This window comes from Numenius arquata, chromosome 23 (genome assembly GCF_964106895.1).
Source record: "Numenius arquata chromosome 23, bNumArq3.hap1.1, whole genome shotgun sequence".
NCBI lineage: Eukaryota > Metazoa > Chordata > Aves > Charadriiformes > Scolopacidae > Numenius > Numenius arquata.
In genome coordinates this window covers 1,124,517-1,194,588 of record NC_133598.1, presented here as the reverse complement: position 1 = coordinate 1,194,588, position 70,072 = coordinate 1,124,517, and the positions used below count along the sequence as shown (strand labels likewise).

Genomic DNA, 70,072 nt, shown 5'->3' with positions numbered 1-70,072 from the left:
GATGTTCATGCCCAGAATGTTCATGTCCCATACTGGAATCTCCATCTGAGTTCCCAGTTCATGGAGCCCCAGGGGCAGCTGTGGGTCTGCAGTCCTTCGTCATGAAGAAGATCTTGCATGATGGCTGCCTGTCTGCCCCATAGAGGGGAAGGAAACAGACAGTCCCCACCAGGTTGATCTTGAGGGAACCTTGCTGCTAAGGCGATGTGAAACAAACAAGGAAAAGAGAAAGAAAAGCAAAGCCCTTCAGCTGTGCTGAAAAGACATTCAAAAGCTCGATCCTCTGCCCAGCACCATGTTCTGAGTTCCTCAAGGTGTCTTCCTGGGGCTTTCCCAGCATCTTTATCAGAGGAGGGATCTTCTGCCATAGTAGCGGCTGGAAATGCCAGAGAGGTCACAGCACCCAGAGGTGATGGGCACTCCATCACAGCTGAGGATGCTGCCAACTGCAGCGAAGGTGGAGGATCCCACCATGGTGTTCTGTGCCCCTTTCTGGGCAAGGATAAAGGCTGAGGAATCCTGCCCACCTCCTGCTGCCCATCCCTGAGTGCTTGTTTCCAGTGCAGTGGTGGTGGTGCCTGGGGTGGGACAGAGCCCTCTCTCAGGTCCATGTCAATGCCAAATAGACTTGTGCAGCCCACTGACCTGGTGTTGTGTCAGGCAGGGGCTACGACCTTGGATCAAAGAGGTACTGAATGAAAGGAACATGAAGCCTGATGTTGCTGTGCTCTGAGTGGAAGGACAGACCCTGTGGCTTGCACAGGGAAAGCCAAAGAGCTGAGAACTACTTTGTTCTTCAGCCCACAAACACCTTCACACCCTGAGAAGAGGCTGAGGGAGCTGGGGTTGTTCAGTCTGGAGAAAAGGAGGATGAGGGGAGGCCTTATTGCTCTCTACAACTCCTTGAAAGGAGGTTGTAGGGAGGCGGAGGTCGGTCTCTTCTCCCAAGTCACAGGTGACAGGACAAGGCAAAGTGCCCTTAAGATGCACCAGGGGAGATTCAGATTGGATATTAGGAAAAATTTTTACACTGAAAGGACTATTAAACACTGGAATGGGCTGCCCAGGAAGGTGGTTGAGGCACTATCCCTGGAGGTATTTGAAAGATGGGTTGACATAGTGCTTAGAGACATGGTTTAGTGATGGTTTTTATCAGAGTTAGCTTGATGGTTGGACTAGATGATCTAAAAGGTCCCTTCCCATCTAGACAATTCTGTGATTCTATACCCAACACTGGAATCTCAGTCTGAGTGCCCAGCAACTGCCCCAAGGAGGGAAGGGACGATGGATTCAAGACCGCATCCCACAAAGCCAGCTGCCAGCTGCTGTCCCCAGAGGTGTCCTGTAGTACTGGAGGCAGTACAGCCGAGGGCTTTCCCCCTTCCCTTGAGAGACCTGAGTGAGGGCAGTGCCAGGGAGCTCTGCTGGGAGAGCTCAGCCAGGGCAGAGTCCCCTCTCTGTGGAGCTGCTCTTTCCGAGCTGAGGCTCTAGTGTAGCCAAGGGACAACCTCATTGCTTTCTCAGGAGGTACCAGGCACCCTGGAGAAGGGAAGGGCAGGAGCTGTGGCCCTGAATTTCCCAAGACCTTTGCCAGCCTCTCTTGGACTTCTTTATGACCAAATTAGTGACAAAATTGTTCAGCGATAAGGTGCGTGGAAAATGGGCTGGAGCGCCAGGCTCAGAGAGCTGTGATCTTGGTGCAAAGCCCAGCTGACTGACACTTCTTAGTAGGGTCTAGGAGTAGGGATCAGTAGTAGGACCAGGACTGGCTAGTGTTTTCATGAATGCCATGAACAGTGGGAAATTGGGAACTCCCAGCATGTCTGTCGATAAAACCCAGAAAGGGGAATGGGAAGTAACTGTCAGACACAGCTCCTGTTCAGAGGAACTAAAACCCTCTCCATGAGACCCTTGAGGACTGAGGAAGAGGAGGGAGGATCATGGAGTTGTGAGTCATGGTGCCAGCTGGGGAGAGAAGCTGCCTGAGAAAGTGCTGGAATAGAGGGCTGAGTTTGCTGTTGTGTTTGAGAGGGAGGAAGGATCCATCTGGCTCCAGAAAGGTGCTGTTTCTCTCCCAGACCACATCTCTCCCAGCAGCACTCATTTCTCCTTTCATACGTCCAGCTTCTCCCCCTTTACTTGTTCCACCTCCCCTGCTCCCACAACCTCCTCCCCTGCTCCCTGTCCTTGCCCCGAGAACTGCCCTGCAGCACTTGGTGCTTCCTGCATTTTTGCCTGACAGTCGACACCTGCACAGCATCCCCTGCAGACTTCACCTGATTGATTGACTACTTTTCCTTTTTTATTAATAACTGAGAGCATCCCGCAGAACCCCGTGCCATTTACTTCCACATCTAGTTTTAAGAGTTCAATTTTCCAGTGAGATATTTCGAGACAGTAAGAGAACCGGAAAAAGAGCAAGCGCTTAACTTCCGCACCTTCCTGCCGTGGCCTGTTGCTGTGCCGTTCCCCCTCCCCTTGGCTCCTTCCAGGGCAGCGGCGTCGCCGTGGCCGAGGTGCCCGTGCCGGGGACAGCCTGTGCCGGCCCTCCCGCACCCCCAGTGTCGCTGCGGGCAGCTCCGCTCCGGCCGGTCTCTGCCGCGGCGCCGCCTTCCCGCTCGCTCCGCGCTCCCCGCCGCTCTTCCCGGGGCCGCCGCCGGCCTTTCACGGGCCACTGGGCCGGCGACACCGGCTGCAAGGGCAGCACCGGCCCGAGGGGCCCCGGGGCGGGGTCGGGGTGCTTTCGGGGTGTCTTGTCCGCGGGCAGCAGCGACAGCAAGGCCGGCCCCGCCGTCGGCGCAGGGCTGAGCCCCGGGGCGGAGCTGGCGGCGGCGGAGAGGAGAGGAGGTGGCGGAGAGGAGGCGCGGCGGCCGGAGCAGAGAGCCGGGGCTGGCGGGGCGCAGCGAGGCGCGGGCGGCGGAGCGGCGGGATGCGGCGGTGCCGGGGCGCAGGGCTGGCGGGGCTGGCCGCGCTGCTCCGGGGTGCGTGGGGCTGGCGGGCGAGTCCCCTCTGGCTTCTTCACTGACTTCTCTCCTCGAACCATCCTCCCGTCCATCTCTCCTTCTATTCCATCACACATTCCATCGGAAAACTCATCCCTTTATTCTATGTCCAATGCTCCTTATTTCTCTCCTTTCATCTGTGTCTTTCCATATAACTCATGGAGTCATGCCTTCCCTCTTCCTATTTCCTTTTTTACTTCCCTGCCGCCGGGCAGGAACCGCCGCGGGCGGGGCCGGGCGTGTGTCGGGGGCAGGGGGACAGCCCCGGGCGGGCCCGCCAGGGGGCGCTGCCGCTCCTCCCGCCGGGGCCGCAGCGCCCCGCCCGGCCCCTCCCCGCCCCTCCCGGCCCCTCCCGGCCCCGCGCCCCGGGGCGCCTTCCCCGACCCACCGGCACCGGGACCCTCCAGGCCGCACAGCCCTCTCGCCCCGAAACCCTGGGAGGTTCCCCCGACGCGGCTCCGGAGTCGCCCACCGGGCAGAAACCTTCTCCCGCCCCTCACTCGGCAGAGACCCTCCTGCCCACAGGCAGCCCGACAGATCTCGCCCCTCCCCACGGACCGGCCACTGCTCACATGGAACATACACGGCCTCTGCGTGGTCTTTTGACTTTCCCCACGACGAGGCCAAGGGAAACCGGAGCAGGTGCTTTCCTCTGCTGTGTAGCCACAGGGACTCCATGGCATAGCTGCTGATGCCAAATGTTCCTCAAAAACGTTCATTAGAACAACCTTGAGAACAATTCCTTAAGACAGCCAGGAGGGGCTTCACAGCTCATTAGTTTGTAAACGCTCAGTCAGAAAATGTAAAACTGAGTCCTCCTGCTGCAGAAACTCACGGTTCTTTGAAAAAGTTTCTTGCTGGCATTATAAAGTCATTGCATGGAGTCTGTAGATCAAGCTCCACAGCAGCAGCAGGAGGGGATGTAGAGGCACCTTCACAGGCACCTTCAATCGCTCCCCACAGGGGCGAGTGGTGACACCATGAGCTTCTTTGACAGGATTAAGCACCTTTGGAATTGAGGCCCAGGAGACAGGGGAAACGCTTGCGCTGGACACACTGAGCGCAGCCTCAAGGGATGCCGGGTTCCTACTGGATGAGCGAGTGAGAGGGAGATTTGCTGTGTTACCCTGAGGGGCTGGAGGTCTGAGCTCTTCCCAGAGGAGGCCTCTGGGAAGATACTGTGGTTTTCCAGCCAGTCCCCAGGGAATCCTGTGTGGCTCGAGTAGCTGACAGAGGTGGTCAAAGCCCATGGGGAGAGGCACAGAGTGAAGGATCAGCCCTGCTCCCTGTCCCAGCTGGACTTGATAACTGTGTCTCCAGGGAAGTACTGGCAGGTGGACAAACAAGGCAGAGCACCAGGCATGGCCAGGCCCACTCATGGATCAGACACATGGTCAGATGGGAACGACTCCTCTCATCTCTGTCTCCATTTGTCTTCCAGTGCTTGCTCCAAGCCAAATTGCCACGATTCCTCCCTTTCATGGTCTCTGCTCTGGTCTTCTAAGCATCCCATGTTATGCACAACCCTGAAAACTTTTCAGCTTCATCCCATAAGGGGTTGGATCCCCTTGTAGGCAGAAACACCATGGAGTTTATAAGATGATCCTTTCCTCCCACCCCTCCGGAGGGTGTCCTCCCCAGGCAAAGAAGTAACTGTAATACCTGCTGAAGAAGATTGCGCTGGATGTCTCCAGCCAGAGAGAGGTGGTGTGTCTTTGACTCTCAGTGGGATGTTTACAGGAGGTGCTGTTCCCAGAGGCATTTCTTCCCTCGAAGGGCCTCATCAGCGGCCTGGGGGGAAGGCAAAGGAAATGCCTGTGGGGACAGGGAGACAGACACCTGTTTCCTGGTGCATTTTGGCTGTTGCTGGTTCTACCTCCTTTCAGACACTAGTCAGGGACAAGGAGCACATTGCAGGCTACGAAGGGGCCTCTCACCAATCCCATGAGAGGTGGGTGCAGGCCCCTGTCTCCAGCTGGGCACTGGATGGCAGGAGAAGTTCACCATGGAAACTCCTCCCATTCATGAGGCAGTTGATCTGGTTGTGATCTCCAGGAGGAGCAAAAAGAAGGAAAACAGCCTGCAGCCTCCTGTTGCCTGACAGCAGACTGCCTGATATGACAAGAAGGTAAAGGGGGTAGCACAGGTGACGTTATGCCCCTTCAGATGCTGGGAACCCCGAGTTATGGAGTTTAAGGTGGAGCATGATGGGCTTAGCACAAAGTGTCAATTCTGTCCATGCTGAGACTCGCTGGTGTTGTCATCTTTGGAGTTTCCATGGCATTTACTTAGAGATAAACCCCCCTGCCATGGGCGGGGACACCTCCCACTAGACCAGGTTGCTGAAAGTCGCATCCAACCTGGCCTTGAACACTTCCAGGGAAGGGGCATCCACAACTTCTCTGGGCAACCTGTTCCAATGTCTCACCACCCTCACAGTAAAGAATTTCTTCCTGATAATCCAATCTAAATCTCCCCTCTTTCAATTGAAGACCATTACCCTTCATCCTATGGCTCCCCTCCCTGATCAAGAGTCCCTCCCCATCTCTCCTGTTGGCCCCTATTAGGTACTGGAAAGCCGCTATATGGTCTCCCCAGAGCCTTCTCTTCTCCAGGCTGAAAACCCCTATTTATATGAAAGCACGGTGCTTGCCTCCTAGAGCAAGACAAGGACATGGTTGTGGCAGCGCTGCTGAGTTTGCCAAGTGATATCTCCAGCTCAGCACAGACAGGTCTGGGCCTGCTCAGGTCAGGTGAACTTAACGATAAGGAACAGTTTGTTCTCTCTGCCATGACTGGTGCTTGGGACCACTCTGGAGTTCATGTGGAAAGGGGGTGGGGGTAGGGGTCCCCACCAGCAGTACCCCCACCCCTTCACATGCCCTTTCAGCTCGGGGCTACAGGGCTGCCCTATTCCCACCCATCGCAGCGCAGCTCTCCAGTGGGTGCCCCACGTGCTCCCTGGGATTGCGGGTGACCAACTTATCTTGCTCCCTCCTCATCCGTCAGCCTTTTCCCAAGAGTAAAAGTAGGTTGTCCTTGTCATCTCTGGGTTTGTGGCATCTAAGAGCAGTTCTGGCACCAGGTTCCTCTCTCGCACGGTGGGTTATCCCACCAAAAGAGGACATAGCCAGAACCCATGGGCTGCTGCACAGCAGGGTTCCTCTCCTTACTGGGGGGATTTGGGGGAGAGTCGCTGCTCCCAGGCAGCTGAGGAAAGAAAGGGGAGAAGTGAGAGAAACAGAAGAGGTTTTTGTTCCCAGAAGAAACAGCTGTGTCCCCAGAGAGCTGAGGACCCCAGGGGAGATATGAAACTTCACTGGAGAAGAAACCTTCCAAATGGCCCAGCAGTGGGTGTTCCAAAGAGCAGGCAATTTTTGCTGGGGAGGTGAGGACTCCACTGTGAGCTGAGTGGGAAAAGCCCCTTTCCACCACTGGGACCTGCAGGCTGCAAATGCTGAAAACTGCACACAGAAATGAGGATGAAGGAGCTCTCAAGTCATATAAGTGTTCACACGTATTTATTCACACTTGCAGACTCACATGTGCATGTACAAATATATGCAAGCTCCTGTAAAAACAGACACACATGTGCCCGTCTGCACACACGTATGCCCACTGACACACACACGCACGCACACTGACAACACACACATGCACTTGCTCACCTGTAAAAACTTGTGTGGATGCAAACACGAGCACAGACACACACAGAAGTGCCCTTGTTCACACACACAAACAGGCAGACACTCATTCTCACATGTGCATTTGCAAACGCCTACACAAATGCAAACACGGAGGCACAAATGCGCCCTCAGGCACAGACAGAGGCAGATGCACAGGAGGAAGCCCAGCCTCTCCCCACACTCTGAGAACCAGGACTCCACCAGCAGCTCTCTGCCCCTGTGCCCTGGCAACTTCAGGCAAGTCCGTGTGTGAGAGACAAAGTCAAAGATGGAGACCATCCCGAATGCTGCAGCTCCAGGGGTTCTCACTTTACAAGTCAAAATAGTCCCAGAGTCTGACAAGAACCAGCCCATCCCTGATGATCGCTGTAGGGCAGTTGTGGAGGTCTGGGACCAATTCCAGCTTCAATGCAGGGAGAGGTGCTGTTCTGACATGCTCATGTGGCAGCAAAGGGTTGTGTGTGGGGTGAGACCCATGGCCTGCAGCTACAAGTGCTGGGGCTGGGACACCAGAGAGGAAGGTGGCCTAATGAAGCTGCCTTCAGATAAATACCCTCTCTTCAAAAGACAAACTAGTATATAGTTCGCAGGTGTCATCAGGAGCAGATTTGAGCTGCCTGAGCCAAGCCCTGACATCTGTCAGTTAACCTGGCTCATTCGAGCTCACAGAGCTGCTCTGCTGAGGTGAGCATCTCCTCATCTGCTTTTGGCACTGGCACAGTCTCCACAGCCACAGGAGTGGTGACAGAAGGCTGTGCACAGCACTGCACAGTCACTGGGAGGAAAAGCCTTGTGCCCTGAGAGGCTCCCAGCAGAGCTGGCATTTTCCAAGGGTCCTCACCTGGCCTGGAAGGCTCCCACTCAGGTCCCCCCAACTGTGACCTGCCTCCCGTGGAAGGAGTCCAGCTCCCAGCTGTGCTCTGCAAGTGCAGCACCAGGCAGCAAGGTGCCAGCCAGATGGCTTGGTTAGAAATCTTCTCCAAAAGCAGCTGCAGCATTGCTTAGGCTAAATCAGCTGCTTCTCTTGTTGGCCACCAAGGACTTGGAATGGGTGACCTGCACAGGTCCAGTCCAACCTAAATTATGCTGTGGAAAGAGTAAAGATAGTTGGGTTGATTGGTTGGTTTATTGAATGCTAAAAATAAGGAAAGGACAAATGCAGATCCTACCTGTGCTGAGGCAACTGAAAATGGAAGGGCTATAGCCCAGTGGGAGGAGTGTTTGTTTGGGTCTGAGTGTGTTTTTTCCCCAATAAGTTTTTCAGAAGCTGATTTATGAGATGGGATGGGAAGCGTGGCAGTAAACATGATTTATTGGTTCCTGTGATAGCTTCTTTAGAACAGAGGAAGACATTCCCCGGTACCTGAGGGGGTGAGAAGGAAAATTGGTGTCAGCAGGGTTTTGGGGTGTCGATCATTGTGTTTGTGGGAGCTGCAGCCTTGGCTGTGCTGACAGGAGCTTGGGACTAGACACCGTGCAGGAGCCAGGAGAGGCCGACCCAGCCAAGGGCTTGAGGACGGAGAGAGAGAAGACAGAGGCCTCAGGGAAGGAGAGACTCCCAAGGTGTTGCACAAGGGGATTTGTCAGAGACGTGGGTCACCAGGTGCAGGCCTGTCCCCCTTGAAGCCCTTACCTTGGAAAGGCAGAAGGTGTTGGCTGCAGGAACAACATGAAGAAAGAAGATGGCAGCACAGGCATTTGAGATGTGCCAAGAACAAGCAATTTCTCCTCCCCATTTCATTCTTTGCTCCCCCTGCAGAGTCATTTCCGGCAGCTGTGCTCTCTTGGGGCTCTTGGTGGGGACGTGTGGGTTTTCTGAGTCTCTCTCACAGACGCAGGAGGATCGGTCTCAGCATGCACCTCGGGTATCTCGTCCTCGCTGCCCTCCTGAGGCAACCACTGGGTAAGCATTGGCTTTGACTGGTGGCAGGATTCCTCTTCTTCCCAGGAGACCCTCACCCCCTCAACAGATCTCTGCAGGAGCTGCTCTTGAATTATGGGCAGGAGTTGGGAACATCAGATCACAAATGTGGTTTTACCTGCTTTCTCAAGATACTGCTACTGATGGAAAAGAAAAGAGGAGACTGAAAAGAAACAGCTCCTCTCCTGACCATCACAGACCCCTTGCCTTCCTTTTCTCTTGCCAACCATCCACCTCTCGCTGCCTCTCTCTTCTGATCTGTCTGGGCCCGGGGTTTCACAGCCATGTCATTGCAGAAGCTCTTTTCTATCTCGGCAGTACATATTTTCAGACACACAGGGGATTTTGCAAGTTGATGCAGGGACATGAGAGCTCTCTCATCCCACTCACACTCTTAGGGTGTCCCAGTCTCTCTTCTGGCTGGCACATGTCATGCAGCTTGCCCAGACTATCAATTCCTCCTGCAAGTCTGCAGTGCCTGGGCTTCCTTTTGCCTCCCTTCCATGACCTTGGAGCCTCCTGAGAGGACAGGGAATGGGGAGCATGATGAAACTTCTAACCGGAGTTCAATTCATCTCTCACCTGTCTGGAGGTTTTCTGGGGCCCTCACAGGAGGGCCAGATACCACAGGCTGGTTCCCTGGAGACTCCGGGCAGCAGGAGAGCAGAGACCAAAGACCTGGGTGAAAGCACAGCTCTCCTCTGGGAGTAACCTGTGGGAGATAATTGGCATTATTGTGCTGTGGGATCCAAGCTGAGCTGAGGTCTCAGGCCTCCTGCCCAAAGATGCTCACTGCCTTGCTGCCCCCATTTTTGGGGCTCTTGCTGCAGAGAAAGGCACAGGGAGTCTTCTCCTCTGACATTTTGCCTCTGCCCTTGTTTTACATCTCAGAGCCTTGCCCTGCACAGTCACTGATCCTTGATTTCTTCCAGGCACAATGGGACAGGTCACTGTCACCCAGCAAGAAGGAGAAGTCACAGTGAAGCAGAGAGACTCCTTCCAAACCACCTGCACGTACCAGAGCTCCTACTTTCAGGGCTTGCTCTGGTACCAGCAGAGAAAAGGACAAGGTCCCCAGATGGTCTCCTATCTGGCTAGAGCTGGCAAGCGCAGTGACCGTTTCACCACTGAGCTGAACACCATGGGGAAATACAGCCTCCTGCAGCTGAAGGAAGTCGAGGTCCCTGACAGTGCCTTGTACCTCTGTGCTGTGCATGACACCCCGGTGCAGGGAGCTTCCTTGGCTGTGCAAGAACCCAGGGGAGGGGGAGGATGTGTCCGTGCAAGGCTGAGGTTGGGGGAAGGAGCACTCGGGAGTCATCTGGCAGCACTGCTGTACATGCAGTGTTCTGCAGGACAAGATCCTCTTCCAGGAGAGGACACTGTCAGTGGCCTGAGAAGAAAGAGAAGGTGGTGAAAGTCTCTCAGGTTGTTGCGGTGCCCTATCAAATTGGAGCTGGGGTTGTGTGAGAGACATGAGTGGCCCTCAGGTGCGGCCTGGCCACGCTGGTTTTAACATCAACCTATGAGTCCCCTCAGCCCTGCACATCTGTGTAACTGCTGGTCTGTGCAGGGAACTCTTTTCGGGTAGAGGATGAAGAGGAGTCCTGCCCTTACTACCCTTGCCCTTGGGAGCAGGCCGTGCTCCCTCATTGTCATAGTTTTGGCTGGATTGGCCAATCAGAATGACAGATGGCCCCTCACTATCTCCTCCTCAAAGAGAAGACAGGAAGAGATAATGAGATTTATGAATTTTGAGAAAGAAGTAAACTACTTCAATGACAATATTACTAAATATTGAAATAATAGATAATAATAAGAAGAAAAATAATAAAATGAAAAAAGGGGAAAAAGGAAGAACAAAGTATACAGTATATACAAAACCTTATAAAGCTGACGACCACAACATCATCAGGCACAGGGAAATGTCACAGACTGGACTTGGCGACAGACAGGAGCTGGATTTTGGATCTGGAGTCAGGAATGCTCGGATTGGGATCAAAGGCAGATGAACAGACAGGGTCCTCCTCAGACATTGTCTGTTGAAGAAAGAGAGTTGACCCTTTGATCCCTCAGCCTTTATACTGAGCACGGTGCAGATGGGATGCAATACCCAGTTGGTCAGTTTTGGGTCACCTGTCCTGTCCGCTCCTGCCTACAGGTGTGACCCCTCTACACTTTCCTGCTTCTGTTGCTCTAAAAGGGCTAATAATGAAGTTACCTGACCTTGGTTGTTATAGCAGTAAATATAAACAAGAGCCTCTCTGCATGCCATTCCTTGGTATAATCATGTCTTCTCACGGTGAGAGTGGACAGTTTTTGAACAATATGCTGTTAATGTCAGATTTGAGTTAGTTAGAAAAGGCCCAGCTTACAAAGCAAAATTACTGAACAGAAAATGGTTTCTGTTTTACCTCAAACCAGGACACTCATTCAGGGGACATGTGGGAGGATGAGGAGGAGAAGGTCAGGGGCTGTTTTGAAGGCTTTTTCTTATGCCATCATCACTCCTGCATCCTTTGGGGCCATCTTCTGACTGAGGTTCTTTTCCCAGCACAGGGCTATCCAGAGCAGGAGGAATTCCCTTCCACACAGGCCTCAGAGCACCCAGCAGCACCAAGCTCCTCCCTAAGGGAAAGCAGTGGTCAGTCTCCCTTTTGCAGGACATGCTCTGAGGCCAAGGGATGGTATGTGAGCAGAGATGCTGGAATACAGGGCCTGATACCCACTGGCTGTGCAGGAGCTCCGTAACGTCTTCCTCAGCTCCAAGAGACAGTGACTGGAAGAGGCCCATTGCCCTGTGTCCCACCCTCCCCTTCCTCTTCTGCTTGTGCTCTCACCTTGTCCCCCACCACCCAAGGCAATGTCTTTCTTCCTTGGTAATATGAGACAGTGTCCACCAAGAAAAGGATTACGTGGAGGCAGAGGTGAGGATGCAGAAAACTTTAATGACTCTGAAGTGGGAAACAAGTTCACTTGTAGAGGAGGCGGCCAGAGCAGGGAGAGGACAAGAAGCTGCTGCTGAAAGCAGCTGAGATCACCTAGGCCTTTCCACAGTAGAAGAGGTGCCAGCAGGTGTCCGACATTGTCTTTGTGTGTCTTACAGCCCAGAAGAACAGAAGACAAGAGATGGGAGAAAGAATCAGGCAGGGAAGTTAGCTTTTGTCCATCTTTTCAGAGAGCCCCAGCAGGTCTCCTTTGGAAGGGCAGCCCTGGATGCTCAGCCTCTCTGAAATCAATGGCCAGGAGCTCTGTCTTCAGTCCAGCACCAGGTTCCTGGAGGTCCTTGTCAGGGCTGTCACCAGTTGATTTAGCAGGGGGGGCACCTTCTGCCATAGTAGCGGCTGGAAATGCCAGAGAGGTCACAGCACCCAGAGGTGATGGGCACTCCATCACAACTGAGGATGCTGCCAACAGCAGCGGAGGTGGAGGATCCCACCACGGTGTTCTGCGGGAAGGAGCTGAGGATGGGACCGGGCAGGGCCACCACCACGGGGGAGGGCTGGATGACGATGGTGGAGTTCTGGCATTGCCTGACACAGGGCTCGTTGCAGCTGTTGGCCAGTGGGGTTGGGCCACAGGGCCGGCAGGGCTGGCATTGATCATAGCAGGACATGTCTCTGGGCTGCAGGTGCACCTGGGAGAGAGGGCAGAGAGGCAATAGAACACAGGCACACACGAGGAGCTGTCTACCAGGAGTCTGTCCCTCCACCACAAGCATGTCAAAAGCACCTGCTGAGCCAGAAGTCAGAAACTGTGCAGTGGGGCAAAAGGGTTTCCAGACACAGTTCTCTAAGGATCGTCCATGCCCAACCAGGCTGCTGCCAGTATTTTCAGTGAAGGACAACCTCAGCCAAGATCCAGATTCCCTTTGCAAAGTAAAGTAGCGTCGCCAGACCCAAGGAGGCTGCTGCCTGTCTCTTAACAGAAGAGCTCCCTCAACAAAGTCCCAGACACTGAATCAGGCATTCACCCCTCTTCACCCTCTCATAGGAAGCAGCACCACAGCCCACCTCTGGATGGAGGAGTACAGATCTGCATGAGCAGAAAACGACATGGGGAAAGGGCTTCAGACTCACCTGGCTCTCAAGGAGAAGGAGGAGAGAGAAGTGGATGAGAGAGCGAGGGGTTGGGCTGGCTTTTATGGTGGCCCTGACCTGCCCCAGGCCCAGAGGAAGCTTCTACAGAAGTGGCAATTTTCTAAGCTGCTCATGAGGAGCAGAAAACATCCCAGCTAATGACATGGGATGGGTGCTTGTTTTCCCCGATGCCGCCTTCTCATTTCCTGGCTTACGCTGTCCACCTTCCCTCACGGAGGTTTCTTCTGAGTGCTGGGACTGAGAGACCCCATAATTTCTGGGGCAGGAATGTGTCAGTGCCTGCTGAAGCCTCACTCAGGTGCCAGATGGGTGCAGAACAGGCAAGTGATATTGGCCTGTGCCCAGGCTGTCTTTGATCTTCACATCTGTAACAAGCCCTCCCTTCTTGGTATGTTTGAGATCGAGCAGAACATCTGTCACAGAATCACGGAATCATGGAATTGTCAGAGTTGGAAGGAACCTCTAGAGATCATCTAGTCCAACCCTCCTGCTAAAGCAGGGTTGCCTAGAGCACATCACTCAGGACTGCATCCAGGTGGGTCTTGAAAATCTGCAGAGAAGAGGACTCCACACCCTCCCTGGGCAGCCTGTTCCAGGGCTCTGTCACCCTCACCGGAAAGAAGTTTTTTCTCATATTTGAATGGACCTTCCTATGTTGCAGCTTGTGCCAGTTGCCCCTCGTCCTGTCACTGGGAACCACTGAGAAGAGTCCGGCTCCATTCTCCTCCAAACCACCCTTTAGACACTTGTAAGCGTTAATAAGGTCTCCCTTCAGCCTTCTCTTCTCCAGGCTAAAGAATCCCAGTTGTCTCAGCCTTACTTCATCAGGGGGATGCTCCAATCCCTTAATTGTCTTTGTTGCCCTATGCTGGACTCTCTCCAGTAGTTCCCTGTCTCTCTTGAACTGGGGAGGCCAGAACTGGATGCAGTATTCCAGTTGTGGCCTCACCAGTGCAGAGTAGAGGGGGAGAATGACCTCCCTTGGCCTACTGGCCACACTCTTCCCAAGGCAGCCCAGGATCCCATTGGCCCTTGTGGTGACAAGGGCACATTGCTGGCTCATGGGTAGTTTACTATCTACCAGTACCCCCAGATCCTTCTCCTTAGAAATGTTTTCCATCAGGTCCACTCCTAATCTATATTGGTGCCTGGCCTTCTTCCTCCACAGGTGCAGGACCCTACACTTGTCCTTGTTGAACCTCATTAAGTTCTTCTCTGCCCATCTCTCCAGCCTGTCCAGGTGATGCTGGGTGGCTGCACAGCCCTCTGGAGTGTCAGCCAGTCCTCATTAGATCCTCTATCACCTGGGTTATGAAGTTGTCATCCACGCACTCCAGGAGCCTCCTGGCTTGCTCATGTTCTGCTGTGCTGTCCCCCTCCAGATGATATTCACGTGGTTGAAGTTTCCAATGAGAACCAGGGACTGTGAATGTGAGACTGCTCCCGTTTGCCTGTGAAGGGTCTCATCTGCTGGTTCTTTGTTGTCAGGCAGGCTACAGGCGACACCCACTGCAATGTGCTCTTTATCTCTCTGCTCTTTAAGGCTTACCCACAAGCTCTCAGTTGGCACATCACCCACCCCCAGGATTGTCCCCTGCGAATCTGCTTTCAGGAGTCTACAAGTGGTATGCGGTTTTTAAGAACCACCTTTCAAAAGCACAGGAGCAGGCAATTCCATTGTATCTCAAGTTAAGCAAGCGGGGCAGAAGACCCCATGGAAAAATGAACTTGTACAATCTGTGGAAGGGAGGTCAGGCTTCGCAGGGAAGGTGCAGAGCTGTGGTTCACATATGGAGAGAGAAGGCAGGAAAGGCCAAAGCTCAGTTAGAGTTGAAAGTGGCCCGTCGTGTGTCAGACAACAAGAAAGGCTTTTTTAGGTGCATTGATAGCAAGAGGAGGTGTCAAGAAAACATTGGGCCAATACTTGTTGAAGGTGGTCACCCAAGTAATAGAGATGAAGGAAAACTCGAGGCATCCAATACATTTTTTGCCTCCATTTTTAATAATACTGATAGACCTTGGGCTGCCCAGCGCACTGAGTTGGAGAGCCCCGAGTGCAGGAACAGTGACTTCCCATTTGTAAGGGACCAGTTGTATCATCTGGTTGTTCATACATCCACAAGGACAGATGGGAATCATGCCAGAGAACTGAAGGAACTGGCAGATGTTACAGCAGGAACCCCTAAATGATCTACCAAAGGTCTTGGGAGTGTGGGGAGGTCCCTGATGACTGGAAGCCAGACAATGTTAGGCCAACTTACAAGAAGGGCATGAAGCAGGACCCAGGAAACTACAGACCTGTCAGTCTGACCTCAGTCCATGGAAAAAAATTATGGAGAAGGTCATAGTGGGTGCTATTGAATGGTTTTTGACAAACAATGCAATCATCAGGCACAGTCAACATGGGATCACAAAGGGAAAGTCCTGTCGAACTAATTTGCTTTCCTTCTATGGTAAGACAACCCACCCAGTGCATGAAGGGAAGGTGCTTCATGGAATTTTTCTGGATTTTAGTAAGGCTTTTGATAGTGTCCCTCACAGCATCCTTCTGGAGAAGTTGTGCAGCTGTGGGATGAGCAGGTACATGGTGTGCTGGGTGAAGAACTGGCTGAAGGGCAGGGCTCAAAGGGTTGTAGTGAATGAGGCTACATCAAAGTAAAGACTAATAAGCCCAGTGTTCCTCAGTGTTCAATTCTAGGCCCAGTTCTGTTCAATGATTTTGTCAGTGATGTGGATGTTGATGGAGTTGAAAGTACCAGGAGACATTTTGCTGCTGATAGAAAACTAGGAGGTACCATTGACTCTCTGGAGGGACAGGAGGCCTTGCAGAGGGATCTAGATAAATTGTAGCATTGGGCAATCATTAATGGCATGAAATTAAACAAATCCAAATGACAGATTCTGCATGTGGGATGGAGTAACACCAGACCCAAGTCTAAATTGGGAGAGGAGTGGCTGGAGCAGCCCTGCAGAAAGGGATCTGGGGGTGCTTGTTGACAGCAGGCTCAACAGGAGTCAGGCGTGTGTGCTGGCAGCCAGAGGGCAAAGCACATTCTGGAGGGCGTTAACACAGTCCAACCAGCCGGTGAGGAGAGGAGATCATCCCACTGTATTTAGTGTTGGGACGACCTCCCCTTGAGTTCTGTGTGTAGTTCTGAGCTCCACAAATTCAGAAGGAAGTGAAGGTCCTTGACTGCGTCCAGAGGAGGGCAACAAAGCCTGAGAAAGGGCTGGAAGGAGTGTCCTATGAGGAGTGGCCAAAGACTTTGGGCTTGCCTGGTTTGGAGAAAAGGAGTCTGAAGGGTGACCTCATGGTTCTCTAGAGCTTCCGGAAGAGGGGAAGTGGAGAGAGAGGTGCTGATCTCTTCTCTCTGGGATCCAGGGATAGGACATGTAGGAATGGTTCAAATCTGCATCAGGGGAGGTTCTAACATGACATTATTAAACATTTCTTTACAGAGAGAGTAATCAAACACTGGAACAGGCTTCCTAGAGCAATGGAGCATCAGTAAATGCCCAAAGCCTGTTAGTGTTTAAGAGGCATTTGGACAACACCCTTAATTACATGGTTTAACTTTTGGTCAGCCCTGAAGTGGTCAGGCAGTTGGACTAGATTGTTGTTGTAGGTCCTTCCCAACTGTAATATTCCATTCTAGTCTAGTCTAGTCTAGTCTAGTCTTGTTCTGTTTTATTCTTATTGTGTTCTTCTCTCCGTCTCTCCTATCCTACTCTATCCGATCCTATTTCTTGTTCTGTTATTATATTATGTAATATTATATTATGTTACATTCTAATATAATTACATTACATTATATTATATTATTTTATACTCTATTGTATTATGTTATATTGTCTTATATTGTATATTTTATGTTATGTTATGTTATGTTATGTTATGTTATGTTATGTTATGTTATGTTATATTGTATTATATTCCATTCCATTCCATTCCATCCTTCACTTCCCCAGAGGATGCACTTACCTTAATACTAGGGGTACACACTCCCTGCTTCTCCGCTGCAAATGGGGTCTGGGGCTCATCAAGCTGCTGCACCCCAGAGAAAATCCTGACTGTCAAACTTTCACATTCCCTGATGCTGTGCAGGAGACTTGCAAGTGCTTGCCCACTGCCGAATGCCCACCGCTTGCTGCCTGTTGTGCCTGAGAATATTCTGTGGTCTTACAGGTGCTGGCAAATGCTGTACCGGGAAGTGCTCTGGAAAGATGTTTTTATTGAATTTGTGGAAGGCTTAAGTTTTGTTCTTTTGCTCCTTTACAGGGTTTTTGGTGAAGCAGGGATGGAGTATGTGGAAAAAATGTACCTGGTACCTGTAAAGTAACTGGAGAAGCTATAGGTTGTGCCATTACCTGGGGAAGACATGAGGGCTGATGCTGTCCTCTCTTTGGATGCTGAAATGAGGGACATTCTTCAGACACCAGGTCTGGTGTGCTTCGAGAAAGCTTAGGTGTATACAGATACTTGTCAAACATAGTTATCCCACAAGGAGCAGTGCAATCAGAAAAGGGGTAAAATAACTCCTGCTTTTCCAGAAGAAAACAAGACAGAGGTGGGAAAACCCCCTAGAGACTCCTGAGGACTCCAGCCCTCTTGTTCAGGAAGTGCCTGATATTACACATCCATGGTATTGGAGGAATTTGCAATTTCTCCTCGGTGAACTAGGGCAGCACAAGCATATTTCTTCTTGGGAAAACCAGGGAAGTTTTGTGTACAAAAGGGATGGCAATAAGGGGTCCCACCTGCTTGGTTGAGACTAGTGTGTCCTTCAGACTTGTGGTCCATCTGAGAAGACCAGAAGACTGGAATGTTTTTATGAAAGCCATGGCTGCCATTGTTGCAGTGGTTCTGGGTGAGCTTGGTCCTGATTCTCATTGGCCCTGTGTTGCCACCTGACTCAGCACTGCCTCCCACAGAACCTGCCAGAAGTTGTGCTCCCATCCTCAACCCATGCAGGAATGACCTTGTCCTCTGTCCCTGTCCCATGGTTCTGGCGCTGGGGTCGGGGGAGGGTTGTGTGAGGGCAGACTCCCACACCACAGGGTCCCATGCTCTGGAGATGTTGGATGGCCTTGGCAGTTGTCAGGATTCCTCTTCACACAACGAGGTGTTCCGAAGCCAAGGGGTTATTGCTGAGCAGAGTCTCAGCAAGGCAAGGACTGATGGCCGTTGGCAGTGGAGTAACTAGGGATGTCTTCCTCAGCGTCAAGAGGCAGTGTCTGAAAGAGGACTCTCTGCAGTGTGTCCTACCCTCCAATGCCTCGAGGAGTGATGAAGGGTTCCTCCGGGCCCCCACCTAATTCCTCCCACAAAGTAATGGCTTTCTCCTTCCACAGTCAGCATGCAGATGCAAAGACCACGTAAAGGACACAGGCAGGGTTGCAGCAATTGTTTAATGAGTCTAAAGAGGGAAATGAGGTCACACCAAGTGGAGGCCCCCAATGTGGGGAGCAGAAGGAGAATGCGTTCCACTTTTGCTGTGGCAGAGTTCCCACAGGGCATCTGTTGATGTGCCCAGCAAAGGGAGACAGGCTGCAGGTCCCTCCAGGCTGGTTGCTGGGGTCTCACAACAGACTTTGAGGGGAACACCAGAAAACAAAGAAAAGAGATAAAAAAAGTGAGAGGAAAAAAAGAACAGGAAGGGTAGACATTGGCCGTGTTTAGAGAGCCCAGGTTGACATCTTCCCATCTGCCCTTGCAGGGCAAGCCAGAGATGGTGAGCTGCTCTTAAAACAATGGCATGTAGTTTAATCCTCTGTCCAGCACCATGTTCTGAGTTCCGAGGGGTCCTTATATGAGGCCACTGCTTGCATCTTTAGCAGGGAGGGCATCTGCTGCCACAGTAGCGGCTGGTGATGCAGGAGAGGTCACAGCAGGCAGAGTTGATGGGGACTCCGTCACAGCTGAGGATGCTGCCAACAGCAGCGGAGGTTGAGGATCCCACCACGGTGTTCTGAGGGAAGGAGCTGAGGATGGGGCCGGGCAGGGTCACCACCACCGCAGGAGGCTCAATGACGACGGTGGAGTTCTGGCACTGCCTGACACAGGGCTCATTGCAGCTGTTGGCCAGTGGGGTCGGGCCGCAGGGCCGGCAGCAGGGCTGGCACTGGTCGTAGCAGGACATGTCTTGGGTTCAGAGGTGCACCTGAGAGAAAGGGCAGGGAAAAATAATCACACAGGCATTCATTCCTGTCACCGTACCATGACGAAGCCAAAGAAAATGCAGAGCTGAAAACTGGAGGCTGTGCAGCGATATATGAGGGCTTTTTGGCCTCATCCTTACAGAGCCTAAAAAGAATCACCAGCTCCTATACAGCTACTGCCTGGCCTCTGAGTCCAGAAGCCATCTCAGCACAGTCCCAGACTCCCTCCATGTCTAACCTTCTCCCTGCTTCCCTCTTCCATGACAAGCAGCCCCATGATCTATCATGGAACAAAACCAGTGTCAGCTGAGAGGTCTGCTGAAGTGAGACCTCCTTTTTGAGACAGTGGAGAAGGAGAAGGGGGATCACACTCACCTGACTCTCAAGGAGCAGGAGGCAAGAGAAGTGGATGTGAGAGCGAGGAGCTGGGCTGGCTTTTATCATGGACCTTAACTGCCCCCAGGCTGACAGAGGCTTCCCTTGCAGAGGTGATTGTTTGCTGACAAGTTCATCTTGAATGCAAAACATCCCAGCTAATGCTATGGGCTCTGTTTTGGCTTCCTGAATTGGTGTCTTTCCATTTCCTGCTTTATGCCAGGCCCATTCCCCAGTGGAGGCATCCTTTGTATGACAGGATGAAAGGCCCAAGCATTTCCGGTGCAAAACACCTGATTGTGGGCAGAGGACTCATCTCACGTGCTGGAAGAGTCCAGTAAAGGTCACTCAAGACACACTAAAAGCTGGCTTAGACAACACACACACACACACAGACTCTAATCTAGACCTCTAGGCATCTAGAGTTCATTGAGTAGACTCAAGACACTCAACAAGAGGCTGTCTACACTGTTCAAGGCACAGGACTTGGACTTGACAGAGTCACCTTCTGCAAATCCTGTTTTAAAGAGTTCACTGTGTCTGAGAGAAGACTGATCTGCACTCAGTGAGAGGCAGAGATGCAGCTGATGAGAATAACACGCCCAGTGTGATCCTGCTCACCCCCACAAAATCTCTTTCCCCGCTCTCCATCTGTCCCTGACTACCAGGGACACAGATATGGGCTTTACCCATGGGATGGAGGTGTTTGTAGCTCTGGTGGAACAGTCTGTGGGTTCACTTCTGAGCGTATGATCAAGCAAGCCATGTACATGTTACCAGGTAAAGGCAGGCCCTGCTGTGACTTTAGTTCAGAGGCCACCACTGGACAATTGCAGGCTCAGTGTCTCCAGAAAGATGGTTCATTCCATTTACTGTAGGATGGGATAAGACCTGTGTGTGAGCTGATGTCTCTGCATTGCCTGTGGGAAGAGTCTGTAGAGTCTGTTAGAGTGGGCCCAAATGAAGGCTACAAAACTGGTTGGGACACCTCCACTGTGAAGAGAGGCTGAGAGAGGTGGGGTAGTTATGCCTGGAGAGGAGAAGGCTTTGGGCAGGCCTTCTTGTGGCTTTGCAATACTTATAGGGGGCTTATAAGAAAGAAGGCAAAAGACGTTTTGCCAGGGTCCACAGTGACAGGACAAGGGACAATGGCTTTAAACTGAAAGAGGGTAGATGTAGATTGGACATAAGGAAGAAAAGTTTTGCAGTGAGGGTAGTGAGACACTGGAAGATGTATCCCAGAGATGTTGTGGAAGCCCCATCACTGGAAATGTTCAAGGTAAGGTTAGATGGGGCTCTGAGCAACCTGATCTGGTGAGAGATGTCCCTGTCCATGGCAGGAGGGTTGGACAGGATGGGCTTTCAAGGTCCCTTCCCATGTGTGCAAATGCACTCATGAGCACAGCAGAGGAACATATATGTGACTGTGAACATGCACACACATCACTGACAACTCATGCACCCAATGCCAGCTCTCAGCCTCTCAGGATGACTGTAGGCACGTTCTTCAGACCCCACAGTTAAGGAAATGAGTCAGGCACCATCAGCTTTATTGACCTCAAGAGCTTGACACTGCTTCGGTCAGCTGTTTTCTCTCTAGAAAAGACTCCACCACAGTGGAGTCAAAGCCGCCATGACCTTTCCAGACATTGAGCCTCTTCTTGTCCCAAGTCTGTGGGTCAGGAATAATATAAAATCTAAAGAACATCTACATGGATGCAGCCACAAAGAATCCCCACATGACAATTGAAAATCCTCCTCGATCCTTAGATGCCTGCAAGTGTCCTAAGTGATGTCCTTAGGAGAGATGTGGGGGTGTGAGACCAGCCCCAACTCTCTAGAGGGAGCAGTACCTCAGTGGTGGGCCTGAGACAAGCCAGACTGCCCACAGAATGACAGAATCACAGAATCTTCATTGGTGGACCTTTGAGATCATCGAGTCCAACCATACACACACACAAAAAAAACCAAAACCACAACAATCTCGGGCACTAGAACATGCCCTGAAGTGCCATGTCTCCACGTTTCTTAAATACCTCCAGGGATGGTGACTCCACCACCTCCCTTGGCAGGCCATTCCAGTGCCTGACCACTCTCTCAGTAAAGTAATTCTTCCTAATACCTAATCTAAACCTCCCTTGCTGCAATGTCATACCATTTCCTCTGGGCGTGTCATTATTCACTTGGGAGAAGAGGCCAACACCATCCTCTCAACACCCTTTTTTCAGGTAGTTGTAGAGGGTGATGAGGTCTCCCCTCAGCCTCCTCTTCTCCAAACTAAACATGCCCAGTTCCCTCAGCCTTTCCTCATATGACTTGTTCTCTAGACCCCACAGGGTGCAAACCCTGAGGCTGGGGCACCAGAAATGACACTGACTGATCCCACTAAGAAAGGCACTCAGCCTCTTCAAAACATTCCTGAAAATGCCCTTTATTAGCACTAAGACTAGAAAGAAAGAGAGGACAGTACAGATAACCTTCCATCCCGTCAGAGGGTGGCAACCCAGAGCTGCTCCACATCAGCTACTCTCACAGAATGAATCACAGAATGGCTGAGGTTGGAAGGGACCCCTGGAAGTCATCTGGTCCACTCCCCCCACCCAGCTCAAGCAGGGCCATCCACAGCCAGTTGCCCAGGACCATGTCCAGGTGGTTTTTGAAAATCTCTAAAGAGGGAAACTGGGCAAACTCCCTGGGATACCTGTGCCAGTGCTCCATCACTCCCACAGCACAGTACAATGTGCTGCCCCCTCTCCAGGGCACAGGTCACTGGACGGATCTAGTCCACAGAAGGATTGCCCCATTTTGGTCAGTCGAGTTGGTGGATGAGAACTGGGGGATGACCCAAGAAGTGGAGGATGTGGTTGGGCCTCCAGGAAGTACTATGAGAGGTGAGCACTGCAGGCAGAGAATGAGACAGGGAACTGGCCAGTCTTGTCCTTGCCACCTGCCAGACACACACAGCCTGGTGCATGATGGCCTCAGAGTGCAGTGGGTTGGACATAGTCAAGCAGTGGCCATAGGTCATGGGAATGTAGAGAAAGCATTGTTGACTTCCCAGGATCTGGAAGAAGTATAGCTGGCCATGCAGATTGAGACGGATAAGTCCCCTGGCCCGAGGAAGCCCTCCAGCACCTTTGGACGGAAGACATCAGGGAAGAGAGACTGAAACTTTTGGTCTTCAGTCAATCTGAGCTAGATTTCATCTGCTATAATTCCATTCTCAGTGGCAGACACGGGTTGGGTCCATCATGTCCATCCTTGCACCTGAACACTTTTGTCAAGACATCTGTATTTTCATGCAGGAAATGGCATATGGGACTGTAGTGGCTGCCAAGAGACATTTCCACTGATAAGAAGGGATGAGATCTGCATGGAAAAAAATCCTCTCCCTCAAAGAATGGCAGCCAATTCCTAAGCACAGATTTGTTGTGGGGACCAAAGAAGCAGTCAAGGGCTCTGCACCTGCCTTCAGCACTCATGGGAAGTGCACCCAGTACCCTCGTCCTGGATGACCTTCATGGTCTCCTGCATGTTCTCTATCACAGCAATTTGATCTCCTTCAGAAATACATGATTTCACTGTCCCATTTCTGTGCTGAGCACTCTCAGCTCCCACATGCTCAGCTCCACTTTTGAGCCTTGATGCGTCCAGCAGCATGGACAACTCCACCCTGCTGATGCCTCCAGGCCATAGCCCCTAGATTGGGTGGTGGAGGGGAGAGGTCATCCCAAAGGCTGTTCCCTTCATTACCACTCCTGCCATTCTGCAAGCAACTCATCTTCCAGAGCCCCACAGCCTTCACCCCAACACCCCAGAGCAGCTCTGGCCATAGCAAGAGGAACGGCCTTGCTCAAGAGCTCATGGGGCTGCTGAGACCTCAGGGCCTCCTGCCTTCCTGGACAATTTTTGCCTGATATAAAGCAAGGCATGACCTGATGGTCACTGGCAGCAGAGCAGCCAGGGATGTCTTCCTCAGCTCCAAGGGATGGTTCCAAAAGAGGAGTCACTGCAGGATGTCCCAACCAACCTCTCCTCTGTGAACGGGAATAGATCTCCTTGTGGTCTTACCCCCTTCCACCCCTTCTCTTTTGGCAACTTGGAGAGTGTCCACAGAGCAAAGGACAACCTGGAGGCCACACTTGAATGCAGCAGAACTTTAATGAGTGAAAAGTGGGAAACAAAGTCACTCCAGGTCGGGGCCACCAGTTCATGGAGCCCCAGGGGCAGCTGTGAGTTTGCGGTCCTTGGTCATGAAGAAGTTCTTGCATGATGTCTGTCTTCCTGTCCCATAGAGGGAGAGGGGACAGATGGTGTCCAACAGGTTGACCTTGAGGGAACCTTGCTGCTAAGGGCATATGAAGCAAACAAGGAAAAGAGAAAGAAAAGCAAAGCCATTCATCTGTGCTGAAAACAACATTCTAAAGCTTGATGCTCCGCCCAGCACCATGTTCTGAGCTCCTCAAGGTGTCTCCCTGGGACTTCCCCAGAATCTTTAACAGGGGAGGGACCTTCTGCCATAGTAACGGCTGGAAATGCCAGAGAGGTCACAGCACCCAGAGGTGATGGGCACTCCATCACAGCTGAGGATGCTGCCAACAGCAGCAGAGGTGGAGGATCCCACCACGGTGTTCTGTGGGAAGGAGCTGAGGATGGGGCCGGGCAGGGTTACCACCACAGCAGGAGGCTCAATGACGACGGTGGAGTTCTGGCACTGCCTGACACAGGGCTCATTGCAGCTGTTGGCCAGTGGGGTTGGGCCACAGGGCCGGCATGGCAGGCACTGGTTGTAGCAGGACATGTCTTGAGTGTGGAGGTGCACCTGGGAGAGGAACAGGGAGGAAGCAGAGCACAAGGGTAGGTGAGGTGCAGCCTGGTTACCCTGTCACAAAGGAGTCAAAGCCACTACTGAGTGGGGAGATTGAAGCTTGGACAGGAGCCATATGTTCTTCATCACCCTACAAAGAGCAGCCTGGCCCAGGGAGGCCCTTTTTTAGTGCATAAAACAAACAAAAAAAAAGCCTCTGCTGCGTCCCAGCCTCTCTCTAAGCAGATGTTCTCACATCACGAGAACATCCAAAGCCCAAGACAGGACATAGCCATAATTAGCTGAGATGTGCATCAAGGAGAGATCTCACTTTGGAAGAGAAGGAAAAGGAGCTTCAGACTCACCTGGTTCCCAAAGAGAAGGAGGCCAGAGAAGTGGATGAGAGAGGAGGGACCTGCACTGGCTTTTATACCTGCCCTTCATTGCCGCAGGACCAGAGGCGCCCTTTGCAGAGGTAACGATTTTCTGACAAGCTCATCTTGAATGCAAACCATTGCAGCTAATGATATGGGCTGTGCTTCGGTTTCCAACACTGCTGCCTTTTCATTTCCAGGTTTGTGCCATGACCGTTCCCCAATTAAAGTTTCCTGTGAGCATGCGACTGAAAGGCCCCAGGATTTCCAGGGCAGGATTGCAGCAGTGCAGGCAGAAGACTCAGCTCAAGTGCTGGGTGGGTCCAAAGCAGTCAAGTGACATCAGCCTGGGTCACTCTGTTGGAGGTGATTGAAGTGTCATTCTCAGGAGGAAGCTCCAGCCATCCTCAGCTGGATGCTGAATGACTCCCTCGCATGAGGAACAATGCCCATCCCTTTCCCTCCCCTCTCAGCTCACTCCAATGGTCGTTGTTCCCTCCCCAGGTGTGTGCGTTGTGCTTGCTCTTCGGTTATGACCCCATCCTGCCTACCACGGACCTCAGGAAAAAAGTCTGGCTGGTTTGGACTTGTCCCCACTCTGTGCAGTGTGCGAGTACACAAACAATGGCACGGGCACGCCGGGGGCCTTGTCCTTCCCCAGAAGTTCCTCTGTGTGTCCTCATCACAAGGGAAGGTGCTGCTCATGGTGGGGACATTCACATGAGCACCAAAGTGCAGCAGGTTCCCAGGGAACCCCAGTGCAGCTGAGTGGTGACGGCACCAGCCCCCAGGAGATCTGTCCAGGGAAGAGGCCCTGAAATGCAGCCCCTGCCTCCTGAGCTCCCCTTCTCCTGCCCCTGCAGAGCTCACACTCTGCTGCTGCCCATTTCAGGCCACAGCAAGGATGGATTCACTCCAACTTGGATCCTTAGTTGAATTCAGATGACCAGAATATTGGGAGCTCCTCAGCATGGCTGGCAGTCCCTGCTCCCTGCCTCTCCAGGCCAGGACACAGCTGCTCTCCCCAGCGCTAGAGAGTTCAAAGGATGGGCAAGGAGAAATGCTGAAGAAGCTTGACCATCTCGTGTCTTTGTCATCTTTGTCATTTCTTTCTCCTTCCTCGGCAGTGGCTGCGGGCAGAGCCCAGGTGCAGCAGGAGCCGTCGGCAGAGACCACCGAGGGCACCGCCATCAGCATCAACTGCTCTCACCCCAACATACAGACCGGGGACATGATCTACTGGTACCGTCAGCTCCCGGGCCGAAGCCCCGCATTACTCCAAAGAGTTCTTAAAGACTCCAAGGAGCTACCGGATCCGCCGGGGTGGCTGCGGGTGGCGGCAGACGGCCGGTCCAGCGCCCTGTGGCTCGCCCGGCCCCGGCGCGGGGACGCCGCGGTGTATTACTGCGCCCTGGGAGACACGGGGAGAGGAGCCGGGGCTGCGGCCGGGCAGGAACCGCCGCGGGCGGGGCCGGGCGTGTGTGTCGGGGGCGGGGGGACATCCCCGGGCGGGCCCGCCAGGGGGCGCTGCCGCTCCGCCCGCCGGGGCCGCCTCGCCCCGGGGCGCTTCCCCCGACCCACCGCCACCGCCACCGGCTCTGGCACCGGGACCCTCCAGGCCCCACAGCCCCCGCGTCCCGCAGCCCCGGTAGGTTCCCTCGACGCGGCTCCGGCACCGTCCACCGGGCAGAAGCCTCCTCCCGCCCCTCACCCCCCGCTCACCCCCCACACTCCCACCGGGACGCACACAGAACCCCCCCGCCACACTGCCGGCGGCGGCGGGGCAGGAAGCGCGCCCGGAGCGGTGGCGGTGTCCGGCGGGGCCCGGCAAGGAGCGATTGCAGCCGCCGGCCCCGCTGGCTCCCGGCCAGGAGCAGCACCTTTCTGCCCTGCACAGGGCGGCGAGCGGCAGAGACCCTCCTGCCCACCGTCAGCCGGACACACCTCGCTCCTGCCCCACGGACCGGCCGCTGCTGCTGCTCCACGGGCTGGGGCAGGCGATCTCTTCCACCCCTCTTTCGTCCCCATGCTCACATAGAACCGAAACTGATACAGGGTCAATGCAAGTCACAAAGTTACCCTGTCACAAAGGAGCCAAGGCCACTACTGAGTGGGGAGATTGAAGCCTGGACAGGAGCCATGTGTTCTTCATCACCCTACAAAGAGTAACCTGGCCCAGGGAGGCCCTTTTTTAGTGCATAAAACAAACAAAAAAAAGACCTCTGCTGTGTCCCAGCCTCTCTCTAAGCAGATGTTCTCACCAACCCGCTGCCTCTCTACACCCTCCTTTCAGGGAGTTATAGAGAGCATAAGGTCTCCTCTCAGCCTCCTTTTCTCCAGGCTGAACACCCCCAGCTCCCTCAGCCTCTCCTCATAAGATTTATTCTCCAGACCCCTCACCGGCTTTGTTGCCCTTCTCTGGACCCGCTCCAGCACCCCAATGTCTTTTTTGTGGTAAGAGGCCTTAATAGCCAAATTTGTGATAAATTAGTTAGAGAATGATAAACTGAGAGGAAAATTAACTGGAAAGTCAGGCAGAAAGAGTTGTGATCAGTGGGGCAAACATTTACTAGTGGGGTCTCTCAGGGATCAGCAGTAGAACCCATACTGTTTCTTGATCTCATGAGGAACATGAGAGGTGTGAAGGAAGACACTCCCACCAAGGCTTTAGCAAACACTGCCTGTGGGGAACAGGCGGAACACTGAGCTGTGTTAGTTCAAGTGTTCTGAGCAGGTCCAGGAACCACTTGTTCAGAGGAGGCAGCGAAGATACTCTGGAAGTGCCCTATGACAGGAGTAGAGGCAATGGACAGCAGCTGGAACACCAGGAATTGTCATGAAACAGAAGACTAAAAGAAACAGTGAGTCAACGAATGTATTTCCCAGGGAGGCTGTGCAGTCTTCATCCTGGGAGGTGTTCAACACGGGACTGAATGTGACCTTGAGCAATGTGGTTTGTTCCAATCAGGTGTTGATGTAGATGACCTCTCACCCACATCCTGACTCTGTGACACCCACCAACCCTTTCCCGGTTCTCCCTGACCCCTGGCCACCAATGGGCACATTTGTCCTCACATTCCCTCTGCCACAACACAGCTTTGGGGCATGGTGCTGGGACTGCACAGCGGCAACTGAAGGGAGGCTCTCAGCCTCCTCACTCCCACCCAGAGGAAATCCGTGGCTGCCGGTTCCAGCCCCGGAGCTGGGAGACAGCTCGGGGAAGCTGGTGCATGGCCTGGGCCAGGGCCCTGCTGCTGTGCCAGGCTGCAGCTGGCGCTGTGCCGGCTTCTCCTTGCTGGAGGAGGACGGGGAGAGTCCCTTTGGCAGTTGCCGCAAGTGGTGCCCGTGCGGAGCCCCTGAGCCCTCTCAGGCCGGGCGAGCCCCCGAGCGGCGCCGGCGCAGGGCTGAGCCCCGGGGCGGAGCTGGCGGCGGAGGAGAGGAGAGGAGGCGGCGGAGAGGAGGCGCGGCGGCCGGAGCAGAGAGCCGGGGCTGGCGGGGCGCAGCGAGGCGCGGGCGGCGGAGCGGCGGGATGCGGCGGTGCCGGGACGCAGGGCTGGCGGGGCTGGCCGCGCTGCTCCTGGGTGCGTGGGGCTGGCGGCGGCGGATGGGGGCCGGGGCTGTGCCCGAGCTGTTCCCCGGGGAGCCCAGCGCCGACTCTTCGCTCTCCTTCCTCAAGGGATCTTTCCCCCTCCTGCTTCTCTGCCATCTCTCGTCCCCCTTCCCAAACCCTGTTCCTATTCTCCCTCTTCCTGAACCAGCTCTTTCGGTACAAGCTTGCTTGCGTGTACACCTGATTCTTTGTGCTACCTCTTCTTCCCTTGTGCAATCATCAAGTCTGATTGCCTTGAATATAGCCCTCTCTCCTTCAGTGTGACAATCCCTCTGCCTGTCTACTCTTCCTCTCTTTATCCACCCACCAGCCTAGCCACCCATCTCTTGACCAATCTCTCCATGCATCTACCATTCTTCAACCGTCTTCCTACTCTCTGAGACCCCTGTCCCATCACCTCCTCTGCTTCTTTAATATCTGTAGGCAAAAGACTGTTTTCTTGCACCATGCCGGTATTCCACACATCCACTCCTCACCCACGCCATCTCCACTCATTGAGCATTTTCTTGCTCTGGATTCAGACCTTCATCCTTCGGTGTAACACCCCTAATTCTTCTGTCCCCTCTCCCTCTCACCCTCCATCCGTCCATGCAACTGGCTTTCATTCTATCTCTCCGTGCATCAATTTCAAATTCCTTTCCAGACTTTTTCCCTCACTTGACACACCCACACCAGGATCATCGCATGTGTCCCCATCCATTGCACCTGTTACTGCCTCTTGGCTCCTCTTCTGAAATATTTCTTGGGAAAAAGAACCATCTTCCCTGAGTGATGGTTCATGATCTTTGTCCTTTCTTTCTCGTTTCTCTCCAGTGGCTGCGGGGAGAGCCCAGGTGCAGCAGGAGCCGTTCGCAGAGACCACCGAGGGCACCACCATCAGCATCAACTGCTCACACCCCAACAAAAAGTTATACGACTACATCCAGTGGTACCGTCAGCTCCCGGGCCGAGGCCCCGCATTCCTCGTGAGCAGTGTTACAGAGTCCAAGGATCTACCGGACCCACCGGGCCGCCTGTGGGTGGCGGCAGACGGCCGGTCCAGCGCCCTGTGGCTCGCCCGGCCCCGGCGCGGGGACGCCGCGGTGTATTACTGCGCCCTGGGAGACACGGCGAGAGGAGCCGGGGCTGCGGCCGGGCAGGAACCGCCGCGGGCGGGGCCGGGCGTGTGTGTCGGGGGCGGGGGGACATCCCCGGGCGGGCCCGCCAGGGGGCGCTGCCGCTCCGCCCGCCGGGGCAGCCTCGCCCCGAGGCGCTTCCCCCGACCCACCGCCACCGGCTCTGGCACCGGCACCCTCCAGGCCCCACAGCCTCCGCGCCCCGCAGCCCCGGGAGGTTCCCTCGACGCGGCTCCGGCACCATCCACCACGCAGAAGCCTCCTCCCGCCCCTTAACCCCCGCTCACCCCCCACACTCCCACCGGGACGCACACAGAACCCCCCCGCCACACTGCCGACGGCGGCGGGGCAGGAAGCGCGCCCGGAGCGGGCGCAAGGAGCGATTGCAGCCGCCGGCCCCGCTGGCTCCCGGCCAGGAGCAGCGCCTTTCTGCCCTGCACAGGGCGGCGAGTGGCAGAGACCCTCCTGCCCACGGGCAGCCGGACACACCTCGCTCCTGCCCCACGGACCGGCCGCTGCTGCCGATGCGCGGGCTGGGGATCTCTTCCACCCCTCTTTCGTCCCCATGCTCACATAGAACCGAAACTGATACAGGGTAAATGCAAGTCCTAAGTGGTTTCTTGCTGGTAACTTTGTAAATCGGCTCAGATAGACAATTGCAAACGGAATCCTCCAGCTCCACTCTGTTTCTGGAGTGCTCCTGCTGGTCTTGCAAAGGCATTCTGTAGAGCTGGCAGTTCTGCGTCGGCAGGAAGGCAGAACATGAGAAGGAGAAACTGATTGTCACAGACACCTTCAAGTGTATCCCACAGTGCCTGGTGATCAGGACATAGAGCTTGGGGCACACAATTCCCCTCATCCTCAGACTGAGAGCCTTTGGTGCTGAAGGGAAGTCCAGGAGATGGGAGAGAAGCTTGAGCTGGGCACTGGTTGAAAGACACATCTGAGCCTCAAGGTCAGACCTGAGGAGGGAGCCACAAAGAGATCTGCTAAGTTGCCGTAGGGGGCTGAAGGTCCGTGGTGGGAGCTGGAAAGACACCTCCGGGCATGTAATCCTGGGCCCAGCCAGTCCCCAGAGAGGCACGTGTGGTTGTAGGAGCTGAGACAGCAGTGACAGTCCATGTTCACAGGCTTCCGGGGCAGAGACGAAAGGCTCAGCCTCTTCCCTGCCTCAGCTGGGGCCTGTTGTGGCAGCCATAGTTGTATTCCAAGGGAATTCCTTGAAGGTCTGCAGTCACTGGAGAGCAGAGGGCAGCCCACCGTCCTTCTGACATGTCCTCAACTGGACAACAGGACCCTGAAGGCCTTGTGGGAGCGAGGTTGTGAATGGGGGCTGCTGTGCCAATAACCTGCCTCCTGCAGTCTCTGCCAACTGTGTGAGAAAGGCTGTGGGTGAGAAGGGGAAGAGGAGCCCTGTTCCAGGCAGCAGACACCAGAAGACAAGAAAGCCAAGTAGCCCTTTTGCTTGTGGGATACTGAGTTCTGGAGCCCAGAGTGGAACAAGCAGCTGGAGGCTGTGGGTTCTGTGGGGAGGGGAAGGGACAAAGAGTGACTGCCTGTAAAACAGAGAGCTGTGTTGCTGTGTCCTCCCCTACTAAAGTGAGGGAGTGTGTCTGTCCCTGTGTGGCTGGTTTCTGCAGCAGATGCTCTTCACAGAGATGTTTCTCTTCAGGTTCCTCCTCTATGGCCAGAGGAGAAGGGAGAGAGTGTGTGACACCTGGGTGCAGGCACTTCAGTGTGTGCCTGGTCCTCTCTCCATCCTGACCGTCCCAGGGACAGGGTGGACATGGGTGCATGCAGGGGTTCCTTCTCCATCTCCTGCAGAGCTGTGTGCTGGCCCGTGCAGCTGGCTAGGTGGTGGGTGTCAGGAGAAGTTCTTGAGGCCTGCCTGTCTCTTTCACGGACAGTACTTAAACCATGAGTCTGTTCTCTCTCTCTCGAGCCTTCCTGTGGTAGAGGTTGGGGGACAGACCCAAAGAGGCCTGCCTGGAGAAGCAGGGAAGGACTTTTGCTCCTCCCTCTGGGCTGTGCTTTCGAGGCCTCTTTGATCTGGCAGAGGCAGAAGAAGAGGTGAAGGTGCAAGCATCAGGTCCTTCATGCTGGCAGGTTCCTGGGCACTGCATGAAGGGAGAGCGTGACATGGTCCTGATTTTCCTGGCAGTGCTGGTGGAACTGGCAGACTTTGGTGAGATGTGACTTTCAGGCTGGGGAGCATGAGGCAAGAGTTTCTGTGGCTGGTGGTGGAATGAAAGAGACATGAGTTCTGATTCCCTGGGGAATCTGGGAGAGTTTCTGTAGGGAGATCCGGTGCTGCAGACGGGCATGGTAAATAATGTGGGATCTGTCAGGATCAATGGGCATAAGAGGAGGAAGAAGGCATTCCCCTAAATATGCAGGTACTGACAATTCTTGAGGGATCTGTTAATACACATTAAGCCTGAAAAAAAAGGGAGCGATGCAGCACACAGCAGCTTCTCTGCCGGATGTTTTGGATCCAGTGCTACCAGTCTCCATAGGGATGGTCATAAAGAAGGAGCAGCAGAAAGAAGTGTGCAGGGACAGACAGCTCGGCATTTCAGAGACTGGGAAAAGTGAGACGGAAAGTGGGGACAGTGAGCAAGCTGATGAAGTGACAGACAGGTCCACAGATAAGCAAAGCTGAAAGCCCTCTCTGGTTTGACAGGTCATGCCCAAAAGGACTCTGTGCTCCAGTTCCCACCACAGATGACCATCCAGGCAGGACACAACGCGACTCTGCATTGCAATTTCTCCAGCAGGTATTCCAATCCCTCCATCTTCTGGTACCAGCAGCACCAGAGCCAGTCCCCTCAGATGCTGCTCTGGGTGTACAAAGGGAAACCTCAGGTGGATTCAGGGAGGTTCTTCTCTGTAATGTCTGTGGAGACCTCCCAGGTACTTCTGCACGTGCAGGACGCCGAGCTCCAGGACAGTGGAGCCTATTTCTGTGCACTGAGCCCACACTGGTGCCCACAGCTGGCAGCAGTGCACAAAAAGGTGGGGGTGCTCTGAGGAGCGGTTCCCTCCCTGCCTCTGCTTGCATGGAGCTCTGAGCTCAGCCTGCCCAGCAAGGGCACCTGGAGCTGTGGTGAGGTTGGACCCCTTCCTCCCCAGCCTGTGCTGCTGTGAAGCACATGCCAGCGTGACTTGCACAGCTGCATCTAGACCCAGGGTCTTTGACAATGAAAAGAGTCCAAGAAACCTGACTTGGGGCACGCCCTTTGGAGGCTACACCATAAAGACGCCAAACCAGGCTTGTAAATGCCCTCAGCTTAAAATAGCAGGTACCCCAGAGTGAGACCTCCACTGATGACCACAGCTGTCTACACTGTCCAGAACCTAAAACTGTGTTGGATTTGTCAGAGGCATCTTCTGCAAATCCCGTGTCCAAGGCTTCAATGTGGTTGAGGGGAGACTGATCTGCGCTTGGTGTGAGGGGGAGATGCAGCTGAGGAGAGTAATGTGCCCAGCTTCAGCCCCTTCACCCACACATAAGCTTTCTCCCTGACATCCATCTGTCCTCAAGTTCCTTGGCCATGGAGATGGTGTTTAACCATGGGATGGGGGTGCTTGGAAGGCTAAATATAAGTGGGCTTATTGCTTGGTGAGGATGGAGTCCCAGTGACAAATGACACAGAAAAGGTTGACGTACTGAAAGCCTATTTATCCTCAGATTTTACTGGTACGGCTTCTCCTCAGTCTACCACATCCCTGAGCCTCCCCACAGACATGAGCACAGCCAGAGGAAAATGTACATGAGCACGATCATGCACACACCCCACTGAGAACATGGACTCCTGACACCAGCTCTCAGCCCCTCTAGAGAGCTCTTGGCAAGTCCTTCAGACCCTACAGGTAAGGAAGGAATCAGTCACTGGCCAGTCCCATCAGTTTTAGCTGAGCTCAAGGGTTTGGCAGTGGTTCAGTCAGCTGCTGTCTCACTGTAGGACAGAGAGAAACCACAGCGGAGCCGAAGCTGTCATGGCCTTCCCAGAGACAGAGCGTCTCCGCATCTCAGGTCTGTATGTGAAGGATAATATAAAAACTAGAGAACATCCCCATTGCTGCAACCCCCCAAAGAATTCCCACATTAGAAGGAAAAGAAAATCCTGCAGCATTGGAAACTCCCACCTGACCTTGTTGATGTCCTCAAGGGTCTGGAACCGGCCCCTGCCCTTGCAAAGGGAGCGGTGCGACAGTGACACACTCATGTGGCAGCAGAAGGGTGTGTGCCTGGGACAAGCCAGCCTCCCCTCAGGCTACAGACACTGAGGCTGGGACATCAGAAGGGATGGAGGAGTGAACCTGTCTCTAGACCCAGTTGAAGGTAAACACTCTCTTCAAAAGTCAGAGAAATGTAGGAGCAACATTAATTTACAGAGCAGCTGAACACATGGTTTGGCTGCCCTGGGAATGCTCATGCATCCTTTTGATATTTTCCCCATTTTTAAGGGACGTGCTGGCCTTTTTTTCCTCTTGTGTTTTCCAGGCAGGTGCAGGTGGTGTCACTGCCTGGAGCAAGAGGGAGCTGCCTGCAGCCTCCTCCGTTACCATGAGCTGGCTGAGTTTCTCTTGCAGCCAAGGTTCCTAATGGAAAACCCATGTTGCACATAATAATGCAAGAGTAAGGAGAGTGTACTTGGTTGACCTGGCAAGGCTTTGCTAGTGCAGGGGCTGCAGGGCTGGCTTCTGTGAGGAGACACCAGAAGCTGCCCCCCCGGGTCTGGCAGAGCCACTTTCTTCCCAGGCCAAACAGGGTTCTTGAACGGCAAATGTGTCTGCTGGACAACCCCAGCTTCTAACCATGTTCTACTGGTTGGGGAGGTGTCAGCATGTCCTGGAGCAGCCAGTCCTGCTCTGAATCTACAGCCCTGGAGGGAGGGACCCGCACAATGTGGAGGATACAATCCTCCCCACTGCGAGCTGAGCAGATACGGAAGGAATATTTTCCCCCACTGGCTATTGAGCCAAGGAAACAGGCTAGTAGGTCAGCAATAGCAGTTATATATTAACAGGATGTTAGGTCAATAGGTTAATGCTTATGGCAATATATCAGAAGGGAAACAAAGAGGATGTTGGCCAAGAGAAGAAACAAGAGGTAAGCGCTGCAAGTCAAGAACAGCCAAACCGACTAAAACTAGTTTGCGGTTTGGCTGAATCCCAATGAAGATCTAAGCCTGCGCGAACAAGAAAGGTTACTAGCGGTGACCAAGAGGAGTCTCCTTACTTCATCATGGGGACCCCCGGCGACCACCACCAGGAGGCACTGCGCAGATGCAAAGGGGCGGAGAGTATGGAAATGGCCTTGAGAGGCTGATTTTGGTACGAAGTGGGACAGGACATACATATGTATAGGCGTCTTGCAACATATATTGAATATATATAAGTTAGTAGCATAAAGATAGGGCTTTTGGGTTTTGAGGGCGTGCACAGTTTGGTGGGATCACCCCCCTGTGCTGCCCGGCGCTGAATAAACATACCTACTTTACAACTTTATAACTTTAGAAGTTGTGGAGTCTATTTTCCGAATGTCAATTTGGCGAGCCAGCCAGGAGGAACTTTAATCAGCTGCGGGATCAACTGCAGAGAGGACGCCCCTAGGCGCGCCCCGAGTACTTTCCTCGGAGGAGCCTCCACTCCCAGCTGCTCACCGTGGGAGTAGACAACGACCTTCTGAAGCTGCAGACAAACAATATGTTTAAGGGGGGCCATGGCCAGGGCTGCTGGTAAATCGCACAGAGACATCTGGCGTACGGCATAGTCCCCGTTTGGGAGGGTACCCAATTTGATATTTGGTAAGGGGATTTGCTTTGCTGACTGATAGAGCAGTCATTAACGGTTTGAGGGTCAATTTGAGCGAATCCGAGGTTGCCGCTGCATCTCGTTTAAGGGAGCCAGGACGGACCTGCTAATGATTGTATAAGAAGCAGGAGAAGGGTAAGCGGGCCTCATATTATAATCCAAGTAACAAATAGACTTAAGTTTTGCCGGCCATGTATGTTTGAGAAGTATGTATATATGAAGTGTGTGCATGTGTGAGATGCAGCAGAGCTGTGAAGCAAGTGTGGAGTTCTGATCTGCGGTTCCGTGTTCTCCGTGAGGAGGCCGGCCGGAGACGAACGAAGCATTTGAAGCGCCTGATTTACACTGGCGGAATAGAGAAAATTCTTCCTCAAATGGTTTGGGCTTGAACCTTGGGAATATCTTAACGAAGGAGGGGGTTGGGTAAGGGGGGGGGAAGATAAAATCTTATTGAAAGGAGTATATTTAACCCCAACCAATCAAATAATGACTTTAGACTGGGAGCAGCCTGTTGTAGATAACCTGCCTGACATTTCAGACTTGAACCCCTGGGTCGATGGCTATGTCAGGGTGATCCCTTGCCTTGCGTGTGGAATAACTCTCGCACATAAGTCAATCGGGAACTGGCATTTGAGTTGGGTATTACTGGAGTGTAAAAGTTGTAGAAGGAGGTGGTATTGTCGGTCAAGGAGACGGAGGGTGGAATGCCCTAAGTGCCAGTCCCCTGAACTTAATTATTGGAAGAAAGACCAGGAAGCTCCCAAAATAATAGGGCTAGCGTGCGGTAAAGGGAGCCTAGTCCCAGACACCTGGGATGTGTGGGAGGGGGACTGGGAGAAGACGAAGGAACTCTGCAGACATAAGTTTGGGTGGAAACTGAGAAAAGGGAGAGAGATTGGTGATGGGCAATAGTCAAGGGGGTATCCTGAGAAAGAGCCCTCTGGGGTGTATACTTGCGCACTGGAAAGACATTGCTGGGACCCGAGGGACGGAGAATAAAAGGACCCTCATAAATATTGTAATCAGTGGTGGCCCCCGTATAAGTTAGAGGACAGGGCTAAGTGGCCGTTTAATGGGACCCTGGATTATAACACCATACTACAACTTATGCTCTTCCTAAGAAGGGAAGGAAAGTGGGATGAGGTGAGCTATGCAGACATGTTCTTTACGCTCCAAAATCATCCGGAGTGGCAAAGAGACTGTGGGTTGGTACCGCCGCAAGAACCCACGGTACTTGCGCTTGAACGGGAGAATAACAAGGAATTGGGAGGTAAACTGTGGTGGTGCTGTTCTGCCTGTAGCATAGGGCAGCGGTGTATAAAGATGGGGAAAATACACCAGGGGTCCGAACAAGATCTTAGTGACCTACTTAACCCCCCCCCCCTCGTAACCGAGAAAGAGATGGAGAAAGAGATGGGGAATCAGATAGAGCCTCTCCCCGCAACAGCCCTATAGTCTCCCGAACTTGGGGAAATCAACAGTCCTACAGGCACCCCTTCGGGAAGCGGTGGGACCTGAGGGAGGAACGAGATTGATTAAAGTTCTGTTTTCCACCACCGATTTAGAAGCATGGAAGAGAATAGCTAGGGAGTATAGGAATGATCCCATAGTTGTGGCTAGACATTTCCAGTTCATTATAAAGCAACACAACCCGGATTGGAACGACATACAATTATTGCTGGAATATATGACTGAAACCGGAAAACAACTGATCCTGAAAGTAGCTGGAAATTTAGTGGAAGACCATTATAAAACAGCGGGAGAAGATGTGAAAGAATATTTCCCACTACAGGATCCGAAGTGGGACCTGAACCGATCTGTGCATATGGATCAGCTGCAGGCCTATCAGGGATGGATTCTGAAGGGCATGGAAAGAGCTATCCCGAAAACTATCAGTTGGTCAGCTCTGTACGCTATCAAACAAGGGCCCTCAGAATCACCATCTGAATTTTTAGACCGGCTAAGGGATGTAATGCGCCACAGTACACCCTTGGATCCCGGGTCAGAGGTGGGGATCCAGCAGCTGGTGTCGTTGTTTTTGGGGCAGTCGACGGGAGATATTAGGCATAAACTCCAGAAACTGCGGCCGAATGAGAGCAGGAATTTAGAGGTACTGCTTGATGAAGCTTGGAGAGTGTTTAGCAACTGGGAGGAAAAGTAAAAAAGGCCAGAGAAGGATAGTGGCTATTACTAGAGAAGAGGGAGATCGAAAGGCCAGACGGGGGCCACCCCGGCTAGGCAGGGACCAATGCGCTTTGTGCAAGGGGTATGGTCATTGGAAAGGAGAATGTCCCAAAAGTAAGAACAAGGGACGAGTTAGTGGGCAGGGGAGAGTGGTAGTCCACATGAAAGAAGATTGACGGGAACCTGGGAAGTCTACCCTAGCGGATCCCTTGGTTGCAATAAAGTTAGGGAACGAGCAAAAAGAGGTGGAATTTTTGGTGGATACGGGAGCAACATATTCAGTTCTGAATCAAGCTTTAACCCCCTTGGGGAATGAGTACATTATGGTCAAGGGAGCAACTGGCCAAAGTGAAAAGGCATATTTTTGCAAACCTCTTAAGTATAAAATGGGGACACAGTGGGGTATTCATAGCTTCCTATACATGCCAAATTCTCCCAAAGCACTTTTGGGAAGGGATCTGTTGGAACAGTTGGGAGCGGTTATAAAATTCGAGAAGGGGGAGGTTACACTGGAGGTAAAGGATCAACAGTATATTCAGATAATGAGCTTATCATTGACCAACCTCTCCGCAGAGGGAAAGATCAATGAAGAAGTTATTAACCAAGTTTATCCTGGGGTATGGGCCACAGATGTGCCTGGGAAGGCTAAGAATGCACTCCCTGTTAAAGTACAGCTCAAGGAAGGATATCAGCCAGTAAAAATCAAACAATACCCTCTAAAAAGAGAGGATAGGGAAGGAATCCGACTGACCATATAAAAATTCCTCCAGCTAGGGATATTGAGAGAATGTGAGTCCAACTTCAATACTCCTATATTGCCAGTTCAGAAACCCAATGGTTCATATCGGATAGTACAGGACCTGCAAGCAGTGAACAAGATGAGGTACAGAGGACCTGTACCCAGTGGTGGCCAATCCATATACTTTGCTTACCACACTAACCCCCGAGCTAACTTGGTTTACCGTTTTAGATTTGAAGGATGCCTTCTTTTGCCTCCCTCTTCACCAAACCAGCCAAAAGTTATTTGCGTTTGAGTGGGAAAACCCCACGAGCGGGCGTAAGACTCAGCTTACCTGGACAGTGTTGCCGCAAGGATATAAAAACAGCCCAACCATATTCGGCAATCAACTTGCAAAAGATCTAGAATCTTGGGAGCAGCCACCAGAAGAAGGGAAGCTGCTACAATATGTGGATGACATCCTAATTGCTACAAAGACAAAAGATGCATGCATGGCCTGGACAGTAAGCCTCCTCAACTTTTTGGGGCTCCAGGGGTATCAAGTATCCCAGAAAAGGGCACAAGTTATACAACAAAAGGTAATTTATTTGGGGTATGAAATCAGTGCTGGAGATAGAACCTTGGGGAGGGCCTGTAAAGAGGCCATATGCCAAACTCCAAAACCCAGAACGGTGAAGGAATTGCAGACCTTTCTGGGAATGACTGGGTGGTGCTGGTTGTGGATTTGTAATTATGGACTGCTTGTTAGACCTTTATATGCGTTAACCACCACGGACCAGAAGTTCCTTGAGTGGGATGATGACTCCGAGAAGGCCTTCGAGTCACTGAAGAAAGCCCTAATGTCAGCCCCAGCCCTAGGATTGCCAGATGTGAGTAAACCATTTTTCCTTTTCTTCTCACAAAAAAAAAGGGATTGCTCTAGGAATCTTGGCGCAGGACCTAGGCCCATATCTTTGAGCAGTGGAATATTTCTCCAAACAATTGGATACAACTGTGAAGGGATGGTCTGGGTGCTTGCAAGCCGTTGCAGCAGTAGTGTTAAATATACAGGAGGCCCAAAAATTCACTCTAGGCCAGAAAATAACTGTATCGGTATCCCATACGGTATCTGCAGTATTGGAAGCTAAAGGTGGATATTGGCTTTCTCCACAAAGATTCTTGAAATATCAAGCTATAATGGTAGAACAAGATGATGTAGAAATTTTAGTCACTAATCTTGTCAATCCAGCCTCTTTCCTTGAAGGAAACATGGGAGAACCAGTCCACCATGACTGCCTAGAGACTATTGAGGCAACATATTCGAGACGCCTGGATTTGAAAGATAGCCCTATAGACGATGCAGAAAACTGGTTCACAGATGGAAGCAGCTATGTCCTAAGTGGCGAGAGACACGCCGGATATGTCATTACTACCAGTCAGGGAATAATAGAATCAGGACCTTTACCCATAAACACTTCTGCGCAGAAAGTGGAAATAATTGCTCTGACCCGTGCTCTGGAGTTGGCCCAAGGCAAAGCTGTCAACCTTTATACAGATTCAAAATATGCCTTCGGAGTTGTGCACGCGCATGGAGTTATCTGGAAGGAGAGAGGATTATTGAGCTCGCAAAGGAAAAACATTAAGCACGCAGAGGAGATCCTGAGACTGTTGGAAGCAGTACAGCTCCCGGAGAAAGTGGCGATTATGCATATCAAGGCGCACCAGAAGGTGAACTCGGAGGTGGAAAAAGGAAATGAGCTGGTGGACAGGGAGGCAAAACAGGCAGCCAGAAAAAAGGTAAAAACGGAAGGGGCCTTGATCCCTGATGGGCGAATCTCCTTAGAAGGTAAGCCAGAGTACACCAAAGAAGACCAGAAACTTATTACGGATCTAGGAGGGTCATTTAATCAGGATGGGTGGGCCCACACCCCACAAGGGAAATTAATTGTTCCTTCCTACCTAATATGGTCCCTGGTAAAGGAGGAACACAGAAAGAGACATTGGGGAGCAGAGGCCCTATATAAACACCTAGTCAGAGAAATCACAGCTAGAAATTTATATATAACAGTGAGACAAGTGACTTGGCAATGTGACCTCTGCCTCCAGACTAATCCCAAGAATATCCTCAAACCAGAAATGGGCCAAATTGGGAAGGGTAATGGGCCCGGGCAACAGTGGCAGATTGACTTTTCGGAACTCCCCAGAAAAGGGGGGTATCGATATTTATTGGTGCTAATGGATACCTTTTCAGGTTGGCCAGAGGCCAACCAGAAACCACCAGAACCGCCAAAGCTCGAGAGGTGACCAGGGTGTTAATACAAGAAATAATTCCACGTTTTGGGGTTCCGGCAACTATATCCTCGGATAGTGGGCCACATTTTGTTTCAAAAGTAGTACAACAAATTAGCAGGCATCTGGGTATAGATTGGCAACTTCATACCCCATATCGCCCCCAGTCGAGCGGCCAAGTAGAAAAAATGAACCACCTAATTAAACAGCAAATTGTGAAATTAGGGCAAGAAGCTAATTTGACCTGGCCCCAGTCCCTTCCCTTGGCTCTTTTGCAGATACGAACTAGGCCAAGAGCAAGAGAAGGACTAAGTCCCTTTGAAATTCTGTATGGAAGACCTTATGGGGTACAGAGAGGAATGTCCACACAGGTTGGAGAGGAAGTCATGACCTCCTATATGGTGGCATTAAGCAAACAACTCAGTAAAATTGGAAAGTATGTAACTGGAACCCGCGGTAGAGGCCTAGATGGGCCTGTTCATAACATACAACCTGGAGACTATGTTTATGTAAAATCCCTCACAGAAAAGACCCTGGAGCCACAGTGGGAAGGACCATACCAAGTCCTCCTGACCACATTCACCGCCGTCCGTATCAAAGAACAGAGTGCCTGGATACATCACACGTGAGTGAAGAAAGCCCCCCGCGGGGTTTGGATGTCTGAAGTTAGTGGACTGTTAAAGCTCAGATTACAGCGGTAATATGTCGGGTGGATTGCGCCTGGTGCTATGTCTGTTCCAGATGGATCAGGTAGTGGGGTGGCAGGGAAATTCTTACATACAGTTGACCCAGAGTGTTATATGAATTGCAAACAAAACAAGTTGTTGGGTCTGCACACAATTGCCAAGAGATTCCAAGCAGGGAACTCCCTTGATAGGGGTACCACTACCCCTTAATGTCTCATGGACAAGCCCTGAGTATTGGCGAAACACCACACTAAGGAAAGACTCTCCCACTAGGTGGGGATGGAAGCTAGATGTTAGCCCTATAGCAAGATCCGATGTAAAAGATAGGTGTTTAGTAAGTGCGGGAGACGGCTCACCTGTTGGAAATTACATGAACTGCGATCTAAAGGCCTTGCTGAATATGACACAGGTAGACCGTCAATTCTGAAGGCATCATTTTACTGGTTTACCGGTACCCTTGGGTTCAGGGTGGTATTGGATATGTGGGAACGCGGCCTGGAAAGTCCTACCCTTGGGGTGGCAGGGAGTGTGTACACTGGGAGCTCTAGTCCCTAACTTTACTTTTATTGAAGGAGACCAGCGAAAGAAAGGGAGGGTGCAAAAAAGACGAAGCGCTTCCCCACCTGCTAATCCCCTTGTGGAACGCTCAACTGGTTATCAAAGCTTTATGCGTTGGTTTTTCCTTGGCTTGGAGTCAGGAAGCTTGAAAAAGCAATAGTAAACATATCAACAGTGATTGAGGGAATTGAGAATAAAACCTTGGATACTATCATAACCCTTCAGAAAGAAACCTCTAGCCTGTCGTAGGTAGCTTTACAGAACCGTATGGCTTTAGATCTATTACTGGCTTCACAGGGAGGGGTTTGCACTGTAATTAACACCAGCTGTTGTACGTATATAGATCAGAGCGGAAGGGTTGCCACTGATATAAAAGGCATCCGAGGCCATATGCAAATTTTACATGGTGTGACCCAGGACGACACTTCATGGGGATTTTCCAAGATATGGGAAAAATTGACTTCATGGCTACTGAATCTAGCATGGCTTAAGCAGCTGTTTGTAATGGTTATAATGCTCGTGATTCTGTTTTTGATTCTTTGCTTAATGATTAAGTGTGCATTTAAATGTTGTTTAAATACAGGAGATTCTTAAAGTGAATGGAAGAGAAATCGGTTGAGGCAGAAGTTGGAATCTAATAAGTATTTTAGGGATTTAGATAGTAAAGGAATTTACTAGTTTGTAGAAAAGGGGGGATTGAGCCAAGGAAACAGGCTAGTAGGTCAGCAATAGCAGTTATATATTAACAGGATGTTAGGTCAATAGGTTAATGCTTATGGCAATATATCAGAAGGGAAACAAAGAGGATGTTGGCCAAGAGAAGAAACAAGAGGTAAGCGCTGCAAGTCAAGAACAGCCAAACCGACTAAAACTAGTTTGCGGTTTGGCTGAATCCCAATGAAGATCTAAGCCTGCGCGAACAAGAAAGGTTACTAGCGGTGACCAAGAGGAGTCTCCTTACTTCATCATGGGGACCCCCGGCGACCACCACCAGGAGGCACTGCGCAGATGCAAAGGGGCGGAGAGTATGGAAATGGCCTTGAGAGACTGATTTTGATACGAAGCGGGACAGGACATACATATGTATAGGCGTCTTGCAACATATATTGAATATATATAAGTTAGTAGCATAAAGATAGGGCTTTTGGGTTTTGAGGGCGTGCACAGTTTGGTGGGATCACCCCCCTGTGCTGCCCGGCGCTGAATAAACATACCTACTTTACAACTTTCTAACTTTAGAAGTTGTGGAGTCTATTTTCCGCACGTCACTATTAAACTTCTTTCCTGCTCATGGATCATGGTTTGGGATATATATCGGGGCACTCTCAGAGCCCACCTCAACCTGTAGGTGGTGCATACCCTCCTAACTCCAACCAAACTGCAAGGTTAGAAAGACCTTTCTAGACAGTTCTTCAGCAACCCCCTCACCCTGATTTTGTTCACATTCATCACTTTATTCCTGGGGTGATAGGGCAGATTTCCATGAAATTACTTCTGCCCCATTATCCAGCAGAGCTATAACCCATTGCTAATTACGCTGGCCCCACAGTGTTACAAGTAGAACATAAGGGTTCATTCCCACCTATGCCTGTCCCTGTTCCCACCCCTGTCCCCACACTGAAGAGTGGATGCCCTTTCCCTGGGCTTGTTTGCAGGGAAGGAGGAATGCCACCATGTGCACCCCCTCCCCCTTCTCCCTCTTACTATTTGCTGCCCAGACACCTTTGAGCTGCTGTGCCTGCATCTCACGCGGGGCCGCTGCTTCAGCTCCAAACATCCCCACGTCTATTTCCATCACGGCAGTAACAACCAAACGCAGCACGAGTTTTCCTTCCCTTTGCTCTACCCCGCATTCTGTGAAACAAGTTAATACTTCAGGCGGGCTGGGACATCCAGCAAATTCCTCCTCACTTTCCCAATTCACCGGAAAATCACCTGGGCCAAGTGTCTTGTCACTGCCCCCCATGACTGTGTGTGGGGCCAGCCAGGCATTCAGTCCCTCTCTTCTTCACTGTCCTTTCTCTGCAAAGGCATTTCCCATGGGGACCTGATGACTCCAACAAGTGTTTTGCACCAGGAGCTGCGACTTCATTTTTATTTGTGGATTAAAGTCTCTCAGACTCTGTCAAGTATGGCTTAAAATGCTATTTCTTAGACTAAGGCTCTGAAGCAAGAGAAGGCAGAAGAGATGATCCTACATCCTACAGAAGCCTGGCACCCTAAGCTATGTGCTGTCTATCTCCAATCAGGGCACAGCTCACCACGCAGGTGCTGTACAGGAAAGGGTTACCCCATTTTGCTCCGTCACACTTTTAGAGGATTTTCATAAAATAAAACACCTCTATTCATCCTTTCTGCTGTCAAACAGAAGCGATGTTCCCATCTGAACCTCGTGCTGTATATTTAGACACAGGCAAGGACACCCATGTAGTGTAATCGCTGGCATCGAGCAGGAGCCATCTAAAGCTCATCAGACACAGTCAGGTGGATGAATTTGTCCTCTTGTCAAGGGGTTTGGGCAGCAACACACAGCTCTGAAGGCCAAGCTCTGCATGGAGCACAGCAGAGCAGAGGCCAGGGCCTCTTCAGGGTACACGGATCACTGAGTCGTTGATGTACAGTGGTCTTTGGGTTAGGGTGACCATACCCTGCCAGTTGTTTACTTCATGTGAAGATATACCAGCTCTTGAACCTGCTCAGAGCAGATTTCCCATCCTTCTTCCTTGGGGTGTAAATCAAGGGGTTGAGCAGGGGCATAAGAACAGTGTGAAAAAGAGCCACTGCTCTGCCCAGTGACCTTTGGAGGGGTCTCCCATGTAGGGGAAGACACATGGGCCATAGAAAGAGGCCGCAGCAGTGAAATGGGATACATGGCTGAGACAGCTCAGTGCCTGCCTTCTGCACAGCAGAGCCCCAGCGTGATTTAAATCACCACAAAAAGAGAACTTCCAATTGGCAACAGTGTCCTTAGTTTGAAGCATAAAACCTGCCTGGATCCTGTGCCCTTTTCCTACCTTTCCAAGATCTCCTCACTTGTGCAGCCAAACAAGAGGTCATGTCAAGAGCCAGTAGCAGGGCTCTGGCAGTGCTTTGGCCAAAGGGCTTATTCATCTCTCAGAAGAAACACCATCCCTCTCTCTTCTACAAAGCCAATTGCAGATGTTGTCCTCATTGCAAGGACCTGAGGCACCTTCTGCTTATTACAAGGTTCCGTGCAGTAGGGTTAGGAAGTTCAACTGTGCTGCTGATGTTGATGGTTATTAATAGTATGACCAGGGAAAAAGGATTTCAGGGATGCAAGTGAAATGCCCTTACAAAGCTTTAGGCCTTCAGCCATTCTGAGATATGCTTCATGAGCCATAACTCCCTCTTGATGGAGGACATTGGTGGGGGATTTGCATCCTTCCACTTGTACACTTATGTTAAGACATCTGGATTTTCACGCAGGAAAAAGGATATAAGATTAGTACTTCCCAAGAGATATTTCATCCGATAAAAAGTGCTGAGATTAACATGTAACATAATCCCCAAGAATGGCAGTCAGTTCCTGAGCACAAACCTCTGGAGGGACCAACGAAACCGTCAAGACCACTGAGACCAATGCAGCTCTGTTGGGAAGTGCACCGAGTACCCTCGTTCTTGCTGATCTTCACGTTCTCCTGCATGCTCTATATCAGAGCAATATGATCTCCCTCAGAAATACACCGTTTCACTGTCCCCATATCTCTGCTCACTGCCCTCAGCTCCCACATCCTGAGCTCCTATTTCCACCCTTGGCACGTGCAGCAACATGGGTGACTTTTCCCAGCTACTCCTGCCCACATGTGCTGGCCATGGCCCCTGGATTGGGTGGTGGAGGGGAGAATAAGGTGAAGTAGCAGGTCTGGGCCACCCCAAGGGCTGTTCCCTGCTTTACCACTCCTGCCATTCTGCAGAGCAAATCATCTTCTGGAGCCCAACACTCACCCCTGCCACCCTAGAGCAGCTTCAGCCACAGAAGAGGAATGCCTTTCCTCAAGAGCTCATGGGGCTCCTGCCCCAAAAGGGCCTCTAGCCTTTCTGGGCATCTGTGAGCACAGAGACAGCAGGGCAAGGCCTGATGGTCACTGGCAGCAGAGCAGACGGGGATGTCTTCCTCAGCTCCAAGAGATGGTGCTCCAAACAGGAACCACTGGAGTGTGTCCCAACTTCCCACTCCTTTGTGAATGGAGAAGAGTCTCCTTGAGTCCTCACCCACTTCCACCCCAGAGCAACACTCAATCGGCAGCTTGGAGAGTGTCCACAAAGGGAAGGACCACATGGAGGGCAGGTTTGAATGCAGCAGAACTTTAATGAGTCAAAAGAAGAAAGCAAAGTTACTCCAGGTGGGGAACGCCAGTCCATAGAGCCCTGGTGGCCACCTAGACTCTGTGGTCCTTGACTATGCAGAAGTGGAGAAGTTCTTGCATGATGTCTGTCTGCCTGCCCCATAGAGGGAGAGGAGAGAGAATTTCTGCACCAGGTGTGCCTTGGTGGGACCTTGCTGTCCAGAGGAATGGAAGCAAACACAGAAAAGGCAGAGAAAGGTAAAGCCATTCAGCTGTACTGCAAACACATCCCAAATCTCAATCCTTTTCCCAGCACCATGTTCTGGGTTCTTCAAGGTGTCTCCCTGGGGCTTTCCCAGCATCTTTATCAGAGGAGGGGCCTTCTGCCATAGTAGCGGCTGGAAATGCCAGAGAGGTCACAGCACCCAGAGGTGATGGGCACTCCATCACAGCTGAGGATGCTGCCAACAGCAGCGGAGGTGGAGGATCCCACCACGGTGTTCTGAGGGAAGGAGCTGAGGATGGGGCCGGGCAGGGTCACCACCACAGCAGGAGGCTCAATGACGACGGTGGAGTTCTGGCACTGCCTGACACAGGGCTCATTGCAGCTGTTGGCCAGTGGGGTCGGGCCACAGGGCTGGCAGGGCAGGCACTGGTTGTAGCAGGACATGTCTTGGAGCTGGAGGTGCACCTGGGAGAGAAGAAGGGAGGAAGCAGAGAACAAGGTTGGGTGAGGAGCAGCCTGGTTACCCTGTCACAAAGGAGCCAAGACCACTACTGAGTGGGGAACTGGAAGCTCAGGCAGGAGACTCATAGTCTTCATCACCCTAGAAGGAGCAGCCTGGCCCAAGGACGGTGTCCCCTAACATCTAAACCAAAAGCCCCATCATCCAAATCTCAGATTCTCTTTAAGCAGACCTTCTCCCTGCTTCCCTCTATCATGACAAGAAGATGCAAACCAAAGGACAGGAGAGAGCCGATATCAGATGAGAGGTCCATCAAGAAGAGATCTCACTTTGGAAGAGAGAAAAAAAGAACTTTGGACTCACCTGGTTCCCAAGGAGAAGGAGGCCAGAGAAGTGAATGAGAGAGCAGGGACCTGCGCTGGCTTTTATACCTGCCCTTCATTGCCGCAGGACCAGAGGCGCCCTTTGCAGAGCTAACAGTTTTCTGACAAGCTCATCTTGAATGCAAACCACTGCAGCTAATGATATGGGCTGTGCTTTGGTTTCCAACACTGCTGCCTTTTCATTTCCAGGTTGGTGCCATGCCCATTCCACAATCAAAGCTTCTTCTGAGAATGGAGATGAAAGACCCCATCATTTCTAGGGCTGGAATGCAGCAGTGCAGACAGAAGAGTCAGCTCAAGTGCTGTGTGTCTTCAAATGACAATAGCCTGAGTCACGCTGTTGGGGCTGTTTGAAGTGTCATTATGGAGAAGATGCTCCATCCATGCTCAGCTGGATGCCCATGGGCTCCTGTGCATAAGGAACTGCCATGTCCTTCTCTTTCCTTCCCTCTTCACCTCACCCTAATGGTCACTTGTTGTTGCTTCCCCACATATATGCCTTGTCCTGCCATTTTTTGACCCCATCCTGCCTAACAGTGCCCAGTTCCCAGGGCAGTGGGAGAGTCAGAGAGTCCATGAATCATGGTATTCCTATGGGTCTTCTTGTCTTGTGTGTATGGTAAGCAGCCAGGTTCTTGTGAGTGCACATGGGATCATGAAGTTGTGCCTGATTCCATGCCGGTGTGCCTGAGCCTTTGTGTGTGTGTCCCTGTGTGTCCAACCTTAGGAGGGAATGTGCTGGTTATGGCAGGGATACTGTCCACTGCTCTGTTCATGGGCAACACTGAGCAGCAGGTTCGCAGGATCAGCAGGAGCCCAAGTGCAATTGAGTGGTGATGGCACCAACCCCCTGGAGCTCTGTCCAGGGAAGAGGCCCTGAAATGCAGCTCCTGCCTCCTGAGCACTCCTCCTACCCCGCAGAGATCACACTCCGATGCTGCCCATTTCAGGCCCCAAAGAGGATGGATTCACTCCAGTTTGAATCAGTTTTTAATCCCTATGATGGCACGATGGATTCAAAATTGCACCCTCCAAAGCCAGCTGCTGTCCCACAGTGGTGTCCAATATTGACACTCTTTCTGACAAGGGCTGTGCACAGTGGGGACATTTTCTAAGCCCATCTCCCCTCCTGACTATCGGTCAGCCTGAGCTCACGTCCAGCTTGGAGGCAGTACAGCCAAGGGCTTTCCCCCTTCCCTTGACAGACCTGAGTGAGGGCAGTGCCAGGGAGCTCTGCTGGGAGAGCTCAGCCAGGGCAGAGTCCCCTCTTCGTGGAGATGCTCTTTCTGACCTGAGGCTCTAGTGTAGCCAAGGGACAACCTCATTGCTTTCTCAGGAGGTACCAGGCACCTTGGAGAAGGGAAGGGCAGACGCTGTGGCCCTGAATTTCCCAAGACCTTTGCCAGCCTCTCTTGGACTTCCTTTATGACCAAATTTCTGAACAAATGGGTTCAATGATAAGGAGGGTGGAAAATGGGCTGGACCGCCACACTCAGAGAGCTGTGATCTTGGTGCAAAGCCCAGCTGACTGACACTTCTTAGTAGGGTCTAGGAGTAGGGATCAGTAGTAGGACCAGGACTGGCTAGTGTTTTCATGAATGCCATGAACAGTGCGAAACTGGGAACTCCCAGCATGTCTGTCAATAAAACCCAGAAAGGGGAATGGGAAGTAACTGTCAGACACAGCTCCTGTTCAGAGGAACTAAAACCCTCTCCATGAGACACTTGAGGACTGAGGAAGAGGAGGGAGGATCATGGAGTTGTGAGTCATGGTGCCAGCTGGGGAGAGAAGCTGCCTGAGAAAGTGCTGGAATGGAGGGCTGAGTTTGCTGTTGTGTTTGAGAGGGAGGAAGGATCCATCCGGCTCCAGAAAGGTGCTGTTTTTCTCTCCCAGACCACATCTCTCCCAGCAGCACTCATTTCTCCTTTCATACGTCCAGCTTCTCCCCCTTTACTTGTTCCACCTCCCCTGCTCCCACAACCTCCTCCCCTGCTCCCTGTCCTTGCCCCGAGAACTGCCCTGCAGCACTTGGTGCTTCCTGCATTGTTGCCTGACAGTCGACACCTGCACAGCATCTCCTGCAGACTTCACCTGATAGACTACTTTTCCTTTTATTTTGATGGCTGAGAGCATCCGGCAGAACCCCGTGCCCTTCCCTTCCAAGTCTAGTTTTCAATGTCCAATTTTCCAGTGAGATACTTCGAGACAATAAGAGAACTGGAAAAAGAGCAAGCGCTTAACTTCCGCACCTTCCTGCCGTGGCCTGTTGCTGTGCCGTTCCCCCTCCCCTTGGCTCCTTCCAGGGCAGCGGCGTCGCCGTGGCCGAGGTGCCTGTGCCGGGGACAGCCTGTGCCCGCCCTCCCGCACCCCCAGTGTCGCTGCGGGCGGCTCCGCTCCGGCCGGTCTCTGCCGCGGCGCCGCCTTCCCGCTCGCTCCGCGCTCCCCGCCGCTCTTCCCGGGGCCGCCGCCGGCCTTTCACGGGCCACTGGGCCGGCGACACCGGTTGCAAGGGCAGCACCGGCCCGAGGGGCCCCGGGGCGGGGTCGGGGTGCTTTCGGGGTGTCTTGTCCGCGGGCAGCAGCGACAGCAAGGCCGGCCCCGCCGTCGGCGCAGGGCTGAGCCCCGGGGCGGAGCTGGCGGCGGCGGAGAGGAGAGGAGGCGGCGGAGAGGAGGCGCGGCGGCCGGAGCAGAGAGCCGGGGCTGGCGGGGGGCAGCGAGGCGCGGGCGGCGGAGCGGCGGGATGCGGCGGTGCCGGGGCGCAGGGCTGGCGGGGCTGGCCGCGCTGCTCCTGGGTGCGTGGGGCTGGCAGGCTCATCCCCTCTGGCTTCTTCACTGACTTCTCTCCTCCAACCATCCTCCCGTCCATCTCTCCCTCTCCTCCATCATACATTCTATAGGAAAACTCATCACTCTATTCTATTTCCAAGCCTCCTTATTTTCCTCCATTCATCTGTGTCTTTCCATATGACTCATGGAGTCATTCCTTCCCTCCTTCCCCCTTGCTACTTGCTTTCTTTGTCGCCCTCTTTTTCTTTACTGACTCCACTCCTCCACCTATCATTCACGCATTCAGCTCTCCACCAACTATTAATGGACACTTCCACTACTGCACATGTTGACATCCTCTGGAAACACCTCTGATTACCTCTATTTTTTCCTTAATGCTTCTGGGTGATTTGTTCCTGGAAACCGTAGGCAGGGTTGGGCAGAAACTTAATTGTGAGCCGGTTTTCTTTTTTATATCGTTTGCAGTGGCTGCGGGCAGAGCCCAGGTGCAGCAGGAGCCGTCGGCAGAGACCACCGAGGGCACCGCCATCAGCATCAACTGCTCCCACCCCAACATACAGACCGGGGACATGATCTACTGGTACCGTCAGCTCCCGGGCCGAGGCCCCGCGTTGCTCGACAGCGCTTACAAAGATTCCAAAGAGCTGCGGACCCCGCCGGGGTGGCTGCGGGTGGCGGCAGACCGCCGGTCCAGCGCCCTGTGGCTCGCCCGGCCCCGGCGCGGGGACGCCGCGGTGTATTACTGCGCCCTGAGAGACACGGGGAGAGGAGCCGGGGCTGCGGCCGGGCAGGAACCGCCGCGGGCGGGGCCGGCCGTGTGTGTCGGGGGCGGGGGGACATCCCCGGGCGGGCCCGCCAGGGGGCGCTGCCGCTCCGCCCGCCGGGGCCGCCTCGCCCCGCCCGGCCCCGCCCGGCCCCGCGCCCCGGGGCGCTTCCCCCGACCCACCGGCACCGGGACTCTCCAAGCCCCACAGCCCGCTCGCCCCTGGAGTCCAGCTCCGGATTCCCATGGAGTCAGGATGTCAACCTCCACAGCGGCAGGAGAAGGGGGTGTCGAGATCACAGGCACCTACAACGCTCCCCACCGGGGATCAGTGGTGATGCCACGAGCTCCTTTGACAGGAATCAGCACCTTTGGAATTGATGCCCAGGAGACAGGGGAAACGCTTGCACTGGACAGACTGAGCGCAGCCTCAAGGGATGCCAGGTTCCTACTGGACGAGTGAGTCAGAGATTTGCTATGGGGCTCAGGTGTCCTCCTCAGGCAAAGGGGTGATAATGATACCCAAAGAGATGGGGAGTAGATGTCAGTGAGGAAATAGATTGTGCTGGGTGTCCTCCAGCCTGAGAGAGGTGGTGTGTCTGACTCAGGGTGAGATGTTTACAGCTGGTGCTGCTGTTCCCTGAGAAGTTTCCTTTAAAGGGCTTCATCTGTGACCTGGGGAGAAGAGAGAAAAAAACCCTGTAGAGACAAGGAGATAGACATCCGTTTCCTGTTGAATTTTGGCAGTTGCTGGTTCTATCTCCTTCCAGAGACTACCGAGGGACAAGTACCACATGAATGACTCCAACGTGGCATCTCTTCAACCCCATGAGGGGTGGGTAGAGGCCCCTGCCTCTGGCTGGGCACTGAAAGGCAGGAGAGAGTCACCATGAACAGCCTGCAGCCTCCTATGCCCTGACAGCAGCCTCCTTGGTCTCTTCCTCCAGGCTCCTACAGGAATTTTCTGGTGCCCCAGGCCCCTTTGGCAGTGTGAGCTGGAGCTGAGAGGCAGCGCTTCTACACCAGGATCTGTCTGCCTGAGAGGATGCTCCAGCACCTACTGCCTTGGGGGGCCTGTGAGAAGCCCGCCTGTGACCTGACTGCCCAAAGAACCACCCAGGGCTGGAAAACATCCCATTAGCCCTTGTAAATCTGGAACAGTGGAAGGGTCCCAGTTTGGTGCCTTTCCTTTAACTTCTCACCCTAATGAGCATCCTCATTGCAAAGGTGTTGAGTCCCAAGGAGGCCTGACTGAGAAGAATCTCTTCTTCATTCCCTCCCATCAGCCATTTACACACATTGCCAAGGTCCCCTACGAGCCTTCTCTCCCCCAGGCTGAACACTGCCAGCCCTCTCAGCCCATCCTCAGAGGAAACGTGCTCCGGTCCATGCACCATTTTGCTCTGCTCACTCCAATATGTGTCTTGTACTGGGGAGCCCAGAACTGGAGCCAGCACTCCAGAGGTGGCCTCACCAGCACTGAGTAGAAGGAAGGATCAGGTCCCTTGTCCTGTTGGTGAGACTCCTGCTACTGCAGCCCAAGCTGCTGTTGGCCTTCATTGCCAGGAGGGTGCATTGCCTCAGCAACTCAGACCCCTGAGCCACTGAAACTGGGCGGGACACAGCAGTGAGTGTTCAGGAGAAGTTTCCCAGCTGGTTGTCCAGCTCTTACTCTTTGCTCAATGTCCACCAATGAGTACTGTAGGCGAAGGGGGCTCTTGGTAGGAGACATGACTGCTCTTGTGATTTTCTGTCCTAGACAAAGAAGCCCAAGGAAGGAAAATATCTTTCTGGCCCCACATGTGAGGATCCGTGGAAGCCTCAACATGGGAGCAAGACCCATCAGCCAGGCACTAGACAAGATTCCCTGGCCAAGTGCTCAGGCAGTCCCCCTCCTTTTCATTGTTCTCCTGAAGCTCTGCGGACCCACCAGTGCTTTGCCTGGGGTCATCCCTGTATCCCTGAGTCCCTCTGGGTTTTCTGTCCAACGGAAACCTGCTGGTGGCTGCATTTCCACCATGTTCATTTCTGGCCTCTAGTTTGCCCCTCTACAAACAAATCTCTTGTTATGCTATGTCTATTTTGGAAAGCAAAGAGGAACTCTCACACCTGAGCAAGGTCACCAGGGGCCACTGTAAAGGTGTGTGGAAGGTGAGGGCACCTGGTTCACTGAGCCTGTCAGATCAAGTCCCTTTTCCTGTCAAAAAGAAGAGGAATTAAAAGGCAAAGTGGTAAACAAAGAACACAATGACACCAATCTCTCAGTAAGGGACAAGGGAGACAAGGGTGGAGACCAGAGCTCTTCAGCCTCTAATTGATTGGCCATTGGGAAACTGCAGGTGTGGCTTTGAAGTGGGTCAGAATGAGCTTTGTAAGTGACAAGAGGAACATGAGGATTATGGATATTTGGAGGGGTTCCTGCGGGACTGGGCAACACTCCTTAAGGAATGCTTAGGGGAAGGGTGAAAGGTGGGTTGGGGGCGAAGGGGGACTGGAGAGGAAGAAGAGGAGGCAATAGAGATGAAGAAGGGAAAAAGGAGCCAGATGCACATAAGCAGGGCCCAATCAGTGCACTTGTTAGGATGAGCCCTGCCCATGATCACCACACTTCCCCTTGCCTTCTTCAAATTCCTTTCTTAACCATAGTGTGTAAATTCCTATGTGTCGGTGCCAGTACCTGGAGAGCCTGCTGTGAAAGAGAGATCTATGCGCCAGGAACTGGGCAAACAACCAATGGCCATGGGGATTGTAGGCCTGGGTGCCAGCAGCTGGAGAGACCAGGGTGTGTGCTGCAAGGTCTCAGTGGCAGCAACTGGAGAAGAGGCCTCTGATCACAGGCCCTGTTGGTCCTGTGCCAGCAGCTGGAGGGACTGAGGTGTAAGGAAGGTCTGGGTGCCAGCAACTGGAAAAGGAAGAATGTGTCCCAGGGCTCCTACCTCTTGATGTCAGCAAGACAGACACCTGCCCATCCCCCACCCCTTCACATGCCCTTTCATCTCTGGGGTGCAGGTCTGCCCTATCCCCACACCTCGCAGTGCAGCACTCCAGTGGGTGCCCCGTGTGGGCTGACCCACTCATCCCTCATCCTGTTCCCTCCTCATCCCTCACCCTTTTCCCTAAAGGAGGAGTAGGTTCTGCTTGTCATCTCCGGGTTTGTGACATCTAAGAGCAGTTCTGGCACCAGGTTCCTCACTTGCGCTCTGAGTTATCCCACCAAAAGAGGACATAGCCAGAAACCCTGGGCTGCTGCACAGCAGGGTTCCTCTCCTTACTGGGGGGATTTGGGGGAGAGTTGTTGTTCCCAGGCAGCTGAGAAAAGAAAGGGGAGAAGTGGGAGAAACAGAAGAGGCTTCTCTTCCCAGAAGAAACAGCTGTGTCCCCAGAGAGCCAGAGACCCCAGGGCAAGATATGAAGCCTCATTAAGGAAGAAACCCCTGACCTCCCAACTGGCCCAGCAGTGGGTGTGCAGAAGAGCTGGAGAGGTGAGGTGTCCGCTGCGAGCTGACTGGAACAGCCCTTTCCTACCACTGGGGCCCACAGAGCTTAATGAGGAAATGTTGAGAATGGCACTGGCTGAGGGAGCCACAGGTGTTACTGCTGGGGGAGGGACAAACCCAGAAGGAGCATTTCAGGCACAGTAAGAACAGATCACTGCTCTCTCTCCGCTTCTTCCTTTGCTCCCCCAAGAGAGTCATTTCCAGCAGCTCTGTCATCTCGTGGCTGGGAGGCGCTTTTCTGACGCTCTCTCACTCAACAAACAGGCAGGTTGGTCTCGACATGCACCTCGGATATCTCGTCCTCGTGGTCTTCCTGGAGCAATGACTGGGTAAGTCCTGGTTTTTGTCAACACATCCTTCCCCTTCTCTCAAGGAAAGCCTTGCCAGCCTTGTCAGGATCATGCAGAGAACTACTCTGGACTTCCAGGAATACGCTGGGAAATACTGGCTCATATCTGTTCTTTTTCACCAGTTCTCTCAAGACACTCTTACTGTTTGAAAGGAGAGAGAGGAAGATACCTCAGACCTCTTCTGCTGCTTTTCTCTCACCTTCAATCCATTTCTCTCTGCCTCTCTCTTCTGATCCACCTGCTCTCATCATAGGAGATCTCAGCTCTCTCTCACCCTCACATTTCTCCCTTTCCAATGCAAATCAGCAGAACTTCCAGTTCTCTCCTGGTTGTAGACACAAGCAGGGATCCCTCTTTCTACCACTCAGCACTGCATTAAGCAGCTACAAGCCCTTGAGGATGACAAGGATGGGGAAATAGGATGAATCTTTTAATCTTTTTCCCATAACTCCAAGGCTGCATAAACTTGATAGAGTGGTCCAGCGCACAAAGGTCAGGCATGACAGGCTGTTCCCTGGGTCTCTGTGTAGTAAGAGCAGGAGCAGGGAGGAGGAACAGGAGCAGGGACATAGCATAGCTCTTCTTAAGGTCCACACTGGGCTCCAAGCTCCGATTTCCTGCCCAAAACTCCTCCACATCTGCTTAATAGGCCTCAGGGAGCCTTCTCTGCCTGGGTTTTGAACCCACCCTTGGTTTGTTTTCACCCCTGCTGAGCTGCTGACCTTCACTTTCTTCCAGGCACTATGGGACAGGTCACTGTCACCCAGCAAGAAGGACAAGTCACAGTGAAGCAGAGAGACACCTTCCAAACAACCTGCAAATACCTGACCTCGTACTCTCTGGTCTTGCTCTGGTACCAGCAGAAGAAAGGCCAAGCTCCCCAGCTGGTCTCCTCACAGGCATGAGGTGGCCGCAAGCGCAGTGGCCGTTTCACCACTGAGCTGAACACCACGGGGAAATACAGCCTCCTGCAGCTGGAGGAAGTCGAGGTCTCTGACAGTGCCTTGTACCTCTGTGCTGTGCGTGACACCCCGGTGCAGGGAGCTTCCTTGGCTGTGCAAGAACCCAAGGGAGGGAGGGGATGTGTCTGTGCAAGGTTGAGGGTGGGGGAAGGGGCCCTCAGGTGTCCCCTGGCAGTGCTGCTTCCCCTCTACACCCAGGGATCTGCAGGACAAGATCCTGTGATGGAATGTTTTCTGTCCATTTCAGACATCAATTTATGCAGCCGTGCGCTTAAATATTCCCAGATCACACTAAATGAAGGCACAGTCTTCTTGTTGCCAGTGCATTGTAAGCTCCACTGTCTGGTAAAACACAAGCAGCACACACATGAGCCATTGCATTTACATATTAGAGATTTGTTCATCTTGACCACTATTAATAACCTCGGGCACATCCATCCTCTGTGACAACAACTGGGTTTTTCTTGTCTCAAGATGGAGACACCTTAAAACCATTTCCATTGTCTTATTTCGCTCTTGAACTTCAGCCAGGGTAGTTGATATGGAGATGCTGTACCTTTTCTTCTCCTAGGCAGCTCCCATCAAGGGCATCCATAGGCCCTCATTCCCCTGTTCTCGCTGGAGACATTCAACATTCTAGCGGGAGCTGGCCGGTTCCTCCTGCTCATCTGCTCTGATGAACTGGCACTTTCTGTAGCAAGCATCCTGGGTCTACTCAGTCACAAATGATCAACCTGTGTCTGGGCACTTTCCCTGGAGGGACTTGCTGTCCTTTAATTCCTGGGCACAGAGGTGGCTCTTCAAGGGAAACATCTCCATGAACAGCAGCTGCTGCAGAAGCTCCCTGACCTGAGCCCACAGCAGGAACCTGTGAGGTTTTAAATTTCAAGTGCAAGTGGGTAGGGTAGGGCAGGAAAGCAAGAGCAGGGAGGTAGGAATGAAGATGACTCCAGCCCAGGTCAGGCAGTGCCCACACCATGGGTACAGGTGCTCATGGATGACTTTTACCACCTCAGTGTCTGCTGCAGGAGGAAAATGACTGAGCACAAGAAAACCAGGACTTGTCTGGGCTGAATGGAAGCCAAATTTTTTGATGCAGGCAATCCATGAACAGACATGGGGAGAGGCTCTGTTGGACCTGCTACTCAGAAATGAGGAAGAAGCATTGAATGATGTGAAGTTGAAGGTCAGCCTTGCCTGCAGTTACCAGGAGACTGTGGAGTTTCAGATCCTCAGAGAACAGGACGACTACTGCCACGGACTTCCAAAGGGCATATCTTAAAGTGATCAGGGATTTATCTGCTTGGCAAGGTGCCATGGAAAACTTTCCCGGAGCACAAGATCCCAGGAGAACTGGATAACCTTCAAGGACAGCCTCCTCAGAGCACAAGGATGGTCCTCTGCCATGTGGACAAAAAACTGCAGCTGGAGTGGAAAATTGCAGGAGACATGAAGGGAATCAAGAAAGGTATCTCTGAGCCTGTTGGCAGCAAAAGAATGGCTAAGGAGATGTGGCCTTATGGCTTGGTGAGGAAGGGGATCTGGTGACAAGTGACATGAATTTGATGCCCATTTCTCCTCAGTTTTAAATGGCATGGCTTCTCCTCAGTCCTGAACCTCCCTGCAGACTCTATGGGAATGAAGCAGCACCCCCAGTAAAAGAATAAGGAGTTAAGGAGCTCTTACTACCCTTTGAACATACACAAGTTCATGGGATCCCTTGGGATGCATCCAAGGGTGTTCAAGGAGCTGACTGGGCAGTCTCAGTCCCTGGAGGGAAGATGGAGCAAATCCTCTCAGGAGCCTTCTCTAAACCAGTGAAAGACAAGAAGGGGATTGGGAGCAGCTGCCATGGGTTAACACTGAGGGCAAATGGTGCCTCACCAACCTCCTTGCTTTCTATGAGGAGGTGACAGGCTCTGTGGGAAGGGGAGGGGCACTGGCTGGGGTGTACCTTGACTTTGGCAAGACCTTTGACATACCCTCAAGGGTGCACACACAGGCACACCCATACACACTCACAGGCATGCACATACACCAACAGGTGTGCATGCACGATCTCACACACTAGGGCACAACAACACACCTGAGCTTGCACGTACCCAAAAAGGAACTCATACGTGTCCACTAAAAAAGGGGTGTGTGCACACGTGTTTCCAAAGGAGCCCATGTGCAGACACGGGCAGGTCTATCCCCCCCATACCAACATGTACACACAGATATTCAAGCACACATGCTTACACACATGCATGCTCCTAGCACACATGTATTTGCAAAGTTACATGCACACTCATGTACAGCGATGTAAACACATGAATGAACACACACACACACCTACACCCACACACTTTCATAATTGCAGACCAAGGTCACACCCATCCGTGATCACCTGCATGAAGGCACGTGCATGCGCTAAAACACAAACACACTCATGAACAGACATGACCAAACACACACTCCATTTGTGCACACTCACACTTGCATGTGCATTGCCTCAGGCGTGAGTGCACACACACACAGACACAGGTATGTATGAATGCACACACAACCATAACCAGAGGAACATGAATGTGATAACGAACATGCACACACGGGATCACAAATCTGTGCATGATTCCATGCCGGTGTGCCTGAGCCTGTGTGTGTCTCAGCTGCTGTCCCACAGGGATGGAGTGTAAAGTTCTTGAGTCCATCTCCCCTCCTGAATTGCCTGTCTGCCTGGACTCAGGTCCAACTTGGAGACAGTGCAGCCAAGGTTTCCCTCCCTCCCTATCATGACTTTGGGGACATCATCGTCAGGGAGCTCTGCTGGGAGAGCTCAGCCAGGGTTGATTCCCCTCTCTGTGGAGCTGCTCCTGAGCTGAGGCTCTAGTGTATCTGAGGGTAAAGCGCGTTGCTTTCTCATGAGGTAAAGGGCACCGTGGACGAGAAAAGGGCAAGAGATGTGTGTAGCTAGAGTTTAGCAAGACCTTTGTCAGCCTCTCTCATTCTTCCTTTATGACCAAACTGGAGATGAATGGGCTCAGTAAGAGACTGATCAGGTGGGTGAAAATTGTCTGGACCAGCAGGCACAAAGAGTAGTGACCCGTGGTGCAGAGCCCACCTGGCAGGCACATACTAGTGGGGTCTTTCAGGGATTGGCAGTAGGACCAACACTCCAATGTTTTCATGAACACCATGAGCAGTGAGAAGGTTGGTGCTTCCTGTAGGTTTGGGGATGACACCCAAGCACAGGGAAAAGGCGGGACACTGATCTGTGTTAGCCAAATTGTTCCCAGCAGGTCCAGGAAATTCCTGTTCAAAAGAAACAGAGACGGTGGCCGAGACTCTGGAAGTGCTCTGGGACAGGAGCAGAGGCAAGGAAGAGCTGCTGGAACATGGGGAGTACTAATTCAGGCACAGGCTAAAAGAAAGAAATAGAAGAAGGTGGTGTTTCCCAGCGAGGTTGTGCAGTATCCATTGAGGTGTTCAAGGCTGAAGCAAGCATGGCTTTGGGCAATCTCATCTAATGGGAGCTGTTGCAAGCAGCAGGAAGATCTGGACAACCTCTGGAGGTCCCTTCTCACCCACATCCTGACTCTGTGACACCCACCAACGCTTTCCCGGTTCTCCCTGACTCCTGCCCGCCCATGGGCACATTAGTCCTCACACTCCCTTTGCCACAACACAACTTTGAGGCACTGTGCTGGGACTGCACAGCGGCAGCTGAAGGGAGGCTCTCAGCCTCCTCACTCCCACCCAGAGGAAATCCGTGGCTGCTGGTTCCAGCCCCGGAGCTGGGAGACAGCTCGGGGAAGCTGGTGCATGGCCTGGGCCAAGGCCCTGCTGCTGTGCCAGGCTGCAGCTGGCGCTGTGCCGGCTTCTTCTTGCTGGAGGAGGACGGGGAGAGTCCCTTTGGCAGTTGCCGCAAGTGGTGCCCGTGCGGAGCCCCTGAGCCCTCTCAGGCCGGGCGAGCCCCCGAGCGGCGTCGGCGCAGGGCTGAGCCCCGGGGCGGAGCTGGCGGCGGCGGAGAGGAGAGGAGGGGGCGGAGAGGAGGCGCGGCGGCCGGAGCAGAGAGCCGGGGCTGGCGGGGCGCAGCGAGGCGCGGGCGGCGGAGCGGCGGGATGCGGCGGTGCCGGGACGCAGGGCTGGCGGGGCTGGCCGCGCTGCTCCTGGGTGCGTGGGGCTGGCGGCGGCGGATGGGGGCCGGGGCTGTGCCCGACCCGAGCTGTTCCCCGGGGAGCCCAGCGCCGACTCTTCCCTCTCCTTCCTCAATGTCTCTCTTCCCCTCCTGCCTCTCTGCCATCTCTCGTTCCCCTTTCCAAATCCTCTGAGTCCCCTCTTCCTATTCTTCCTCTTCCTGCACCAGCTATTTCAGTATGAGCCCGCTTGTATGTTCACCTGATTTTCCAATGCACTTCTCCTTCCCCTGTGCGTTCTGCAGTTCTTATTGCTCTGAATATAATCTGTTCTCCTTTATTGTAATAATGCCTTTCCCTGTCTACTTTTCCTTTCTTCAACCCCCAATCTTCTGACCTGTCTCTCCATGCATCTACCATCCCTAACCCCTCTCCCAACTCTGAGACCCCTCTCTCATCTCTCCTCTCCTTCCTTCATATCTGCAAACACAAGTTTTCTTTTCTGTATGGCACCATAAATCCACTCATCCCCCTGTGCAGTCAGCAATTATTCTTCTTCTGAATTCAGCCATCCATCGTTGCCTGTCATGCACTCTTTTCTCCTCTCCATCTCACTACCCCTCCATCCATCCGTGCAGCTGGCTTTCATTCTGTCTCTCCATGCATGATTTTAAAAATTTCCTCCCGGACTGCTCCCCTCACTCCACACACCGGCACCACGATCACTCTCCATCCCTGGTGATGGGCACGTCCCATAAATACCAGTCTGGCTCTGTCTCACTGCCACCGTTCCTGGACATTTTTCTTCGAAAAAAAAAAGCCATCAGACCTGGGTGATGTTTCGTGATCTTTGTTCTTTCTCCTTCCTCGGCAGTGGCTGCGGGCAGAGCCCAGGTGCAGCAGGAGCCGTCGGCAGAGACCACCGAGGGCACCGCCATCAGCATCAACTGCTCTCACCCCAACATACAGACCGGGGACTTCATCCTCTGGTACCGTCAGCTCCCGGGCCGAGGCCCCGCATTCCTCGAGAGAGTTCTTAAAGACTCCAAGGAGCTACCGGACCCGCCGGGGTGGCTGCGGGTGGCGGCAGACCGCCGGTCCAGCGCCCTGTGGCTCGCCCGGCCCCGGCGCGGGGACGCGGCGGTGTATTACTGCGCCCTGGGAGACACGGCGAGAGGAGCCGGGGCTGCGGCCGGGCAGGAACCGCCGCGGGCGGGGCCGGGCGTGTGCGTCGGGGGCGGGGGACATCCCCGGGCGGGCCCGCCAGGGGGCGCTGCCGCTCCGCCCGCCGGGGCCGCCTCGCCCCGCCCGGCCCCGCCCGGCCCCGCGCCCCGGGGCGCTTCCCCCGACCCACCGGCACCGGCTCTGGCACCGGGCCCCTCGAGGGATTTGGAGCTCAGGGGCACCTTCAGGTGCTCCCCACGGGGGCACCGTGGTGACATCAGCACCTTTTTTAACAAGATTCAGCGCCTTTGGAATTGATGCCCAGGAGACAGGGGAAACGCTTGCACTGGACACACTGAGCGCAGCCTCAAGGGATGCCGGGTTCCTACTGGATGAGTGAGTCAGAGGGAGATTTGCTGGGTTACCCTGAGGGGCTGGAGGTCTGACGTCTTCCCAGAGGAGGCCTCTGGGAAGACAATGTGGTTTTCCAGCCAGTCCCCGGGGAATTCTGTTTGGCTCGAGTAGCTGACAGAGGTGGTCAAAGCCCATGGGGAGAGGCACAGAGTGAAGGATCAGCCCTGCTCCCTGTCCCAGCTGGACTTGATAACTGTGTCTCTAGGGAAGTACTGGCAGGTGGACAAACAAGGCAGAGCACCAGGCATGGCCAGGCCCACTCATGGATCAGACACATGGTCAGATGGGAACGACTCCTCTCATCTCTGTCTCCATTTGTCTTCCAGTGCTTGCTCCAAGCCAAATTGCCACGATCCCTCCCTTTCATGGTCTCTGCTCTGGTCTTCTAAGCATCCCATGTTATGCACAACCCTGAAAACTTTTCAGCTTCATCCCATAAGGGGTTGGATCCCCTTGTAGGCAGAAACACCATGGAGTTTATAAGATGATCCTTTCCTCCCACCCTTCCGGAGGGTGTCCTCCCCAGGCAAAGAAGTAACTGTAATACCTGCTGAAGAAGATTGCGCTGGATGTCTCCAGCCAGAGAGAGGTGGTGTGTCTTTGACTCTCAGTGGGATGTTTACAGGAGGTGCTGTTCCCAGAGACATTTTTTTCCCTCAAAGGGCCTCATCAGCGGCCTGGGCAGAAGGCAAAGGAAATGCCTGTGGGGACAGGGAGACAGACACCTGTTTCCTGGTGCGTTTTGGCTGTTGCTGGTTCTACCTCCTTTCAGACACTAGTCAGGGACAAGGAGTACATTGCAGGCTACGAAGTGGCCTCTCACCAACCCCATGAGAGGGGGGTGCAGGCCCCTGTCTCCCTGTCTCCAGTTGGGCACTGAATGGCAGGAGAAGTTCACCATGGAAACTCCTCCTATTCATGAGGCAGTTGATCTGGTTGTGATCTCCAGGAGGAGCAAAAAGCAGGAAAACAGCCTGCAGCCTCCTGTTGCCTGACAGCAGACTGCCTGATATGACAAGAAGGTAAAGGGGGTAGCACGGGTGACGTTATGCCCCTTCAGATGCTGGGAACCCCAAGTTATGGAGTTTAAGGTAGAGCATGATGGGCTTAGCACAAAGTGTCAATTCTGTCCATGCTGAGACTCGCTGGTGTTGTCATCTTTGGAGTTTCCATGGCATTTCCTTAGAGATAAACCACTCCCAATTTCCACTGTTGAGCAAAAGGACATTTCATAGGATCATAGAATGGTTTGGGTTGGAAGGGATCTTAAAAACCATCGAGTTCCAACCCCCCTGCCATGGGCGGGGACACCTCCCACCAGATCAGGTTGCTGAAAGTCGCATCCAACCTGGCCTTGAACACTTCCAGGGAAGGGGCATCCACAACTTCTCTGGGCAACCTGTTCCAATGTCTCACCACCCTCACAGTAAAGAATTTCTTCCTGATATCCAATCTAAATCTCCCCTCTTTCAATTGAAAACCATTACCCCTCGTCCTATGGCTCCCCTCCCTGATCAAGAGTCCCTCCCCATCTCTCCTGGTGGCCCCTATTAGGTACTGGAAAGCCGCTATAGGGTCTCCCCAGAGCCTTCTCTTCTCCAGGCTGAAAACCCCTATTTATATGAAAGCACGGTGCTTGCCTTCTAGAGCAAGACAAGGACATGGTTGTGGCAGCGCTGCTGAGTTTGCCAAGTGATAGCTCCAGCTCAGCACAGACAGGTCTGGGCCTGCTCAGGTCAGGTGAACTTAACGATAAGGAACAGTTTGTTCTCTCTGCCATGACTGGTGCATGGGACCACTCTGGAGTTCATGTGGAAAGGGGGTGGGGGTAGGGGTCCCCACCTGCAGTACCCCCACCCCTTCACATGCCCTTTCAGCTCGGGGGTACAGGGCTGCCCTATTCCCACCCATCGCAGCACAGCTCTCCAGTGGGTGCCCCATGTGCTCCCTGGGAATGCGGGTGACTGACTTATCCCTCATCCTGCTCCATCCTCATCTGTCAGCCTTTTCCCGAGAGTAAGAGTAGGTTGTCCTTGTCATCTCTGGGTTTGTGGCATCTAAGAGCAGTTCTGGCACCAGGTTCCTCTCTCGCACGGTGGGTTATCCCACCAAAAGAGGACATAGCCAGAACCCATGGGCTGCTGCACAGCAGGGTTCCTCTCCTTACTGGGGGGATTTGGGGGAGAGTCGCTGCTCCCAGGCAGCTGAGGAAAGAAAGGGGAGAAGTGAGAGAATCAGAAGGGGTTTTTGTTCCCAGAAGAAACAGCTCTGTCCCCAGAGAGCTGAGGACCCCATCGGAGATGTGAAACCTCACTGGAGAAGAAACCTTCCAAATGGCCCAGCAGTGGGTGTTCCGAAGAGCAGGCAATTTTTGCTGGGGAGGTGAGGACTCCACTGTGAGCTGAGTGGGAACAGCCCCTTTCCACCACTGGGACCTGCAGGCTGCAAATGCTGAAAACTGCACACAGAAATGAGGATGAAGGAGCTCTCAAGTCATATAAGTGTTCACACGTATTTATTCACACTTGCAGACTCACATGTGCATGTACAAATATATGCAAGATCCTGTAAAAACACAGACACACATGTGCCTGTCTGCACACACGTATGCCCACTGACACACACATGCACGCACACTGACAACACACACACGCACTTGCTCACCTGCAAAAACGTGCGTGGATTCAAACACGAGCACAGACACACACAGAAGTGCCCTTCTTCACACACAGAAGTGCAGACACTCATTCTCACATGTGCCTACACAAATACAAACACCGAGGCACAAATGCGCCCTCAGGCACAGACAGAGGCAGATGCACAGGAGGAAGCCCAGCCTCTCCCCACACTCTGAGAACCAGGACTCCACCGGCAGCTCTCTGCCCCTGTGCCCTGGCAACTTCAGGCAAGTCCATGTGTGAGAGACAAAGTCAAAGCTGGAGACCATCCCGATTGCTGCAGCTCCAGGGGTTCTCACTTTACAAGTCAAAAGAATCCCACAGTCTGACAAGAACCAGCCCATCCCTGGTGATCGCTGTAGGGCAGTTGTGGAGGTCTGGGACCAATTCCAGCTTCAATGCAGGGAGAGGTGCTGTTCTGACATGCTCATGTGGCAGCAAAGGGTTGTGTGTGTGGGGTGAGACCCATGGCCTGCAGCTACAAGTGCTGGGGCTGGGACACCAGAGAGGAAGGTGGCTGAATGAAGCTGCCTTCAGATAAATACCCTCTCTTCAAAAGACAAACTACTATTAATTAGCAGGTGTCATCAGGAGCAGATTTGAGCTGCCTGAGCCAAGCCCTGACATCTGTCAGTTAACCTGGCTCATTCGAGCTCACAGAGCTGCTCTGCTGAGATGACCATCTCCTCATCTGCTCTTGGCACTGGCACAGTCTCCACAGCCACAGGAGTGGTGACAGAAGGCTGTGCCCAGCACTGCACAGTCACCAGGAGGAAAAGCCTTGTGCCCTGAGAGGCTCCCAGCAGAGCTGGCATTTTCCAAGGGTCCTCACCTGGCCTGGAAGGCTCCCACTCAGGTCCCCCCAACTGTGACCTGCCTCCCGTGGAAGGAGTCCAGCTCCCAGCTGTGCTCTGCAAGTGCAGCACCAGGCAGCAAGGTGCCAGCCAGATGGCTTGGTTAGAAATCTTCTCCAAAAGCAGCTGCAGCATTGCTTAGGCTAAATCAGCTGCTTCTCTTGTTGGCCACCAAGGACTTGGAATGGGTGACCTGCACAGGTCCAGTCCAACCTAAATTATGCTGTGGAAATAGTAAAGATAGTTGGGTTGATTGGTTGGTTTATTGAATGCTAAAAATAAGGAAAGGACAAATGCAGATCCTACCTGTGCTGAGGCAACTGAAAATGGAAGGGCTATAGCCCAGTGGGAGGAGTGTTTGTTTGGGTCTGAGTGTGTTTTTTCCCCAATAAGTTTTTCAGAAGCTGATTTATGAGATGGGATGGGAAGCGTGGCAGTAAACATGATTTATTGGTTCCTGTGATAGCTTCTTTAGAACAGAGGAAGACATTCCCCGGTACCTGAGGGGGTGAGAAGGAAAATTGGTGTCAGCAGGGTTTTGGGGTGTCGATCATTGTGTTTGTGGGAGCTGCAGCCTTGGCTGTGCTGACAGGAGCTTGGGACTAGACACCGTGCAGGAGCCAGGAGAGGCCAACCCAGCCAAGGGCTTGAGGACGGAGAGAGAGAAGACAGAGGCCTCAGGGAAGGAGAGACTCCCAAGGTGTTGCACAGGGGGATTTGTCAGAGACGTGGGTCACCAGGTGCAGGCCTGTCCCCCTTGAAGCCCTTACCTTGGAAAGGCAGAAGGTGTTGGCTGCAGGAACAACATGAAGAAAGAAGACGGCAGCACAGGCATTTGAGATGTGCCAAGAACAAGCAATTTCTCCTCCCCATTTCATTCTTTGCTCCCCCTGCAGAGTCATTTCCGGCAGCTGTGCTCTCTTGGGGCTCTTGGTGGGGACGTGTGGGTTTTCTGAGTCTCTCTCACAGACGCAGGAGGATCGGTCTCAGCATGCACCTCGGGTATCTCGTCCTCGCTGCCTTCCTGAGGCAACCACTGGGTAAGCATTGGCTTTGACTGGTGGCAGGATTCCTCTTCTTCCCAGGAGACCCTCACCCCCTCAACAGATCTTTGCAGGAGCTGCTCTTGAATTATGGGCAGGAGTTGGGAACATCAGATCACAAATGTGGTTTTACCTGCTTTCTCAAGATACTGCTACTGATGGAAAAGAAAAGAGGAGACTGAAAAGAAATACCTCCTCTCCTGACCATCACAGACCCCTTGCCTTCCTTTTCTCTTGCCAACCATCCACCTCTCGCTGCCTCTCTCTTCTGATCTGTCTGGGCCCAGGGTTTCACAGCCATGTCATTGCAGAAGCTCTTTTCTATCTCGGCAGTACATATTTTCAGACACACAGGGGATTTTGCAAGTTGATGCAGGGACATGAGAGCTCTCTCATCCCACTCACACTCTTAGGGTGTCCCAGTCTCTCTTCTGGCTGGCATGTGTCATGCAGCTTGCCTGGACCATCCATTCCTCCTGCAAGTCTGCAGTGCCTGGGCTTCCGTTTGCCTCCCTTCCATGACCTTGGAGCCTCCTGAGAGGACAGGGAATGGGGAGCACGATGAAACTTCTAACCGGAGTTCAATTCATCTCTCACCTGTCTGGAGGTTTTCTGGGGCCCTCACAGGAGGGCCAGATACCACAGGCTGGTTCCCTGGAGACTCCGGGCAGCAGGAGAGCAGAGACCAAAGACCTGGGTGAAAGCACAGCTCTCCTCTGGGAGTAACCTGTGGGAGATAATTGGCATTATTGTGCTGTGGGATCCAAGCTGAGCTGAGGTCTCAGGCCTCCTGCCCAAAGATGCTCACTGCCTTGCTGTCCCCATTTTTGGGGCTATTGCTGCAGAGAAAGGCACAGGGAGTCTTCTCCTCTGACATTTTCCCTCTGCCCTTGTTTTGCATCTCAGAGCCTTGCCCTGCACAGTCACTGATCCTTGATTTCTTCCAGGCACCATGGGACAGGTCACTGTCACCCAGCAAGAAGGACACGTCACAGTGAAGCAGAGAGACTCCTTCCAAACCACCTGCACGTACCAGAGCTCCTACTTTCAGGGCTTGCTCTGGTACCAGCAGAGAAAAGGCCAAGGTCCCCAGCTGGTCTCCTCACAGGCATGAGGTGGCCGCAAGCGCAGCGGCTGTTTCACCACTGAGCTGAACACCACGGGGAAATACAGCCTCCTGCAGCTGGAGGAAGTCGAGGTCCCTGACAGTGCCTTGTACCTCTGTGCTGTGCGTGACACCCTGGTGCAGGGAGCTTCCTTGGCTGTGCAAGAACCCAGGGGAGGGGGAGGATGTGTCCGTGCAAGGCTGAGGTTGGGGGAAGGAGCACTCGGGAGTCATCTGGCAGCACTGCTGTACATGCAGGGTTCTGCAGGACAAGATCCTCTTCCAGGAGAGGACACTGTCAGTGGCCTGAGAAGAAAGAGAAGGTGGTGAAAGTCTCTCAGGTTGTTGCGGTGCCCTATCAAATTGGAGCTGGGGTTGTGTGAGAGACATGAGTGGCCCTCAGGTGCGGCCTGGCCACGCTGGTTTTAACATCAACCTATGAGTCCCCTCAGCCCTGCACATCTGTGTAACTGCTGGTCTGTGCAGGGAACTCTTTTCGGGTAGAGGATGAAGAGGAGTCCTGCCCTTACTACCCTTGCCCTTGGGAGCAGGCCGTGCTCCCTCATTGTTGTGCTTTTGGGTGGATTGGCCTATCAGAATGACAGATGGCCCCTCACTATCTCCTCCTCAAAGAGAAGATAGGAAGAGATAATGAGATTTATGAATTTTGAGAAAGAAGTAAACTACTTCAATGACAATATTAATAAATATTGAAATAATAGATAATAATAAGAAGAAAAATAATAAAATGAAAAAAGGGGGAAAAGGAAGAACAAAGTATACAGTATATACAAAACCTTATAAAGTTGACGACCACAACATCATCAGGCACAGGGAAATGTCACAGACTGGACTTGGCAATGGAGAGGAGCTGGATTTTGGATCTGGAGTCAGGGATGCTCGGATCGGGATCAAAGGCAGATGAACAGACAGGGTCCTCCTCAGACATTGTCTGTTGAAGAAAGAGAGTTGACCCTTTGATCCCTCAGCCTTTATACTGAGCACAGTGCAGATGGAATGGAATACCCTGTTGGTCAGTTTTGGGTCACCTGTCCTGTCCGCTCCTGCCTACAGGTGTGACCCCTCTACACTTTCCTGCTTCTGTTGCTCTAAAAGGGCTAATAATGAAGTTACCTGACCTTGGTTGTTATAGCAGTAAATATAAACAAGAGCCTCTCTGCATGCCATTCCTTGGTATAATCATGTCTTCTCACGGTGAGAGTGGACAGTTTTTGAACAATATGCTGTTAATGTCAGATTTGAGTTAGTTAGAAGAGGCCCAGCTTACAAAGCAAAATTACTGAACAGAAAATGGTTTCTGTTTTACCTCAAACCAGGACACTCATTCAGGGAGGATGAGGAGGAGAAGGTCAGGGGCTGTTTTGAAGGCTTTTTCTTATGCCATCGTCACTCCTGCATCCTTTGGGGCCATCTTCTGACTGAGGTTCTTTTCCCAGCACAGGGCTATCCAGAGCAGGAGGAATTCCCTTCCACACAGGCCTCAGAGCACCCAGCAGCACCAAGCTCCTCCCTAAGGGAAAGCAGTGGTCAGTCTCCCTACTGCAGGACATGCTCTGAGGCCAAGGGATGGTATGTGAGCAGAGATGCTGGAATACAGGGCCTGATACCCACTGGCTGTGCAGGAGCTCACTAACATCTTCCTCAGCTCCAAGAGACACTGACTGGAAGAGACCCATTGCCCTGTGTCCCACCCTCCCCTTCCTCTTCTGCTTGTGCCCTCACCTTATCCCCCACCACCCAAGGCAATGTCTTTCTTCCTTGGTAATATGAGACAGTGTCCACCAAGAAAAGGATTACATGGAGGCAGAGGTGAGGATGCAGAAAACTTTAATGACTCTGAAGTGGGAAACAAGTTCACTTGTAGAGGGGGCGGCCAGAGCAGGGAGAGGACAAACTGCTGAAAGCAGCTGAGATCACGTAGGCCTTTCCACAGTAGAAGAGGTGCCAGCAGATGTCCGACATTGTCTTTGTGTGTCTTACAGCCCAGAAGAACAGAAGACAAGAGATGGGAGAAAGAATCAGGCAGGGAAGTTAGATTTTGTCCATCTTTTCAGAGAATCCCAGCAGGTCTCCTTTGGAAGGGCAGCCCTGGATGCTCAGCCTCTCTGAAATCGATGGCCAGGAGCTCTGTCTTCAGTCCAGCACCAGGTTCCTGGAGGTCCTTGTCAGGGCTGTCACCAGTTGATTTAGCAGGGGGGGCACCTTCTGCCATAGTAGCGGCTGGAAATGCCAGAGAGATCACAGCACCCAGAGGTGATGGGCACTCCATCACAGCTGAGGATGCTGCCAACAGCAGCGGAGGTGGAGGATCCCACCACGGTGTTCTGCGGGAAGGAGCTGAGGATGGGTCCGGGCAGGGCCACCACCACGGGGGAGGGCTGGATGACGATGGTGGAGTTCTGGCACTGCCTGACACAGGGCTCGTTGCAGCTGTTGGCCAGTGGGGTTGGGCCACAGGGCCGGCAGGGCTGGCATTGATCATAGCAGGACATGTCTCTGGGCTGCAGGTGCACCTGGGAGAGAGGGCAGAGAAGCAATAGAGCACAGGCACACACGAGGAGCTGTCTACCAGGAGTCTGTCCCTCCACCACAAGCATGTCAAAAGCACCTGCTGAGCCAGAAGTCAGAAACTGTGCAGTGGGGCAAAAGGGTTTCCAGACACAGTTCTCTAAGGATCGCCCATGCCCAACCAGGCTGCTACCAGTATTTTCAGTGAAGGACAACCTCAGCCAAGATCCAGATTCCCTTTGCAAAGTAAAGTAGCGTCACCAGACCCAAGGAGGCTGCTGCCTGTCTCTTAACAGAAGAGCTCCCTCAACAAAGTCCCAGACACTGAATCAGGCATTCACCCCTCTTCACCCTCTCATAGGAAGCAGCACCACAGCCCACCTCTGGATGGAGGAGTACAGATCTGCATGAGCAGAAAACGACATGGGGAAAGGGCTTCAGACTCACCTGGCTCTCAAGGAGAAGGAGGAGAGAGAAGTGGATGAGAGAGCGAGGGGTTGGGCTGGCTTTTATGGTGGCCCTGACCTGCCCCAGGCCCAGAGGAAGCTTCTACAGAAGTGGCAATTTTCTAAGCTGCTCATGAGGAGCAGAAAACATCCCAGCTAATGACATGGGATGGGTGGTTGTTTTCCCCGATGCCGCCTTCTCATTTCCTGGCTTACACTGTCCACCTTCCCTCACGGAGGCTTCTTCTGAGTGCTGGGACTGAGAGACCCCATAATTTCTGGGGCAGGAATGTGTCAGTGCCTGCTGAAGCCTCAGTCAAGTGCCAGATGGGTGCAGTGCAGGCAAGTGATGTTGGCCTGGGGCACCCTGGTGGGATTGCCCATGGCTGCAGTGACAGAAGAATCCCACCTGCTCCCAACCCTGGAATTTTTGGCTGGTCACCCAAGGGCTTCTCTGTGTGAGGCTGTGCCTTTTCTTTCTCTCCCAGCTCACTCCAGTGGTCACTTCTAGGGTGCAGGTGGGCTGCTCTGCTGGGTTTCATGGACTCTTTTTATCTTTTAGCCAGGAAACTAAGCATCCC

General features: G+C 52.9%; 2 protein-coding genes, 2 pseudogenes and 2 gene segments (V, D, J or C); 2 read left to right on the top strand and 4 right to left on the bottom strand.

Annotated features, from left to right (window-relative positions):
* Nucleotides 1-11,919: 11,919 nt before the first annotated feature.
* LOC141474803 (feather keratin Cos2-3-like) lies at nucleotides 11,920-12,822 on the bottom strand (annotated as a pseudogene).
* A 5,718-nt stretch (nucleotides 12,823-18,540) lies between these two features.
* Nucleotides 18,541-46,894, bottom strand: LOC141474804 (feather keratin Cos2-3-like). Its single transcript, XM_074162883.1, is given in 4 exon segments — nucleotides 18,541-18,763; nucleotides 46,299-46,402; nucleotides 46,761-46,847; nucleotides 46,850-46,894. Coding segments are annotated over 4 exon segments (459 nt in total).
* Nucleotides 23,739-24,494, bottom strand: LOC141474805 (feather keratin Cos2-3-like). Its single transcript, XM_074162884.1, has 2 exons — nucleotides 24,416-24,494; nucleotides 23,739-24,097 (listed from the first exon to the last, which is right to left on the bottom strand). Exons 1-2 carry the CDS (start codon nucleotides 24,492-24,494, stop codon nucleotides 23,739-23,741), a joined length of 438 nt encoding a protein of 145 aa, XP_074018985.1.
* Nucleotides 46,895-49,521: 2,627 nt separating the features above from the next.
* LOC141474945 (T cell receptor alpha variable 4-like) lies at nucleotides 49,522-54,153 on the top strand. The segment is given in 4 exon segments: nucleotides 49,522-49,573; nucleotides 50,034-50,383; nucleotides 51,102-51,166; nucleotides 54,093-54,153. Coding segments are annotated over 4 exon segments (528 nt in total).
* A 5,088-nt stretch (nucleotides 54,154-59,241) lies between these two features.
* LOC141474944 (T cell receptor alpha variable 4-like) lies at nucleotides 59,242-61,831 on the top strand. The segment is given in 3 exon segments: nucleotides 59,242-59,295; nucleotides 60,133-60,428; nucleotides 61,706-61,831. Coding segments are annotated over 3 exon segments (474 nt in total).
* Nucleotides 61,832-68,723: 6,892 nt separating this feature from the next.
* LOC141474758 (feather keratin Cos2-3-like) lies at nucleotides 68,724-69,626 on the bottom strand (annotated as a pseudogene).
* Nucleotides 69,627-70,072: the final 446 nt, after the last annotated feature.

Excerpts from the sequence above, each read along its gene's own strand:
- LOC141474805 (XM_074162884.1), bottom strand. The coding sequence starts at position 24,494 with ATGAAGGGCAGGTATAAAAGCCAGTGCAGGTCCCTCCTCTCTCATCCA. Across the intron at positions 24,098-24,415 it reads TCCTTCTCTTTGGGAACCAG|TGTGCTCTGCTTCCTCCCTG; the intron begins GTGAGTCTGAAG and ends CTCACCTACCCT.